We start from the raw sequence: 66693 nt of genomic DNA on the forward strand, positions 1-66693 counted from the left end.
TTTTTAGAATCATCGAAATTAGTCACAATTAATACTTTTTTCATTAGTTTAAGAATTCTAAACCAACTAAAGTTGATTTTAAGAAGATTTGAAAAATCTAAAAATAAATATGAAAGTATTAGAATAAGAAAAATATAAGAAATATCAAATTTGTAAAAGTTTTAAGTAAGTAATCAAAAATTTTCTAAAGATTTAACTTTAAAACTAAAGAAAGATTTTAAATATAGAAAAAAAATTAGTTGTACCACAAATATGGTTCAAATCGATGCCCCTCTCTTAGCCTCTATCAGCAAGAAAAGGAGGTACTGCATAACAAACGCAAAAGTGATAATCCATTAACCACTTGAAACTTCTGGTGATAAAATATATATGTGCTTACAGTAAAATATATGTTTTGAACTTTTTGCACTTCATTAAAAACCATCATAATAGACAAAATCGTCTAATTTTAAATAATCAAAAGTTACACATGCGAGGCACGTGTAGCTAAACTAGTATATATATATATATATCAACATACATATATCCAATACATTCATATGTATAAAAAAATATACAATTATTAAACCCCAAAATTTTTATGATTTTATTTTGTTACTTCCTTCATGTTTAATGGTGATTTCTAAGTTGATCATGATAAGGAATGATAACGGGACCATTAGAAAGTATTTTGAAATTTTTGAAACGCGTTTTGAGATATTTTGAAATCTCAAAACAATAAGGGCCTGTGTTAAGTGCGTGCTACGGAGGGGAGGCACACTCTTAGGAGAAAACCAGTGAAGGTCTGTGATAAGAGCGTGCCACGATAAGGTCATGCCACGATAAGGGCGCAAAAACACTAATTTTATTTTTTATCAATTTTCTACGAGGACTTTTTGGTCTTTTACCTATTAAATGACTTTCTATCCATATTAAACACACGATCTACCCTCAGAATTAAATGATCTCTCTTCTCCCAAAAACCCTTAAGAACATAAAAGAGGAGTTTTTCACCAAGATTCAAGCTTGCAAGGTTTCAATTTGTGTTTCCCTCAAGAAATTTTCTAAGTCCAAGCATGTGGGGTTTGAACAAGGATAACCTTTCATCCTTGTGCCCAAAAATTAAGTTTTTATCATGAACTTGAGATTTTTATAACTAGGGTTCATACTCATTTTACATATACTTAAGTTAATAATGTTTTATCATGAGTTGCACATTGTGTTGTATATATTTTCATGCTTATTTAAGTTTATCTACGAAAGTGATTTCATGCATTGAGTTATGACAATTTGTTATGAAGTTTGCATGAGTTGATAACAGATTGCAAATTAAGCATTGAGTATTCAGTTTATAAGAAGTTCAAGTTTACTAGTTTGAGTTTCAAAAGAACTGCAGTATAATCACAGTTTTAGTTTTATTTGAGATTCAGACAAGATATGAAGTTCACATAAAAACCAAAAAAAAACGGTGGCATATTATGTATTCAGACTTATCAGCTTATATGCCTATTTTGAAGTGAACTTCGTAGATACAGTATAAGCAATAGTATGATTTTGGGATTAGTATCTAGCATCGAGAAAGGAATATGATTTAGCGAATCCTATTTCCCAGAAACTACGTGCCACCATAGGTTATTTCAGCTTGTCCTAATGGGCCTGCCAGTTATATTATTTAGGTTGTCCAATCGAATATGTTTAGGTGATCACATAGTTAGTTTTTATACACTGACATGGTATATTGTGTTCTTAGGATGAGGATTTGAATTATAGTGCTCTTTCGATGAGGGCTTGAGTCATCGGACTCTATGTTGCTTGCATGGTTTATGTCAGTTATGAAAATCTCCCGCAAAAAAGAGATTTCAGAAACTAAGTGCAATGACTCATAGTTATTGTTTAGATATTGTTTTATGAGTTATTCTTTATGAGATTTCAACTTTCAGTTTTACTTATGAACAAGGTGAGTCCTTTTACAGTTAGAATTCATGATGTTGAATTATGTTTAGCTTTAGCTTTGCTTATTGAATTCACCCTCACATACTCAGTACATTCTAGAAGTACTGACTACATATATTTCTATGTGTCTACATTGTTTCATAATGTAGGTTCTGATGTTCGTCCCCAGCAACACGATTAACCGCGGGTACCACTTCCTACATTCAAACAATTGGTGAGTGCTCATAGTTTAAGGGCCAAGTTTATGATAGTCCCAAATGTTTATTGTAGTTATTTTAGTTATTTAGCTTTCAGTTTGGGTCAGATGGAGTCTGGCCTAGTGGCTCTTCAGTTTTAGTGAGAGGCTTGTCAAGACTAGTTAGACTATGTATTTATTTCATTTTTTCATAGATTTGAAAGTTATTGAGTTATAGTGTTTTGGTTGAGCTTATTCATCTATTTGAACTCGGTTATAAGTTTTTTCAATTTTCGCTCATGTTTTAAGTTTACATTTGCGAGAGTTTAGTGTTGAGTAGATATCATGGGTTAGATTAGGGATGTCCATAGTATTAAGCATCGTGTGACATCTAGGGGGTATATTTGGGGCGTTACAAACTTGTTATTAGAGCCTAAGGTTCATAAAGAGTCCTAGGGAGTCTAACAAGCTGTGTTACGTAGAGTATTGATCATGGGTGTAAAATGCACCATATTTAAGAGCAAGAGGCTATGAAATGTATCAGGATCCATCACTTCTTTTATGATCTATCGTGCTTTGAAGTTATCTCTATATGCTCTAATTCATGCTTTTACATGATAGAGAATGCCTTTTCGTCGAGCTTATGTATGCAAAAATAGGGATCAACCAGTCACACCCTCACTTGCGAACCCTCCCAACAAAAATGTATCTCATATTGAGTTTCGGGATGTTTTCCAAGTGTTAGCTTAGTCTATGAATGTAAATGCTTAGGGTAATCAACCAGAAGCAATCCCACTTCAGTAGAATAGTAAATTAGCTGCAGCCAGAGTTTAGAATTTTATGAGGATGAACCCACCTGAGCTCTTTGGGTCAAAGGTGAATAAAGATCCTCAATTTTTCATTAATGAGGTGTAAAATATTACCCAGATTATGCTTGTTATTGAATAAAAAAAAGTGGAATTGGTTTTTTATCAATTGAAGAATGTTGCTTATGATTGGGTTACTGTGTTGAAAGAAGGTAGGTGTAAGAATACAGCTCCTATGAGTTGGGATGTATTTCAGATGACTTTTCTAGATAGGCTCTTTACTAGGTAGATGTGAGATGCTAACATAGAGACGTTTATGAACTTGAAGTAGGGCTCTATCTCGGTGAAGGAGTATTGCCTTATTCACTTAACTAGCTAAGTTTGCACCAGTGGTATTGCCATATTCCAGTACTTATATGAGTAAGTTTGTCACTAGTGTATCTAATTTAGTAGTCAAGGAGTGTAGGACTTCCATATTGATTGGGGATATGGATATTGCCTGTTTGATGACTCATGCTCAGCAGATTGAGGCTGAGAAACTAAAGGAAAGTGAAAGTGATAATAAGATGGATGGGATAGGTTAGTTTAAGTATATTCACTAGAGATCACGAGAGGAAAATTGCTCTCAATTTCAGTCCCATTCATCAACACCTGCACCGTTCTCAACCAGTGCCCCTACACCCAAAACTAAGCAAGAGCAGTAAGGTAGAACACCAACTTCTAAATCTCAGGGCAACATTGTTGGGGGATTTAGTTGTCCACCCTATAAGAAATATGGTATAAATCATTGAGGTGAGCGTTTGGCCAACAAAACAAGGTACTATAGATGTGGAAAGATAGACCACAGGTTGAGGGACTGCCCCTTCATGAAGACGGATAATAGGGATGTTCACCCTTAGGCTCAACCCATTGCTTCAGTAGCTCAGTCAGGTCACCCAGCTCCTTAGAAAGGCGTATTTTCTAGTAACAATGGCAGTTAGCGTCAGAATTTATTTTATGCTATACCGTCCTGTCAGGAGTAGGAGAGCTCCCAGATGTAGTCACTAGGATGCTTCATGTCTTTCACCTTGATGTTTATGAATTATTAGATCTGGGGCCAACCTTCTTTTTTGTGACCTCACTTGTTGCTGTAAATTTTGGTTTTAAGTCCTGAGAGTCTTTTTGGACACTTCTCAATTTCTACTCCAATGGGTGAGTCAGTTGTCGCTAGATGAGTATACAAAAAATACTCTATTACAATCCTCTATAAGATTACTTTAGTAGATTTAATAGAGCGAGAGATGATAGATTTTGATATTATTCTAAGCATGGATTGGATCCATTCATGCTATGCATCAGTCAATTTTTGCATCCAAGTGGTGAAGTTTCATTTTCTTATTGAGTCAGTCCTCAAGTAGGAGGGTAGTTCAGTATCTCCAAAAGGTCATCTCATCTCTTACCTTAAAGCTAGAAAGTTAATATCAAAAGGGTGTATCTGCCACTTAGTTTGGGTTAAAGATACTAATTCTGAAACCCCAATCATTTAGTCAGTTCGAGTAGTAAATGAGTTTTCTAAAGTTTTTCTAGAGGATCTACCCGAGGTACCTTCCGACAGAGAAACAGAGTTTGAAATTGATCTCCTTCTCGATACCCAGTCAATCTATATTCCCATTACTGTATGTCCCAATTGAGCTTAAAGAGTTGAAAGAGTAGCTCAAGAAACTTTTAGATAAGGGGTTTGTCAAGCCTAGTATTTCCTCGTTGGGTGCTCCAGTTATGTTCGTGTGCAAAAAAAATGGTACTCCCAGAATGTTAATAGATTACAGACAGTTAAACAAGGTCACCATCAAGAATAAGTACCTCATTCCAAGAATTAATGATTTATTCAATCAGCTTCAAGGCGTCCGTTGGTTTTTAAAGATTGATCTCAGGTTGGGGTATCACCTATTGAAGGCCAGGGAGCGTGACATCTCAGAGACTACTTTTAGAACTTGGTATGGTCACTTTGAGTTTGTGGTTATGTCTTTTGTACTAACAAATTCTCCTGTGGCCTTTATGGATTTAATGAACATGGTCTTCAAGCAATACTTGGAAATGTTTGTCATTGTGTTGATAGATGACGTACTTGTATTCTTGTAATGAATTGAAGCATGCAAACCATTTGAGAACAGTGTTGCAAATCCTTAAGGAACGTTATCTTTATAAAAAGTTTAGTAAGTGTGATTTTTGTTGGAGTTTATTACCTTTTTGGGGCACATAATTTTGAGGGTCGGTATTCATGTAGACCCTCAGAAAACTGATGCAGTAAAGTACTAGCCTAGGCCCATTACTCCATTTGATATTCAATGTTTCCTAAGTTTAGCCGATTATTATAGGAGGTTTGTTGAGATTTTTTCCTCAATAGTTGTACCATTGACTAGATTGACACAAAAGAAGGTGAAGTTCATATTGTCAGATTAATGTGAGAAGAGCTTCCAAGAGTTGGAGGGTAGATTGACTTCAGCCCCAGTGTTAGCTTTACTAAAGGGGTTAAGTAGATTTGTGGTGTATCGTGATACCTATAGAGTTAGGTTAGGTTGTCTTTAAGATGTCTGGAGGCATACCTCTATGCCTCCAGACATCTTAAAGACCATGGGAAGAATTATCCAACCTACGATTTAGAGTTAACAGCTATTGTGTTTGCCCTGAAGATTTAGACGCACTACTTTTATGGTGTGCATGTTATATTTTCATTGATCATAAGAGTCTCTGATATGTATTTACGCAAAAAGAGTTGAATCTATATCAGAGAAGGTTGTTGGGGTTGTTAAAAAATTATGACATGAATGTGTTTTACGATTCGGGTAAGGTGACAGAAAGAGTAGGAACTGCCAAGGAAGTGCATAGACTAGCTCATTTGGGTGTATGTCTGCTTGATATGGATAATGAAGGAGTAATAATTCAGAACGGTTCATAATCATACTTACTGATGGAAGTGAAAGAGAAGCAACATAGTGATCCCATACTTAAGCCAGATATTGGATACAGTTTAGCAGAAAAAGATTAAGGTTTTCTCCCAAGAGAGAGATGGTGTCCATCATAATTAAGGTCGGCTATGTGTTCTCAATGTTGAGAGATTAAGAGAAAGGTTATTAGCAGAGGCCTACATTCTAAGTACTTGATTCATGCTGGTGCTACCAAGATGCACTGCGACCTGCGGCAAGTTTATTGGAAGAATGGTATAAAGAGGGACATAGAAGAGTTTGTGGCCAAGTGTTCCAATTATAAGCAGGTAAAGATTGAGAATCAAAGGCCCAGAGGTACACTTCAGGATATTAGCATTCCTACTTGAAAGTGGGAGGTCATTAATAGGGATTTCGTTACTAAACTCTCTCGCACCAGATGCCAGCATAATGTGATTTAGGTCATTATGTATCGAACGACTAAATCAACCCATTTCTTACCTGTTAAGACTTCAGATACAACAAAAGATTACGCTAAGATGTATATTCGCGAGTTAGTAATGCTCCATGGGATTCCCTTGTCTATTATTTTAAATTGAGGTACACAATTCACTTCTGAGTTTTGGCAATCATTTCAGAAAGGCCTTGGTACAAAGGTAAAGCTTAGTACAACTTTTTATCCACACACAGATGGTCAGGCTAAGAATATGATCAAATATTAGAAGATATATTGAGAGTCTGTGTGATGGAATTTAAAGGAAATTGGATGATCATTTACTCTTGATTGAGTTTTACTATAACAATAGTTATCATTCTAGTATTCAGATGGCTCAGTTCAAAGCATAGTACGGGCATAGATGCAGGTCACCTATAGGTTGGTTCGAAGTTGGTGAAGCGACTTTGGTTGGAACAAATTCCATTCTTGAAGCTATGGAGAAAGTTCAGTTAATTTGTGGGAGGTTGAAACCGCTCAAAGTCATTAGAAATCATATGCAGCTATGAGAAGGAGAGAACTAAAGTTTGAAGCGGGTGATTGGGTGTTTTTGAAGGTGTCTCCCAAGAAGAGAATAATGAGATTTAAGAATAAAGAAAAGCTTAGTCCCCAATATATTGGTCCTATGAAATAGTGAAGTGCGTTGAAAAAGTTGCTTATGAGTTAGACCTTCCCTCGAAATTAGCCACTGTCCATCAAATTTTTTATGAGTCGATGTTAAGAAGGTGCATTGGGGACCCATCTTTAGTAGTGCCCCTAGAGAGTATTGGGGTGAAGGATAGCTTCTCCTACAAAGAGATTCCAATTCAAATCCTTAATCGACAAGTTTGAAGATTAAGGAATAAAGAAGTTGCTTCAGTGAAAGTTCTTTGGAGAAATCAAACAGTTGAGGGAGTGACTTGGGAAGCTGAGGCAAACATGATGAGTCGATATCCTCACATATTCACTTCTAACAAAGAGGTAGTATGAGGTAAGAAATTCTTCCAACTTTATTTTATTCACAATTATCCTTACTTTTGACTCATGAAATTCTTGTCTAAGAAGTTATTTCAACTATAATTTAATGTTCGAGATGAAAGATTTCAGTCTTACGATAAAACAAGATTAACATCTTAGCTTAGCAAGCCTATGAGATAGTTGTTATTTCTTCCCAACCTTCATTCGAGGATGAATAGTCCAAGGGAAAGATAATGTTAGACCCCAAAATTTCTATGATTTTATTTTGGTACTTCCTTCGTGTTTAATGGTGATTTTTTAGTTAAATCATATAAGAAATAATAACGAAATCATTAAAAAGTGTTTGGAAAATTTTAAAATACGTTTCAGGATATTTCAGCACCCCAAAATAGTAAGGGTCCACGTTAAGAGAGTACCATGGAGGGTAGACACACCCTTACATGGAAAACAGTGAAGGCCAGTGATAAGAGCGTGTTACGCTCTTGGAGTACCGCGATGAGGGCGTTCCACACCTTTAGAGTGGCGCGATAAGGGCGTGCCATGCCCAAGTTTCTTTGAGGGTTTTTTGGTCTTTTACCTATTAAATGACTTCCCATCCAAATTAAACACAAGACCCACCCTCATAACTTAGAATTAAATGATCTCTCTTCTTCCAAAATCCTCAAGAACGCAAAGGAGGAGTTTTTCACCAATATTCAAGCTTGAAATGTTTCAATTCAAATTTACTAAGTCCAGGTATGTGGGGTTCAAATAAGGATAACCTTTCATCCATGTGCCTAAAAGTTAAGTTTTTATCATGAATTTGAGGTTTTTATAACTTGGATTCATGTCTATTTTTCTTATACCTGAGTTTATGATGTTTTATCATGAGTTACACATTGTATTGTATATATTTTCATGCTTAATTTAAGTTTATCTATGAAAGTGATTTCAAGTATTGAGTTATGATATTTTGATATGAAGTTTCCATGAGTTGATAAAAGATCACTAATTGAGCATTTAGTTTATAAGAAGTTCAAGTTAACTAGTTTTAGTTTCAAAAGCAGTGCAATATAATCATAATTTCAGTTTTATATGAGATTTCAGATAAGGTATGAAGTTCACATAAGAAACCAAAAAAAAAATTAAGATAGAAACAGTGGCATATTATGTGTTCAAACTTATCAACTTATATGCCTATTTTGAGGTGAACTTCATAAATACATGTAGTACGAGATTGTTGTTCAAAAATTAAGTGTAATGACTCACAATTGTTGTTCAGATATTGTTTTATGACTTATTCTTTTTGAGATTTCAGTTTTTAGTCTAACTTATGATCAATGTGAGTCTTTGTACACTTAGTATGCATGATTTGAAATTATGTTCAGCTTCAGTTTTACTTATTACATTCACCCCCACATACTTAGTACATCCTAGAAGTACTGACCACATATACATCTATGTGGATACATTGTTTCATAATGTAGGTTCTGGTTTTCATCCCCAACAACACGATTAACCGCGAATACCACTTCCTACATTCAAATAGTTGGTGAGTCCTCATAGTTTGAGGACCAAGTTTATAATGGTCCCAGATGTTTATTGTAGTTATTTCAGTTATTCAGCTTTAAGATCGGGTTAGTTGGGATCTGTCTCAGTGACTCTTCAGTTTTAGTTGGAGGCTTGTCAAGACTAGTTAGACTATATTTTTTTTTTCAATTTTTCATATATTTGAAAGTTATTGAGTTACAGTGTTTTGGTTGAGATTATTCATCTATTTGACGTATTTATTAGTTTCTTCAGTTTTCACTCATGTTTTAAGTTAACATTTATGAGAGTTTAGTACTGAATAAATATCATGGGTTAGCTTGGGGCTATTCATAGTCTTAAGCACCGTGTGACATTTAGGTGGTATCTTGGGGGCGTTACAACAATACATGACCAAAGAACATACGCAAATCAGGCTGAATACAATTAAATCACCTTTATACAATTACCAAATTCACTAAATTTGGATCAAATACCCAATTATGAAAATAATTCAACAAGGTTCATTTTGTGAAATTGACACTATATATAGTTTGGTTTCCAAATTATAAATTCTTCTCTATAAAATTTTTAAGAAATTGAGATGAAGCAGAAACACTACAGCTACGATTAAGAAATGCTCAAATTAATTAAGGTTTGTCTCAAACATTCAATTGAATATAAGGTTGGAAAATTTAGATGATTCTGCTATGAACACCACCACTATCTCCCTCAACCATCAGTCATTCTTCTCTCCATTTCTACACCCACTGGTCATTCTGGTTGGACTAATTGAGTGATGGCAAGTGACGACTCTAACGATGGCGTACTACAGTGGCAGCGGAAAGCTGTTAGTTTTTTCATCTTATTTATCGAAGTAGAAGTGAGTTATCTTATTCTTGAAATTCCAATATATAAAGTACAAAAAACATTCAATCTTTTTCAGTTATTCAAACAAAAAAATCCTAAAAAATAGAATTCATGAAAATTGATTGAAAAATTGGAAGCTTTGTGGAAAAATACGGCAAAAGAAATTGAGTGAAATGAAGAGATGTTACTATGAAAATCATAGAGAAAGTATTGATTCTATACTTAGTGTAGATTATTTGTATATGGGTCCTACATACAAAACAATTATAAAACTAACAAATAATCATGTAAGGTAATTATTTTAAAACCATGTCAGATAATTAAGGGCTTATTTTATCAATGGAATATAATTTTTTCTTATCTGAATGATTAAATGGGAGAAAGTAATGACAAACGTAGTCAAAAGTCACCACATTTTTACTCTCTTCTGAATGACATATTTTATCAATTTGTAGTATATTGATTCATACTTTAAGAGCATCTAATACATCAAGGACGATAAAGATTAATTATTTCACTATCATTATACGTAGTTTAATTTATTATAGTATGTTATCTTTTTTTATCAGATAGATTATCAATTAACCCTGCTTATCATAAAATAAAATACTTGTAATTGTCTTATAAGCTAAGTAATTTAATTGTGTTCTAATATTGTTAGTCAATGAATGTATAACAAACAAAGAATATGTCTGGTTGTTCGAGGAAACGTCAATGGTGTGTCAGTTTTTACTGCTTATTATTTCTTATGCTTATATATTATGTTTTTTTCTAGATTATTTTTTATCATAAGTCGGGAATCTATCAAAAAAATAAAAAAATATTTCTACCTCATCTTTAAGGTAGTGGTATGGACTGGATACACTACTTTCTCCAGACTTCACTTTGTGAAAATATATTGGATATGTTGCTGTTATATGTATGATATATAAAGAAACAATAAAATAGCCAGCCAAACGCCGACCATTTCACATTATAAAGTAGGTCGAGCAACCATTTCAATTAAACAAAAAGTGGGCTATTGTTTGAGTTAGATGTTTAACCTAATGAACATTTTATCTAATTTTTCTTTTTTAAAAAGTGAACAAACTTGTAAATCCTCTTAAAAGAAAAGAAATAAAGAAGCAATATACGAAAAAAATAGAAATTTCAATCTTATCAAAAAATAGAAATTGCAAAAAACTGGTGATTGAGGCATATGCCCTTAAGGGGTCATGGTTAAGCTTTTAAGATGGAACACTGGAGGCTTTAATGGCCTCATGAAGCAAAAGGAGAAGCTTTCCTACACTAATCTTGATTAAGATTTGATAAGTTTTTTTGAAACCTAGAATAAAAGTGAATAAAATTGAGGCTATTGTAAATAGTATATTTGGGGTTGGTCTTACTATAGTAATCATCAATCCCACTATAATGGGAGAATATAAATTGTTTGGAGAAAGGACTGGTATGATATGGTTAGACATGATACTGCTCAAGTAGTGAATTTCTTTGTTAGAGTACGTGACCTACTGATTATCTTATTTTCGCCTAACTGTTGCCTATCAATGGAATGGGTTGTCTGACATGTTCCAAGGAAGCAATAAAATAGAAAGTAAAGATTATAATGATTTTTACGTGGAAACCACCCATCTCAAAAGGTGTAAAAAACCACAACCTATACCTCTACAGGATCTAACCCCAACTTCACTAAATAACTTTGAGCCTCAACAACGACTGATTACAAAACTCTTGTAACCAACTAATAGGAATTATAAACTCTAATTCCTTTAACTCAACGACTAGGAATTATAAACTCTAATTCCTAACTACACACACACCTCCCAAGGTATGCGTTTCCAAAGTCTCTAGGTTTTCCCCAACTTGAAGACTAGCTCCTAGTTCAGTTTATAATACACTAAAACAAATATTACATCAATAGTTCAAACACAATGAAAAACTCTAAAAATCAATGCTAAAACTCTCAGTTGGATTCTATACTTAGGACCAGGTTCTTCAATGTGTTTATTCAGTGATTGAGTAGCACTTCGTGAAGTCAATCTATGGATTATGCTTTTCTGCTTTGTAAGTGCGTGAGTTTATTCTGACTGATGCATCTTCTATTTAAGCACAATTCTCCAAAGAGTCATTCTTTATTTCAAATTCCCCCTTCAATCATATCTCTCATTGCATAGAGTTTTACTTCAAGTGAGACTCCTTTTTCAATTCCAACTCTTCAAAGAGTCCTTCAAATTGTACGTTTTGCATAGACTTCTTCAATTTTCAGAATCTTTCTCTTTCTACACATAGGACTCTTAAGGATATGCTCAAAAGTGAAATTCCTGCTTCACGTAGGACTCCTTCTTTAACTCAACTTGTTTTCCCTTATCATCAAGTGTTTGAATCAAATTTAACTTATTTTATTCCCCACGTGATCAGTAAGTTGAAGTTTCTAGTTGCACTGATTTAATTCATTATGATTTTTAATTATTTATATAGTAGACTGCACTCTTAAACTTGTCGGATCAGTTGAACACGTATATCAACTTGTTTCATTCATATTGTCATTCATCAAAACTTCAAGGTTCCAATAAATTTCCCCTTTTTGATAATGACAAACCTCTTGTCTTTGTGCATTCAAACATCTTCACCTGTAGGCACTAAAGTATAAAACACTAGAATGAAATAAGTTAGTCAATGGGTTATAAACATTGCACAACCCTCTTATATTCCCCCTTTTGGCATCATAAAAAACCATTTTAATGAAATAATATACTAGCCAAAGTAATTTGTTATGCTATTCATGGTCACTGGGGCTACCACCAAAATAATCAGACAAAGACTTTAGCCAACATAGTAATGTATTAAAGAGAGCAAAAATATGAGTTAATTTAGAAAAAATAACCATTCCATTTAACTGTCAGAGCATGTTCCATATTAAACCTAAGCTAGTACTGAACAAAGCAAAACAACTAAGCATTAAGAAAATATAGTATAAAAGTGGGACATGGCTAAGGATATGAATAGTGAGAGGAGCTGATGAGGAAGGTGGAACGGGTGTTATCAATTATGTCAATTGACGAATAACTTCAATATTTTCATCCCTTTCTCAATCAAGGTCAAGCTTCAAAGTCATGATCCTAGCCTGAAGGACCACTTATTCCACTTCATGACTGTCAGATACAGCTACTAGTTCAGAATTTATCTCAGCTAAATCATTTTTCTTATCATTTTTTTTTTTGAAATGATTTTTAGCCCTCCTTATTGAACCAGGTAGAGCAACATGATTCATTTTTTCAAAAACATCCATTGTTGTTTGAAAAGTAAAACCTAAACTTGGACTGAGAAATTCTAAAAGATCTGAGCCAATTAGGAACTAAAGGAGAAAGAGAGCATGTCCCTTTTTATTTTTCAGAACCATATGTTACATTTGATTGATGATCAAGCTTGGTAAATCCATGGTACAAAATTGATATTTTGATTGAGAGAGAAGAAGGAATTTCTGGTATAGGATTAACTCATCTGTGCACAATCATTTGGAGAGAGTCAAAGAAAATTTGGTCAACCAATTCATCAGCATCATAGGACAAGAAAAGGATAAAGTGTGAGGAATGGAACAGGTGTGCTCAACTGTTTCAACTTAGACAGCCTATGCTTATATCAATGTAGAGCATACCTGATAAGAAGAACTTTATGGTCACAATTGTTTGCTTGTACCTATTTTCTGCACAATCTAATACAAAATTAGGTTAGAAGAGTCAAAAAATTGGAATTGGGACACACAACTAAATGTGCAAGACTGAATCGAATAACATTTTAGCTAATAAGATTAAAAAGAAAAATGGTTATTCAAGTCAATCATTGAGGGGAGTTCATGAATTTTAATCATCCCTAAATTTAACTTATTCCTTTTAAAATGCTCTCTACTTAGTGCCTTTTGTGCTTCTCCAGTCATTTAAGTAGCCCACATAGTCAATATTTTTATAGCCCTCAAGAGTGAAATTACTTTCATTTGAATACCATAGTCTCAAGCAATTGATTCCCATGAGATATCTCAAGATTCTTGTGACAACACCAATTCTTATGAATTTCCAAAAAAATTATCATCAGCTTGTGTTGGTGTTATTGATGCATCAATTTCTTAATTTGTTATTCCCCCTGTCAATATGCCCTAAGTCTATACAACAGTTGAACCAGGTGGTACAACATGTTCCTGTGCATGCTCATCAGTTTCACTGTCACCCCTTTTTTTCATCTCCAAAAGATCCATTCCCCCTTTAAATATGGTGAGTGAAAGAAACTTTATTTCCTCCAAGTCTTATTTCTTGAGCAAGCTCTATCCATGTACTAATTTTGCTTGCCTCATTTCACTCTCACCTGCAAAACAAATCAAGGGTTAACTTTATAAACCCAGACAAGCTTGGGTCTTTTCTTATGTGAAAAAGGATGTATGAGGTTCCTTCTAGCCCATCGAGGCAACAGGTTATGTGACCTGTTTCTCTGACTAGTTTTAACCTTCTTGTTAACTTGTGCTAATATAGAACTAGATTCTTTTTACTAGGCTTATGCTTCTTGATTTGCTATTTGCAGCAACTGGACATTTAGTGGTTGGATGCCCATGATTACCACATATATAGCAAAAATCATTAGTAACATTAGAGCTCTTGAAAAAACCCAATCCATCCCTTTCACTGTGAGTTTTTTCACTGAGTTGATGAACAATTCTTGAGGAATTTGTCCATCTGTTTACCTTTTCAAGATCAAATTTTAGTTTAGAGACTTCTTGAATTAATTTGTTCACTTTTTGATTTTCATAACTACATTCTTGTTTGGACTTGGTCAATTCAAGGTCAATATTTTCTTGTTCATCACTTTTGATTCTTTTTTCTTTTAGAAAAAGTCAGTTTTAAAATTTTAGATTTGAGAGTCAGGTTTGATGAATCAAGTCTGCTAACCTGTTCCTAAAGAGTGCAGTTTTCCTTTTCAACAGTGTTCTTACAAGTTTCTAGATCAATAAAATCAAACTTGAGACTTGCAAGATTGTTGAATAACTCATCCCTATCAGAAGTTAATTCTTGGAAATCATTAATTAGAGCACTTATTAAGGAAATAAGTTTTGTTTTAGAAAATAAATGCAACTTTTCTTTAAGTTCAAGTATACTTACCTCAAAAGCATCATCTTCTTCCTCCAAATCTGACTCTCCAAAAGCCATAAGTGCAGTTTTATCATCTGATCCATCACTTTCAGATGCCCTATAATTTAGATCTTCCATGTCCATCTCATAGGTCTTCAAATTACCAACTAACTCATCAAGGGACATTCCAGTGAAATCCTTAGCTTCTCTTATGGATGTAACTTTGACATTCCACTTAGACTTTGGTAAGACTCTCAAGACCTTCTCTATCTGTTCCTCAGTAGATGAAACTTTTCCTAGAGATGATAACTCATTGACCAACAAAGTTAATCTAGTTATCATTTCTTGTAGTGACTCATTTTTCTCCATTTCGAAAGCCTCATATTCGGTAAAAAGTAATGCAATTTTAAATTTTCTCACTTGGCTAGTGCCTTCATGTGCATTCACCAATGCATCCCAGATTTGTTTAGCAGTTTTGTAATTAGACACTCTATTGTACTCGGCTGGACCAAGACTACAAACAAGAATGTTTTTGGCTTTTGCATTCTTTTGTAGTACAACAAGATCTTTCGGGGTAAATAACTCCTTACCTTTTTCACTTTTTCTCCATCCACTGTCTTTATGGGAATTGTTGGTCCATCAATAATTCTATCCCATAATTCATAATTTATACTTTGAAGAAACGTTTCCATCCTAGCTTTTCACCAAATGAAATGAGAACCATCAAAGAGTGGAGGTCTAATAGTGGATTAACTTTCACTGTAACCAGTAGGTGGTGCGGAATTCATCATATTGATCTTTGTCTTAGGTACTAGCCCTTTTTAAAACAACCTCTCTTTGATACCACTTGTTAGAGTACGTACCCTACTGATTATCTTATTTTTGCCTAACTGTTGTCTATCAATGGAACGGATTGCCTGACGTGTTCCAAGGAAGCAGTAAAACAAAAAGTAAAGAACACAATAATTTTTACGTGGAAAACGCCTGGCTCAAAAGGTGTAAAAAACTATAACCTGCACCTCTACAGGATTTAACCCCAACTTCACTAAATAACTCTGAGCCTCAACAACGACTGATTACAAAACTCTTGTAACCAACAAATAGGAATTATAAACTCTAATTCCTTTAACTCAACGACTAGGAATTATAAACTTTAATTTCTAACTACACACAGACCTCCCAAGGTATGCATTTCCAAAGTCTCTAAGTTTTCTCCAACTCGAAGACTAGCTCCTAGTTCAGTTTATAATACACTGAAACTAATATTACATCAATAGTTCAAACACAATGAATAACTCTAAAAATCAATGCTAAAACTCTTAGCTAGATTCTATACTTAGGACTAGGTTCTTCAATGTGTTTCTTCAGTGCTTGAGTAGCACTTCGTGAAGTCAATCTGTCGATTGTGCTTTTCTGCTTTGTAAGTATGTGGTTTTATTCTAACTGATGTATCTTCTATTTAAGAACAACTCTCTAAAGAGTCATTCTTTATTTCAAACTCCCCCTTCAATCATAACTCTCATTGCATAGAGTTCTACTTCATGTGAGACTCGTTTTTCAATTCCAACTCTCCAAAGAGTCCTTCAAATTGTATGGTTTGCATAGACTTCTTCAATTTTATGAATCTTTCTCTTCTACACATAGGACTCTTAAGGATATGCTTAGAAGTGAAACTCCTTCTTCACATAGGACTCCTTCTTCAACTCAACTTGTTTTCCCATATCATAAAGTGTTTGAATCAAATTCAATTTATTTTATTCCCCACGTGATCATTAAGTTGAAGTTTCCAGTTGCACTGATTTAATTCATTCTGATTTTTAATTATTTATACAGTAGACTGCATTCTTGAACTTATCATATTAGTGGAACACGTATATCAACTTATTTCATTCATATTGTCATTCATCAAAACTTCAAGGTTCCAACATTCTTGGTTAAACATATTCCATTGTAGATTGAATTTCTTGTTGTATTTGTGTATGTGTTTAATCAAAGAGATAAGAATGGAGTTGTGGGATCACCTGAGAATGATTCATCAGGGATGTACTATAATATGAATCATCCTAGGTGACTTTAATTTGTACTACATAGTACGGATAGGATGAGGGGCAATCATGTTACACTTATTGAAGTTGTAAATTTCCAGGAATGCATTAATGATTGTCAACTAGTAGAGATGCTAAATTCATGCAGTAAATATATTTGGAATGATAGACTAGCTGCTAGGATCGTATCCAAGATAGTTTGGTATTGTTCAATGGTGAAAGTATGGATAATATGGTTGATATTAAAAGTCATGTGCTACCAGAAGGGGTGAGTGACCATTGTTTGATAGTAGTTCAGTTAATCCATGTTTTAAAGAGGAAAACAAAGGCATTCAGAGACTGTAACGTATAGAGTCCACACTCCTTATTTTCATCCTTGGTACAAGATGTAGGATATATTTGTTGATGGTTATAGTATATGTAGGATGGTGAAGAAGCTCAAGCTCCTGAAGAGTAAATCCAAGCAGTTACATCAACAACACTTATAGTATTTACTGGAGAAGGCTAATGTTGATATGACTACCCTACAGAATCTACCAACACGACTCTAAAATAATCTATTGGATCTGAATTTGCAATTAGAAGAAAAGAGTACGAGTCAACAATTTCAAGGTCTTTTTATCTTGCCAAAAACATGTTGATGCATAGATGTAAAGCCAATTGAATAAGGAAGAGTGATGATAATATTAAATATATTTTTTTTAATTTTAAAGAGGACTTTAATGCGATCAGTGGCTCAGCTCAAAAATGAACAGGGCCAAGTTTAGTATGATCATAAGCAAATCTCTGTGATTTTTGTGAACTACTATCAAAACTTATTAGGGAATGTTGGTGAACCAAGGAAGAGAGCAAACAATAAAATATTTAAGAAGGAGCATATTTTAAACGAGACGCAACACGTAATTTATTAAGCCTAGTCATCAATAGTAAGATCAAGAAGATTATATGAAGCATTAATGTCAGGAAACGTCTTGGTCCTGATGGATATGGTGGAGGATTTTTCAGAATTGCTTGGAATATAATAGGAACTAAAGTGTGTAATACACTCCCAAATTGACAGGCTGCTAAAGCAGATAAATGCAACTTTGATCTTATTAATCCCAAAAAATGATAATTCTGAGGATACAAGCCAATTTAGACCAATCTCTTATTGTAATAATATTTACAAGTGTATTTTAAAGATATTATGCACTAGGTTGAAGAGTGTGTTTACCCACTTTAGTGGAGGCTACTCAGGTTTTATTTTTCATTGGTAGATCTTTGATCCAAACTGTAATGATTTGTTGTGATTTGTTGAGGTATTATGATAGAAAAACTACAGCAAAATGCTTGATGAAAATTGATTTAAGGAAGGCTCATAACATGGTTAAGTGGGACTTCATTAAAGATATATTGTTGGGATATGGATTTCTTGTTAAGTTTGGTCAATTTATAATGGAGTGTGTCCATGACAAGGTTTTCTATTAAAGTGAATGGTGAAAGTCATGGTTTCTTTAAAGGAAAGAGAGCACTGAGATAAGGTGACCCCCTCTCACCCCTGCTTTTTGTGCTTGTAATGGAGTATTTTTCAAGGATACTAACTAAAATGAGATAATTTCCAGACTTCAGATATCATTCTATGTTCGGAATCTCACTTATATTACCTTTGTATATGATCTAATGATTTTTCACAAAGATAATGGTGCAGTCAATGAGTAGGATCATAGAGGACATCAGGTGTTTCTTTGAGACAACAAGACTTTCTACAAATAATGAGAAATCAAGAATGTTTGTTGTTAGAGTATATGAGAGTGTGAAGGCTGGCTTACTTGGTATTACAGGGAGATTTATATCTTGGCTTGCCATTATCACACAAAAAGAAGAATAAATATGATTGTAATCGGTTATGTCAAAAGATTATAGTGAAATTAAAACCAACAACTACCAGACACCTGTCATATACAGGTAGATTGAGGGTAATCAAATCTGTTATTTTCTCCCTACAAAACTTTTTGGGGAGCTACTTTTATATTACCTCAAAGTGTGATCAAGAAAGTAGAGAAAGAGTGTAGAAGATTTCTCTAGGATGGTACTAAAGAAAAGAGGAAAATATCCTTGGTCGAATGGAAGGTATTGTGTAATCCTAAGACAAAAGGCGGCTTGAATAACAAAAGGTATAAGCAATGGAACATAGTTGTTATACGCAAAATGATATGGTGATTACAACAAGATAAGAAGCAATTATGGGTTAAATGGGTACATGGCATATAATATGAAAGAAGAAGAGGATATATGGATACACTAGACACTTAAGAATTGCAGTTGGTACTGAAAACAGTTGAACAAAGTTAAATTGGGAATGCAGGAATGACATTGGCAATGAGAGTATACTTTTACAACATGTCACGACCCAAATCCGGGCCTAGTCGTGAAGGGTATCTCAAGTTTACCGAGAGTCAGAGACCATCTCCGTAGCCTAGCCAACTTGAACACAATATGATAAACAACGAAAGACAACCAGAGTATAAAGATAAGACAGTTAAAGTATTCAAATGGAACAAAGAGTCAATAACTAGTAACCACCCACACTTTGTCCACAAAAGCCTCTGGAATACCAGAATACGAAATTAGGTCGGGACATGCCCCCGACCATGGCCAAAAGACAATCCAAAAGTATGAAAAGAAATCAATGAAATTTTGATACTCATAAAGAAAGAAATGAAATGTACGGCCTTCCAAAAGATGGAGGCTCACCACTTTAACGTAGTCCAACCGACGAACCAGAATCACCTTACTATGCACAAGGTAACTGAAAAACCCCCAGGAATACATCATGAAATGATGTAGCATTTGAAGATGGTTAGTGGGGTGAGATCTAGCATGTAACTCAGAATAAGGGATAATACAATGCTATTTTCCAAAACAAAACTAATCTCAATGTACATGTTCACATACATGCATATGCATATATAAATAAAAGATGTCGGGATAGGGTACAAGGTTTAAGCATGAGACTTAAAACCATTATCCTGGACTATGTAGCTTTAGCCTTCTTAAAAACACCCGCAGGTTGTATAGATCTGGCTCCCCCATCGAAGGGCCTTAGTGTGTATTAGCCGCACGAACCAGAGAAATCCATGGAAGGGCCAGGAAATCTACGACCCCAATCATTCCAGAATATATAAAGTGTGAACTATGCACATGGTTATAAAGACCCCCTAGCCAGCAAACATGATGTTCAATATCAATCCTCCCGAGACCTCCACCTTTCACGGCGAGCTACACACCCTTTAAGCCCAAATTAAAACATTTGCACATAACCCATCCATTAAACCAATGAGTTATTCGTTAAGGCATTTACCAAATGGTATTGTCATACCAATTGACTTTGCTTATAAGCCAATTATTCCATTATGTCATTCCAAAATCAATTAGAAAAATGGACTCCAAAGTTTTCAATTTAAAATCAATCCATGGCCACCAAGGCCTTTCAAAATCATTTTTATCTGTTTAGCCTGTAATGCAATGCATTAATTTTAAAAGTGGGCTAAATCATGCATATCCATGTTCCAAAGCCAATTTCATAAAGTTGGGTTGAGGTTAAAGCCAGTTTCAAACCATTAAACCATAGAGTTTTAGGGGAATACACAACCTCCTTAATTTATCAATTCAATTTGGGGAATCCATAACCCCCATCCATCATAACCATGCATATATTTAGATCAATATCACGAGATAAAACATGAATAACAGTTTTAAAACCATGGGAAAACCAACCAAATAGTAATCATACAAAATGCTCAACCCATCATTCAATCCGACAATTAAATTCACATAAACCATGATTAAACACATGATTTTATATAAAAACAAGTCAGGGAAGAGATACATGCCTAGAAACACCAAGAATTTGGAGAAGAAACAACAATTTGAACCCTAGGTGCTCAATCCTTAAAAACTCTAGCCTTGTTCTTGACTTGGGAATTTGAGAGAGAAAAGAGATTTATGTTATGTTAATTGGTGGAAATAGGGCTAAGGAAAGGGTTTTAAGTCATGGAAAGCAATGGGGTGGTGAAAGAAAAAAAACCACAATGCCCTTAATAAAATTATGCAGAAAATATCCCAGTCGCTATGGGTCAGGTAACAACTCATAGTGACTGGTTATAAGTCATCCCCCCTAGACCCGTAGCCTGAAAAGAGCCCTGGGCCTTCCCACTGATTTGGTCACAAGTCGCACCCTACGACTCATGACCTCACCTTGTGACTCGTGGAGCCTAGTCGTAACCCAAGAAAAACCATATGGCCATCCCTCTAGTTTGATCACGAGTCACACACTACGACTCGTGACCAAATATTACAACTCACATGATCCAAGTCGTGATCAAGTCATAATCCTACGGTAACCTCACTGGTTAGACAACGAAAAGGGATCCTACGACTTGGGACGAGAGAGTACGACTCATCACCTGTGTCGTTACCTGGGTAGTGATGGAAAAATAAAAAAAAAAATCAGAGGCCAAAACCTAGGGTATTACACAACATCAATCAAATATTCAATATCGAAGCTACATTGCCGTGATAGAGCTAGACTTGCGATGAGGGGATCCAAACTGATATGGTATAAACTTTTTTTGCCAAAGAACAGGGTTTTACTATTGTTGGTTGTCCATAAAAAACTACTTACAAGGGAGAGACTTCAAAGGATTGGTATACAATGTGAGCATGATACTTGTGTGTTGTGAGTAGAGTGCTTCTCATCTATTTGTCCATCGTGATGTAGTATGTGCAATATGAAAGAGAATAACCAGATGCTAGACACTGTCGAAGGACTCAAGAATGTGCAGCAGACCATAAGATGGATCAAGTAGAATTAATTACCAAGATTTAAAAAGGAAATTACAGTTGCTAGCTATGGTGCAGTAGTATATAATGTTTGATAAGTCAAGAATCGCAAAAAATTTTGAGGACATAATGCTAACGTTTGTTTCATGGTTCAACAAGTACAAGTTGTTGTTTGGGAAAAAGTTAGTATGTATAGAAGGACAAAAATTGTGAGGAAATGTGTTAGCTATATTGATAGAATTTGCATTTAGGTATTTGGAGGCTTGGGCTAGCTAGAACTTGTTCTTTAACAACCAAGGGCTGCTTTTAAATGTACTAATTGCTCTTTAACAACCAAGGGCTGCTTTTAAATGTACTAAAAAAATTTGTTGATATGGTAATATTTACATATCTCTCTCTCTCTATATATATATAATATATTAAAAGTGTGAAGTCCGATTTGAACTTTTCGCCCTTCATTAAAAGTCTTTGTTTTATACAAAATCGTCTTTTCATATATTTTCTTAATTATTAATTAATTATTAAAAAATTAAAGAGTCTCAAAATGTATGGTAAGATTGTAAGTTAATTTAGGTAAAGTTTTTTCTTTCTTTATCCAAATGAAAAAGGAGTATTAAATATATTATTATAAGAGAAAACGAAAAATATTTTTTAAAAAGTGAGCTAAATTTTAACAGTAAATTCTTTTTACGTAACTAAATATATTTAAAATAATTTATAAAACGAAAAAGAATATGTTTAAAAAGGATGAATAAATTTGAGAATAAAAGAATATGTTAAAAAGGGATGAATAGATTTGAGAATAAGTAGCATGAGTAAATAAGGACTCCTAGGTTGTAGGTTTTGTAGCATTACGTAACTAAATATATGTAAAATAATTTATAAAAGGAAAAAGAATATGTTAAAAAAGGATGAATAAATTTGAGAATACGTAGCATGAATAAATAAGGACTCCTAGGTTGTAGGTTTTGTAGCATAGTTATAGAAGTTTATTTCACAAGCATATTCATCGATGAAGAAATAAGAAATAAGAGGGAATTTAAAAAAAAAATGAGAATGAGACATTCAAAGGATTTCAAAATTTTTGCATTCTTGATTTTGATTCTTTTTATTTCAGGTGTTATCTAATTACTCTATATACACATTAGCTACGTGACTCTAAAAACACACAGAAAAGAAAGTTAAGATAGATGATGGTGATGTTTATCGCTTACGTTTGAGTTATAGTATCTTTTTGATGTTTTTGCTTTTGTATTATTCTATCATAATTTTCATACAGGATTTTATATCTTTATAAACCTAAAGTACAGGAGAAAGAATAGATGATAACACATCAAGGAATTCTTGGAGGTAGGTACCGCTATTAACTTGTATATTGCTGAAATTTATTGGTCCTTTTCCCTTTTTGGTATGTTTTTTCAGAGATTATTCTAATGTGGACGTTAAGCAATTCGAAGCAGCTCAAAATTAGCAACTCCAGGTGCGGGAGTAATACTACACAGTGCATGCCAATTAAAATAAAAATAGTTTAAAAAAATATTATTATTTTTTAACAAAAATTTTGGCTTGTTATTTTTTACCTCATGCCCGACTTAGGTAAAGTTGAGTTTCTCTACTCATGGAGATAAAGAGATTGTTTTCAAAAGATGCCGACTCACGTAAAATTGAATTTTCTTAGTTGTGTATATCTTGAAGTTTTTTAGTAAAATTCTCAATTATTGTACTTTAATTTGTTTAGGGTAGGGTTGTATGAAATTAACATATGTCAATTTTCTTGCCTTTAAAATTACTTTGTTACATAGTTCTGAAAAGCTTATGCATTTTTAATTGCATTATATACTTGATATCGCTTTTGCAATTAAAATTTCAGACTTTGTAATTTCTATAAATTCTGGAGGAGATCAGGATGAATTAGATTTGAATCACAATGGGATGTGGCAAAGACATATTGATCATATGGGTTTCCTAGGGGAGTTGTATAACTATGAACTTGTTGATTCCGCTGTCATATTCAGAGATATGGATCTCCTTTCAATCAATCTTAGTTTCATATACCTAATTATTTGTTTTGAAAAAGTCATTTATCTTCTGATTGGAGCCTTATTTCTGATTTTGATTCATTCTATATTGTAGGTAGCTCCATTTGAAAAGATACATGGTCTTTGTCCATGCATGTTAGCTCCTACCAAGATTATTGTTGGCTTGGGTTTGTCACTCAGGATTGATATTCTGATAGCTTTCGAAGCGACAGTAGATTGTAGGATATTATTAACATCAAAAGCAACTATCATAGCTAGGGAAATTTTGGCACCTCGGCAACTTGCCCCAATGTTTTTGGGCTCGAAGAAGAAAAGTATAGGCATGGTCTATCTGATGGCTATGAATTTGGGTTCCTCCACATTAAGGTTTAACATCAAAATCATTTAGCTATTTCTATGATGTTTTAAATGTTGACAAAAGGTTAATTTTTTAATTACAGCTCATGGAGGTCACAATGGACGCTTCTAATTAGATAATACATGTGTTTGTAGAATATGGAGGTACTCGTTAAGGTGGTTAGGAGGGTTTCATTTAGGAAGATATGTCCATTGGTCATCTTTTTCGACTTCATGTTTACATAGCAATCTTTTTAGGAGTAACAAAATCATAAAGAAGAATCGCAAAATGGCATATTGTTTGTTTTAGCAAGTTTGATGTAATTTTCTTATGTTGTTTTACATCAACCCGTACATATGCCTTTTAGGTCTTTGGTTCTTTCCTCTTTTTTTGTTTTATGTGAGGTTGATGGTTAAGAAGGGGAGCCTAAGAGTAACTGGTAAAGTTATTTGTATGTAACCAGGAGGTCATACGTTCAAGCTTTCGAAATAGATTCTGGCAAAAATGCAAGGTAAGACGGCATACAATAGACCCTTGTGGTCAGGCCCTTTTACGGACCATATGCATAGAGGAAGCTTTATTAGTACACTGGACTGCCCTTTTTTGAGGTTGATGGTTTTACGTTCGTTGTTGAATTTACAAGCAATTGATGATGCGGGTCATGATACAGCAGGTGTGTACAAAGTGAAGGAATTGGAAGTTGTCGATTGTGCGATACAAAAATTGGATAGGCTTCTTTGGGATAACTAGGAAATAGATGATGAAAGCTGTGTAAATTATCAAGTAATGTTTTCTTAGCTAATTATATGTTAATACTAACAATTTAAATTCCTATTTCTGACAGTAATCCCGGGAAACATAAAATCCTATGTTCTGACAGTAACCTCCTGTCCTTTGTCATATTTTGATAAGAATGTTGATGAAAATCCTCTTATGTCATGCAAGTACTGTCCACTTTAGCAGTTATGAATATAGTCTTTGTGTGTCCCTCTGAAACATTTAATTTTGACTTTGTTCAAAATCAGCTAATTGAATGTCATTGTCAAAAGAACTAATGCAACTCAATACATTTCACTAACTTAACAAGGAAACTTATATATGGAGAAAGTTATAGAAGTTACAATGTCTTATACATTTGACAAATTATGATATCTTAAGAAGTAAAAAGAGCCAAAAGTGGGCCAAATTTACATACTTGTCGACTCTTGACGAATGATGATGCTAACTGTATTTAGTAGCATAATAAACTTTTTAATGAAGAAATTAGTTATAAGAAATGGTCTTAGCTTTCTAAGATTTCTTCCACAAAGAAAATAGAAATTTCATTTTTGATGGTACAAGTATAGTTAGGAGTTGGAAATACATCAAACATACCTACTTGAGAAAGTGGGATTTTAGATGTATTTGAGAACTATGTGATACAGACAATATCCACACACAAGGATACCTTACTACAAGCAAGCAATTTTTTTTTGAAACTCAAAACAGTGACTTACTGGTCACATAACGGCAACGTTAATTGCATGTAAAACCCATTCATACCAGGAATTTCTAAAAGATACAAAAGGGAATTCCAATAGACTAACCACCCATATGCATGAAGTTCGGTTAAGGGTCGGTCGACAAGGATCTATTGTGTAATAGCCTTACCTGGTGTCCAAAGGACATAATGTATCATTTAGCAAATTAATTCTTTAATTGACAATTCCTTTTACAACTTTTTCAAATCCAGAAAATTCACTACTAAAATAGTTTCGTCCTTAGGTTTATATTACATATATGACATGTCAAAGAAAAAATATGTGCAATATACAATGCTATAAAATTAACTTACATGCGGCATTCAACAGTGGTGCCATCGCTACAGAAAGAGCAGCTGAAAACAATATCAAGTTTGTCCATCCTCTTCTTTAGAGGTGGCTTTGATTTTGCCATCCTCTTTTCCATAGCTCAGGCTACTGTTAAATGCATTTAAAAACACAGGTCAGATGCAAGAACGTTAAGCCAATATCTAAGATTGATCAAACGAAGCATAGTGCCAGGAAGCAACTGCTATTTATATAGCTGGACGACAATACTAATACTATTTACAAGAAGGTGGTGTTGATACCCTGTTATAATTTAATGATGATTTTACACATGTTTATTAATATTAATATTAATATGTATATTAGTATAATCATGTAGCTAGCACATCTCATAGGGTACTTCATGAGAACAAGTCATGGGGTAATAATAAAGAAACAACAATACCTGAGACAGAGGCACCGTCGCAAGTTTCACCTTCCTACGATTGATCATATAGTTTATCAGTTTAATGTTATATTCCTGCATCGAAATTTAATCAGACAACTTGTAGGACATCTTTCGAAAGCAGCAAGATTAGGAAGTCATTTGATACCTCATCAATCATAATATCATCACAAGACCAAATGAGGTCCAACTTTTTCATAGTTAATGTTTTCAGGAACAGTGCATAATTAGTTGCCACCCTCATTCGTTCCTTTCACCCAAATTCATCTATGTGTATAACAGAATGTTAGCAAGACCAAAAAAATTAATAATCTATAAGACTACTATTTTTTTTTTGCAGAAAGCTCAAGTAAATCCAAAAAAATAAAAGCTTAAGTAAGTCGACACCACAACCAAATGAAAGCCATAAGATTATCTTGAATTTTAAATCATAAACTATAGCCAGCTTCTTTTCAAAACAAAAGTAAATCAGCTTCAATAAGAAAGGACACGACTTAAGTCCTGACTTTTTCAGTTATACAACTTCATCCTGTTGCAAACTTGCAAGATCAATAACACAACAAGATGAAAATCAACCAGTCAAATAGATAGAGCATTTACTCACATAAAAATCACATGGATAACCAACACAATGATAAACGGCAGGAAACATAAAATCTCATGTTTTGACAGTAACCTCCTGCCCATCATCCATGAACCCACGGAACAATAAGGCACGTCCAACCCTCCCTATGTGGTCACTGAAATTATTAGTGATCTTCTCCAAATCGAGTACCTCGCTTATGTATCTAACTACAAAGAAGATACTCAAAAATATTTAAAGCATTATAGTTATGAGACATATAATAAGACTTCACGTAAGAGCGATAACTAGAACAATATCCACACACAAGGACACCTTACTTTAAGCAAGTATTTTTTTCACAACTCAAAATAATGACTTATTGGTCACATAACGGCAACTTTAATTGCATGTAAGACCTATTCATATTAGGAATTTCTAAAAGATACAAAAGGGCATTCCAATAGACTAACCACTCATATGCATGAAGCTCGGCTAAGGATCGGCCAACAAGGGTCTATTGTGCAATAATCTTACCTCCTATTCAATATTCACATGGTGACAACTTTACTTTACCAGTTATGCCAATTTCTATGGGTTCAAAGCTCAGAATGGAGTTGAGATTTCAACTTTATGAGTTTTAAATTTTAAACGATGAGTTCAAGTACTACTAATCAGATCCTAAATTTAGTACACAAACATAGTGTTTAATCAAAAAGTTGTTAGCTTTGACGGATCTTCCTCTATTTTTTGGAAAAACAATTACAATAGTAATCCAAAAAAGGGAAATAAAATCACAATATTTCTATTTACCTACTTCTATTTTTATTCTGTACCTCAAATTCAAGTATCTGAGCTAACATACAAATATTAGTACATTCAAAATTGGCAACATTAAGCATACCTGACATATATTATATGTAAATATCAAGCAAATCGTACCTAAAACAAGAAATTAAATCAGAATGGGTTTTAAAAAATGAAATCTTCGAACATGCAAAACAAAAGGAGGAACAAAAAATCAAAACTAGGAACATATAATGCAACAGTTATTTTAAGGAAATCAAAACATACAAAATGTAAGGCAAAAAGGGTTTAAAAAAATCATATCTTCAAACGGGTCAAAGCATAAAAAATGAAGGAAATAGGAAAAGAAGAGGGAATTACAGGCGGAGCTTGACATACTGTTGTTCAATGGAAGCAGTAGGAAAATACTCTTCAAGATTTGGTCTCTGAAAGTTTAATTTTGTGCTTCATAATTTCAGCTGATTCCTCAATTTTTTGATAAAATAATATGTAGTATCGTAATAGAGAGAAAATGTTTGAGGAAAGAGAAAAATTCAAAGGAAGCTTCTGGAGTTCAGACAAAAATAAATATATTTGTTTTCTTTCCTAATTCATTTTTTTTTTTTTGTATTTTTAAAATTATTGGGCCTTTTTAAGCTTGGGCCATACTTTACCATTTTACTCTTCAATATGCTTGTTTATATATATATATATATATAATTTTAAATTTTTGTATAAATCTTACTCACTATTTATCAATTTATATAAAGTAGATTTCAAATGATTACAAAATTAAAAAACAATTGTTATGATTTATGTTTTAGATTAAGTTATATGTTGTATGTTATTATAAACCATTTCATTATAATTATATTTTACGTAAAGTATAAATATATAAACGCCTAAGGATAAAAATAACTTTTCGTAGAAATAACGTTATTTTAAAAGTAGAAAATAAGCAAGTATAATGACAAAATTTTTCTTTAATTAACTGCACCTTTTTATTTTGAAAATTTTGCGTTGTTTTCTTAACATTTTTGTATTTAATAAAATAACACATGCACAATTAGTATATTTTCTACATACGTTTATTCTAAAAAAAAGTTTGATACACGTGCAACGCACGTACACTATTCTAATATATATATATATATATATATATATATACAAAAAACTAAAACAAGACAAGATGCTAAGTGACAATATATTAAAATAGTCACGTGGCAGTTTTTAGAACAATACTTAATAGTGTTGTAATAAAAATTTTGAATTAAAGAATATTAAATATTTGAATTTGAAAATAATAATAATGTTAGAAGAAGAAAAAAAGAGATTTTCATCAACTTAAACCTAGGAACTATAATTAAAGAGTCCTAAATAAACTCTAAATATTAGTTGATGATACTTTTCAATAAGAAAAAACTTCCTGACCTAAAACAGAGGTGTGGGTTAGTAACTGATATATTTTAAAAGATATATAGTCACTTTCGGCAATTTTAAAATCTAAAAATTACACAAATACACAACTTATGTTTTCAATATTATAAAAATCCCAACTTCCTAAACATATTACAAAAATCTCAACATATACATAGAATGTTATGTATATGTCGGCTATATTATGTATATTAATAGGGAAAGAGAGTAAAGTAATTAAAAAAGTGAGAGAGAGTATAATTACTTTCAAAAGAGTTGGTATTTATGTTATTTATACTTTTAAAATTAGTCCTAAATTTTAAAAATATAGTAACTTTAGAAAAAAGGCATAAATATAATAACTTTAAAAAAAGAGGCATGGGTTATTAACTTTCAGCAAGTTTCAAGCTGCTTTTTAACCCAAATAATCCTAACTTTCAGCAACTAAAATGATATTTTAATCAGATAACAATTTTAAATTTTTACTGATTATAACTACCTCTATAATTTTAGAGTTTTACTTTTATCTCAACTCTTAGTGATTATCATGACTTAATTTGAATTTAAAATAGTGTTATCCCAATTTTTTATCATTATCTCTCTGTAACTAAAAAACTACAACATTACTATAAATACATATCGATGTATTTTAAATTCATCATCACACAAAAAAATACGCTATCAAATTTTTGAATTAAAGGAAAATAAATATTTGAATCAAATCCCAATAAAAGATTAAAAAAATCATTGGCTTAAAATAGAGACCTCTATTGTAGAAGAGTTCTAAATGAACTTTTACTATTTCATAAACTTTATCCTTTTCATATTTATAAATATATACTGAATTCATTGATTTAAATATAAAGTAAATAATAATATATTAATAATAATATAATTAATAAAAATATTAGTAGTGATAGTATATAATAATAGTAACATAGCAACAACGAACTTTTACTACTTTTAACAAATTTAGTAGTACCAGTAGTAGTACAATATTATAAAAAAATAAAAAATATAATCATAAGTAAATAAATAAATAGTTATAGCACCAGCAGGCAGCAAATAGTAATATTAAAAACAATAATAATAATAAAATAGTAGTACGTAATATATGTTGTAGTAGTAGTAGATAATAATAATAGTAATAAATATAATTAAATAAATATTAAATAAAAGATAAACAACAGCAGCAGCAGCAACAACAACAACAACATTAAAAAATAGTTATAGCACTAGCAGGCAGCAGCAAATAGTAATATTAAAAACAATAATTAAAAAAGTAGTAATATGCAATATGTGTTGTAGATAATAATAATAATAATAATAATAATAATAATAATAATAATAATAATAATAATAATAATAATAATAGTGATGATAATAGTAATAAATACAATTAAATAAATATTAAATAAAAGATAATTGTATTTATTAACAACAACAGCAACAACAATAACAACAACAGTAGGATGTTTTTAAAAACCTGAAGAATGTATATTGCTAATGTCTCATCATGATTTTAATAAGTCATAAGCATACCAATTTGTAGAATTTTGAAATTTGAATTGACCTATTTCTAACTTAACCAATTTTAAGATAAAGTTAATTGAATTTATATCTACAACATATTTATATCTATTTATATTAATTAATTTGTAGATTTTTTTATAACTTCCTAAGCTTATCAACAAACAAAACTTTTATAAAATATTTTTTCTCAATTCAAATATGAATAATAAGATAAATAGGATAAGAAAAAGTAACAACCTAATCTTTTTATAGTAAAATGATATGATTTTGAACTTGAATTTAAAAAGATATTTGAGTTGGAATGAAGTTCTACCTCCTTAACTTCTCTTATATACTCTCGCAATAACATGTAATGTTAAGCTTTCTTTCATTAGTTTTATTTACTGCATTTTCTTATGTTCTTCATTTTTTAAAAAACTTTTGTGTTTTAACATTTTTGTTTTTTTGTCTGTAGGTAAGTGATGGTCTTATTATAAGTTATTTTTCCTAATATATTCATACATGAATTCAAGTAAGTGATGTTTTTTATTTTGATATTGTTCGTTTGATTTAATTGAAAAATAAAATGACATTTCATTGAGAATTTTAGTCAAGTTGATGCTTTTTAGTGCTAACTTTTATTGACTCTATTTTGTTGAAACAATTATTCATTTGTTGATTATCAAACATTGTATATTTTTGACTGAAAATATCCAAAGATAGTCACCTAAAATAATTACTACAAGCAAGGGGATACAAATAGATCAAAAGAACGTCAAACAGTTTCAACATATGAGGTTAATTTGTGCCAAGTTGGCTAGTTCTATGCATGTATTTTAATGGATATTAATGGTTTAGTATTCAAATGAATTCCAATATTCCTTTTTGTAAAATCAGAAGCCAATAATATTTCTTCAATGTGTTTTCATCATTTATCGCGATATATACTACGAGTAGCAGCCATTGATTTCCTTACTAATATTAAAGGTATATCCCATCTTCAATGTAGATTTAATATCAAAGGTGTTGTTGTCTCAGTCAATGTCTTTGTGATGACATTATTATATACCATCATCATATGGTTATACATAGTATATAATAATACTAATAAAAAGATTTTCGTTTTAGAAATAGTACATCGCAATAGTAGCAGTAAGTAATATATTATTTATGAATATATTTGATTATTATTAAATTTAAATGAACTTTTTGGAATGGGGTTCTAGCTTCTTACCCTCTTTATATACAACTATATTGATTAATGCATTCTTTATATTCTTCATTTTATTAAAAAATAGTATTGATTTAACGCTTTTTAAAAAAAAATATCTAGGAAGAATATGAATTTTTCATCTTTATCTTCCTTTAACGCAAATGAAAAGAAACAAATTCATATCCATTGATACTAATCTCTATTTACTTCACGGCTCTTCTCCTCTCACTACAAATGACAACACCTTTCAAGACAATAAGGATAAAAAGGAATTGACAATGGTTGAAATGACAACTTCATTAATTAGTAAAAGATTTATACACAAATCGATTTCAAATTAAAATCATTTTTATTATTTAATTTCAAAACGTGTGTTGCATAAAATTATTGACTTTGTCCCAAAAATCAAAAGGAATTCAATAATGTAAGAAAATTATTTCTTGAATATGAATTTAAAATAAAAAAGTAAAATAAAAAAATCATTCTATACAAAAAAGTTAAATATGTAAATGGTATGCTTATGTTTTATTATATTTGAAGCTACTATATTCAAAATTTATCTTGAAATATGAGCTAAAATTGTATTTAATAGACGTGAAAAGTATTTAACTTGAATTTTAAATCGTAACCATTTTCGATACTTTAGATTATATTGAAATCTTCTTCTACTCTATATTTCATTTTATTATTTTTGTTATGCATGGAAAAGATTTCTCAATTTTAATTTTATGTTGTAGATAAATTATTAATTATAAAAATCAAAGTAGAAAAATGCTCAATCAGTATCTCTATTTATATTTTTCAATAATACAAAATCACAATCTAAATAAATAGTCGGTGTCTTTATTTATATTTATTTGTAATATGAAATTATAAATTAGAATAAAATATATTAGATAAATCTAAATAATGAAAAAATTATGGGCAATGAAAAAAAAGTTAACAAATAAATTAAATTTCAAAATGTATTTTTTTTAAATTATAACGAGTAAAATTAATATTTTGTATACAAAGTAACTAAGGGCATCGAGTTAAAAGTGACAAAAGAGTTTGAAAATGAAGTGTAGGTGACTCAAATCTTAATAATTGAGTGGAGGTGACAATTTTTTTATTATGTATTAAGAAAGTTGAGAAAGTTTGAAAATAACTCATAAGTTTTTAAATTTACACTTTAATCTAAATGTTAGTTAATATAACAGAAAACGGAGGAAAAAAGACGAGTTTCCCTCTCTTCTCATCCGTTGTTGTTTTCTCTCTCCTCGCGATTTTTGTTGTTCATTGTTGCTGCTACTTTATTCATCATCTTATGTTTCATTATCATCATCTTCAACTTCATTATCATCATTTTCAACTTCATTATCACCATCTTCTACTTCATTATCCATTTCTTCTACTTCATTATCCATTTCATCTTTTTCTTATCGACCATTGTTGTTGTTGTTACCGCTACTGCTGCTACTTGAATAATTTTTAGCTGCCACTTGAATAATTTTTAGGTCAAATTTTGTTCATACATCACTTTGGCATTACTTCATAGGTGACTTTGGTAAGTAAAATTATAATTTTTAGTTGAATTTGTCATCTGGGTACACTGCTACTGCTACTTTTTAACAATGGATAGAACCCGTTCATGAATCCAACATAAGAGCCATTTATTTAAATAGATCATTCATTTGTTGCGACAAATGAGTAATCTATTGCATCGAAAGACTCATATGTTGGATTCATGAGCGGGTTCTATATAGTGCCTGTAACATGAATCGAACAGATGGGTCATCTGTTGCAACAGATGAGTTATCTGTTGCAATAAACTAGTTATTTGTTGTATCGGGTAAGTTTTCTGTTGCAACAGACTAGTTATCTGTTGCAACAGATGAGTAATCTGTGTGAAATACATAAAACAACTCCTGTCACAAACCCAACAGATAACCAATATGTTTCAAAACTCTTGCTATTGCTACTGGATTCAAAATTATTCCTTACGTCCAATTGTCTACATGTTTGTTGAGAAGAAGAAATAGACAGAAACATAAATTTTTCATTAAACAAAAATAAAATACATTAAATAAATAGTTGAAATATAAATAAAAATAAAAATACACATGCTAAAAGAAAAAACATAACCTAATTATTATTATTATTATTATCATTATCGTCATTATTATTATTGTCATCCGGCCAATTGTCAACCGACAGCAGCAGGGCCCTCCTCAGTCTACGAATCTCTTGGAGCATCCTTACTCTCACGACGCCCAACTTCCACTGCAAGTCATGAACTTGCCTCCGAAGTTCCCGCACCGCATCTTGCAAACGTTCCAAACAGGATTAGTTATATCTAGAACACGCATGAATTGACAAAAAATATAAAAACACAAGTGAAGAAAAGAGTCCAAATGTAATACAACGTATACTACAAATTGGGTATATTTAAACAAAAAGCAAAAAAAATACTTACCTGAAACAGGAAAAAGGTATTTGGTAACTGGTCTTTGAATAGAAAGTGGTTGAAGGTGTAATATGAAAGACAAGATGCAACAAATAAATAGGATATAATAGAATAAACGAGTAAGAATGACCTATTTATAGATGATTGAATTTGAATGTGTTAGGCAAAAAGGCGCGACTGTTCACCTCCGTTTATTAATTACATTCAAACTGGTGACTTTTTTATTACTGTGAAAAGTTAGGACTTTTCAATTTATTATTATTAATTAGTTCTTAAATTTAAATAACTTTTTCCTTAATTAAATAATCAAAGACTTCTCACCTTTTCAATAATCATTTTTATTAAGTTGTGACAACATTTGTTGCATCAGATAACCAATCTGTGACAACATATATACCATCTGTTGCATCAGATAATCTATCTGTTGCAATATATAATCTATTTTTTTAAATAATCATCATATCATATACTTTTATTAATCCAAATTGGTGACTCTTTTACTATATAAATTTAAAAAAAAATTAAAAAAAAATGGTGAAAAGTCACTACTTATCGCCTATTTAATATTAACATCAATTATTCAAATTAAATAAGATTCTTTTACGGTTATAAATTGTTGTTGTATAAGTTGTGTTTATCATTTATTTCCTTATTGTTTTTTGTGAAAAGAAATGACTTAATTAAATCAAACTAGTGAGTTTTTTATTATTGTGACAAGTCATGACTTTTTAGCTTATTATTATTAACTAGTTCTTAAATTTAAATAACTTTTTTTTCAATTAAATAATCGAAGACTTCTCACCTTTTCAATAACCGTTTATTTTAATAAAATAATAATAATTTTTATTGAGTTGTGGAAATAGGTTGTATATCTGTTACATCAGATAACTCATTTGTGGCAACAAATATACCATCTATTGCAACAAATCGACCATCTGTTGAAGGAGTTTTTTTTATTTCTTCTAACATCTGATTCATCAGTCGCAACAGGTGGGGAATTTGATTCATCGGCTGTTTTGATTGTGTTAGACAAAAAGTCACAATTGTTCACCTTTTTTTTAACAATCATCATATACCTTGATTAATCCAACGTGGTGACTTTTTTATTATATAAAAAATAAATAAATTAAAAAATATATTTAAATACAAAAATGGTGAAAAGTCACGATCAGTTATTAAAATTAAATAATCATTTTTTTACAGTTATAAATTGTATTTATCATTTATCTACTTATTATTTATTTACGAATCGTTTTTCATATTAAATAATAAAAAATTCATGACTTTTCACCCTCTCAATAACAATAACCCTTTTTATTAATAATCGTTTGTTGCAACATATAATTCATCTATCACAATAGATTAACCATCTGTTGCAATGTATGGTCCATCCATTGCCATAAACGCTCAATCCCTACCTCCAACCATCAACATGTTGAGAAGGAATAGACAGAATAAAAATTAAATATTAAAAAAGAATTAAAAATTCAAAGTTGACCAAACATAAATTATTGAATCCATTATATACAAATATATCTATAATCTATATATATATATATATAATATTAAAAGTATGCAGGGCCTTAGAAACCATCAGTTGTGTGGAAATGAAATGATTTTGTGGTGGAAAATGGAGCTGATGGATAAATATCATTCACACATAATGATAAAGTTTCCCTCAATATTATGATTATTTACTAATATGCCCTTGGTCGTCCCTTTACCACCTCTTCGATATAGTAGTAACGTAAACATAAGCATATATCTGAGTGTAACCACATATATATTTTATGGTGGAAGAGGTCCACTCATAGTTGTAAGAGGGTGTCCATTAATTGACACTTGGCGTGATGGACCCCACATTAATTTTTTAAAGCCAATAAAGTATGAAAGGATGTGTCCAAAATACAAATAAAATAAATTTGAAATGTTAGTGGATGGTGAGGTCCACATGCATTCATTGTTATCCTTTGAAAGAAGAAATTTCTTCGGAAACCAAACAAACACTTAAAAATTCATACCTTGTTCTTCCTTTTTCTTTTAACTCAAAAGCCTTGTTAAAATCAAAATAGACCCACACCTTATTCTTTCTTTTTCTCAGACCCACGCCTTGTTCTTCCTTTTTCTTTTACTTAAAAGCCTTGTTAAAATTAAAACAGTTTATGTAGACCAAGTCAAGAAATTTCTTTAAAATTTTGATATTTAATATTAGTTAGTGCTGCTGCTGATTCAAAGAAAAACGAATTGAGATTTGAAGACGAAGAGAATATAGGAGAGAACCCCTTTCAATCTAATGCAAAAAAGAATAAAAAAATTGGGTGAAATCTCCATGAATTTTCTTTTGCTTATTAATCATCCATAATTTCAGGTATGAAGCTTTCTTCATTTTTTTTTACGAGATTTTTATTCTGTCTACACAACTAAATAAAAAAAATTATAAATACATGATAATTTAAATTTTAATAGATTTTCTTTGCATGTTAATTGTAACATCAAAATACAGAAATAGTATTTGTTTGCACTGATTTTGCTGCTAAACTAAGAGCATATTATACAAAAAATCAAGTCCACAATATAATCTCCTTCAAAAATAAAATTGAATTTCTTCTGAAATTTATTTATTTAATCCCTGGCTCTGCATGCAAGCTTCAGATTGCAGATTCATGTTTTGAGTCAAAAATTGACTGAACATGCTGGGTGAATCTGCATGTAACTGCGTATTTGATTTTAAGAAAATAAATTAACAGTCATAAAAAATATATATTAAAGTCTCTGTTAGTTATATTTAGAAACATATTAGAAGAGAAATCAAACCACAGAAATTAATTTCATGGACTGATGTTGTATTTGCTGCACCGAGGTTGATGTGTGCTGAAATCCAGTGTTGTATTCAAAGATTGATGATTTTGTGCTAGTACTGCTCTGTTTTTGAATGCCATCTACTATGTTTTTTTTTGTTTTTTTTGCTCACCTTTTGGCTTCATTCTTCCATATCCATTGTCCTTTCCTTTTTTTTATTGGATTCAAAATTTGATCTGTACACCCTGTTACAGAATCAACAGAACTAAATCTGTGTTTATTTTTACCACAATCTCCATTATATATCTCACTTTGATGTTTACTAATCTCTATTCTTGCTTGATACAAATATTTTCTAGCAATTTCTTCTGAATCCTCATCATTTGCGGCTAAAGTCATAACATCAAATACCTTTTTCATTAACCAATTCAAACGAATTGCCATAGAAGATTTTACTGTTTTCTTCTTTGTGGTGTATTCCTCAAATTTGTCTCCATGCTTAGTATTCTTGGATCATCTTTTCAAAATGTATTTCTCAGGAAGGTAAGAAAAATTCAAGTCAAAGAATAGAACTTTTAGTGCGTGACAACATAACCAACCCATGGACTCAAACATATGACAACTACAAATAATTGAATTTTCAAGGGAATTAAACTGAACAACTTTAGTTTGTCCATTTTCACCTTTTAAAATTGTATATTTGGTAGTATTGTTATTAGTTTCAGCACTGAGTGTTCTTTTGGTTGCCCCTTGCAAAAATTCATGTTGAAATCTTGTGTAAATTCTTCTAGTGTACACACTAGTAGCATGTTTTAACATCCCACAATCTTTTATGGATATTTTAGGCATTCCTCGAGATTTATAATCCTCGGCTGCTTCAATATCTCGCATTTCAGTTGTTCGTTGCTCATAATGTTTTACAAACTCAGTTATATTCATTGCCTTGTATGTCATTTCTATGAAGACCCTATTTGTGCTCTCACTTCTTTGAGTTGATTTTATGTCTGCCGAGAAAATTAAACGGCTAAATGCAGGACACCACTTTTTTCTCAAGTCATATAACTTTTGAAGCCAAGTATTACTCGCACAATCCCATTCACTTATCATTTTATGCCATACTAAATCAAATTCTGATTTTGAATTGCACCTCCACAAGAGTGTATCAAAATAGTATCGAAATTTTGACTTAAAATAAAGCTAGGGTATATTTTTTTAAGCATTTCTATCAATATGACATTCGCATAGTCGATGACACGTGTTAGGAAAGACCTCTTTAATTGCCAAGGCTATGGCAAGAGCTTGATCGGTAAAAATTATCTTTGGTGTTTTTCCCTCCATTGCCTTCAAAAATGCTTGAAATAACCAAACAAATGAACCACTAATTTCATTGCATAAGAATGCACAACCAAAAAAGGTATTTTTCTAGTGGTTGTTCACACCAACGAACGGAGCACAAATCATGTCATATCTATTTGTACGATAAGTAGTGTCAAAAATCATCACATCCCAAAACACTCGTAGTGCAATTTAGATATACTATCTCTCCAAAAAAAATTGCACAACCTACCATCTTCATCAACTTGAAAAGAATAGAAGAAGTTTGAGTCCTTTGATTGCAAATGCATAAAATGATTTATCAAAGTTTGAGCATCTCCACTACTAATCATATTTCTCTTATGTGCTTGAACAAAGTTTGAGCATCTTGTTCAATGAATCCTACATTTTTAACTCCACCCGCTTCATTCTGAAGATATCGAACAACTTTTTTTGTACGAATACCGGCATCAATCATAGAACCAACAATATTTTTAGTAGCATTTGTAAGCCTACGACCAGAATGTATGAAATGTTTCAAATTATCTTCTATCATGGGATGACTATGCACATCATTGAATTCACAAACTTCCCATATTCCATTTGAAATTTTAAATTTTATACGAGTCATACAACCACATCTATATTCTAATCTTTGTCGCTTTCTTTCTTGAAAAGGAGAAAGTTTATCCGATTGTCCTTCACAAGAGCAAAGAAATAAACGTCTTGTTGTCTCTCCTTTTACATTATTAGTTTTTCCTCCCTTTCGAACACCAAAACCTCTTGCCACGACATATGAATTATATGCATTGTATGATTCCTCTTCCGAATTAATTTTCATGTCGATCTCAAAAACAAAGTTCTTACTAGTGTTACAAATATTAGGCTCGTTAACGCTGAAATCTACAATAATAATTTTTAATTGTAAGTATCAAAATTTAATAAATAGATAAACTATAGATAATATTTATTTATTAGAGATCTCTACACTTAAATTACCTTTTTGGGCAGAGGAGTCTTTGCCTTTGTCACCAGGTGCATCTTTCATTTTTCTATTTCAAGCACAGTCTGCATAATACAAAATTTATAAAAATTATTTTTTATGTTGACAAGATCAATTGACCATGAAGATCATTCAATGAATGATACACAAGATATGAACACAATGAAAAAAAATATTGAGATGCTAATGACATATGTTAACATTAGATATTTGTATACGAAAATAAGTAATAGCATTACATATGTTTATAAAATAAGGTGATTGTAAAAATATAAATAATAATAAGAGAAGGAAATGAAAGAATAAAGGTCATAGATGGATACATTAAAAATATTTTTTTTAAGTTTTGCTTGAGTGAGAATGCTGTGAGAGCAATGAGTGTAAAACTACTTCAAAAATTTTGCTTTAGTTAATTTGGATGTAGTAGAAAGAAACTAATTAAGGAGGAAAAAAGGTATTCTCTATCCCTTCATATTTATTATACTATATAGTCTTTAGTCTTTTATTGTATTGTATATGCATTCTTTTATCGTTGTATTTAATATTTATTTAATTTCTTTTGCAAAGTATCAAGTTAGGTCCACTATATTTTTTCTTCAAAAAAATTCCAAAGAAAAATCCAAACTTGTCAGCTCCGATTCTTCCTCCAAAGAAATTCATCTTCAGGTAATGTTTACTGTTTCAATTCTGTTTTTCCTATTTTTCTTCATGCTTTGTTTAGAAGCTCCGATTCTTCCTCCAAAGAAATTCAACTTTAGGTAATGTTTATTGTTTCAATTCTATTTTTCCTATTTTTCTTCATGCTTTGTTTAGAGTACAAATTTGTGGGTTAAATTAGTTCGTTGCTGGATCTGTGTTGGAATTTTTTTTTGGGTCTATATAGTAGTAATTTTTAAAGTTGTTGTTCCCTTCAAAGTTTCAATTTTTTTCCTTTTGTGGAGAAATTTTGCCTCTGGGTTCAAATATTCTTGGGTTCTTTTTCAGATATGGAGTTTTTGTTATTTATTTGGTTAATCTTTTGATGTTTTGCAGTATCCCAATTGGGTACCTTGTCGACTGCTTAGAATTCTCGGAGGCGTTCGGCATTGAAGCCAATGAATGTTGCGCCTAAGAGAAATGATTCAATAATTCCATCAACAGCTACCATCGTGGCTCTTCGTAAATGAATTTTTCAATATTTGTGTTTGCATGTGTTTTGTTTTCGTGGTGTTGAAGGATGGAAAATGACTCTTGCATTGTGTTTGCTGCTTGGTGAATTTGCAGAGGTAACAGAGAAAGTTGAGGCAGCAGACTTTGAGAAATTGGCTAAGGGGCTTCAAATTCCTTCTCCTCTTGAGATTATGGACAAAGCACTTGAGAAATTTAGGGATGACAATGCTATTGCGTTTAGGTACAACCTATTATCCCTTGTCGTCCTTCAATTTTTGGTACAGTATGTTGTTTTCTTGTACCTCAACTATCGTATTGTGTTGTAGTTTATGTTCTGTTATTTGTCATGATTTACATCTCTTTTGATATGATTCTGAGTGCTTATTTGATCGATAACATGACAGCTCTAATCGTAAAAGGATCAAAAACTGAACGATACAGGGATAAGATGATGGATCTATTGAAATATATGAACAGAAATCGACTTGGAAGGGACATTCGTAATCAAATAAAAGGTCATTTACTCTTACAATATGAAAGCGCTTACACTGATGCTGTTGTTCTCCAGGACATTCCAATCTCTATCCGTGCCAAGGTAAATCTATGAAAGAAAAAAGTTTGATGTCAGACGATGTACAGTTTGCTTGGCAGTTCAGAAGGAAAATTCAACTGATTTTTTTTGCAGATATCGCAGAATTTATATCAGTCTTACATAGAAAATGTACCTCTTTTTAAGGGCTGTTCCTCGGAATTCATAAGTCAAGTTGTAAGTAAATATGCGCTTTGAGATGTTATGCTTCATCACAATAAGTTGAGTGTGTTGTACTGATTTTGGATGCGGTTAAATTCTTGCAGGTAACTCGAGTCCCCGGAGAAGTGATAATGGAACAAGGCAATGTAGTAGACCAGCTTTATTTTATCCGTCATGGTGTTCTGGTATGATGTTCTATTTGATTTTGTGTTTATGACTTTGTAATAAGGCGAGAGTACTCATTGTATTTATCAAAAAAATCCAGGAGGTCGGTCTAGCGAAGGATGGATCAGAAGAGACAGTGTCACTTCTCGAGCCTAACAGCTCATTCGGAGACATTTCCATCATTTGCAACATTCCTCAACCGTATACAGTTCGTGTTTGTGAACTATGCAGGCTCATACATATCGATAAACAGTCATTTTCGAATATTCTGGAGATTTATTTTCATGATGGACGAAGAATCTTGAGTAATTTACTACAGGTAAGGAAATGAGACTCGACCTTTTTACTGCAAGTTTAGAAGCCAATTTTTTTCACTCATATAACTATCTGGTTTAGTTTTTCAACAACAGGGAGTAATTTACTTACATTAGTAATACGCAAAATGACAGGGAAAAGAATCTAACCTCCGCATGAAGCAACTAGAATCTGATATTGCACTCCATATAGGAAAGCATGAGGTGGAGCTTGCTTTGAAACTGAACAGTGCAGCTTATCATGGTGATCTGCATCAGCTAAGAGTCAATTCGAGCTGGATCTGATCCGAACAAGAAAGATTATGATGGAAGATCACCTATGGTATGAGGTTAGACAGATGATTTTAAAAGAACACTGGAGTTCGAAACTGCAAATTTCTCTTAATCAATATTTGTTTTTTAACAGCATCTTGCAGCATCGAGAGGCTATGAAGACATAACTTCTTTCCTCATCCAAGAAGGCGTTGACATCAATGCTCCAGGTATATTTCTTAAACGCGTCTACTTCACCTGCAACGAGTCCTTTTTCATGTTCATTGTTACTTAATGTTGCTATTTATCGTATAGATAAATTTGGAAACACGCCAGTGCTTGAAGCAATCAAGAGTGGACATGATCGCGTTGCTTCACTGCTTGTTAAAGAAGGGGCTTTGTTAAACATCGAAAATGCTGGTAGCTTCCTGTGTATGGTGATAGAAAGGGGGATTCAGATTTACTATGAAGATTATTGTCAAACGGTGTTGATCCGAACACCAAAGACTATGATCAGCGAATGCCACTTTATGTTGCTGCTACTCAAGGACAATACTCAATGGCAAGGTTGCTTTTGGGAGCCGGTGCTTCTGTTTTCTCAAAGTACAGGTACAATACAATTACAATCTTTATCAATATCTTATCAAATGTACTTCTAGAGTGAGACATCATGGTAGCTAACGATGACATGAGTTGAACTTAAATGGAGAAACAGAGTCACTAAGGTATCATATGGCCGACCTCAACTTCTTTAGGACTACCGCATAGTTGTTTAAACATCATGGTAACTCGTGTTAAAATTCGACATTGTACAAGCAGATTTATGTGTAATGTCTACTTTTGTCATGTTTCAGATGGGGAAATACTCCAGTTGATGAAGCCTTCAATTTCTGGTAGCGTAAGTTGTTTTCTTGTACCTCAACTATCGTATTGTGTTGTAGTTTATGTTCTATTATTTGTCATTATTTACGTCTCTTTTGATATTATTCTGAGTGCTTATTTGATCAGTAACATGACAGCTCTAATCGTAAAAGGATCAAAAACTGAACGATTTAGGGATAAGATGACGGATCTATTGAAATATATGAAAAGAAATCAACTTGGAAGGGACATTCGTAATCAAATAAAAGGTCACTTACACTTACAATATGAAAGCGCTTACACTGATGCTGCTGTTCTCCAGGACATTCCAATCTATATCTGAGCCAAGGTAAATCTACGAAAGAAAAAAGTTTGATGTCAGTCGATGTACAGTTTTCTTGGCAGTTCAGAAGGAAAATTCAACTGATATTTTTGCAGATATCGCAGAATTTATATCAGTCTTACATAGAAAATGTACCTCTTTTTAAGGGCTGTTCCTCAAAATTCATTAGTCAAGTTGTAAGTAAATATACACTTTCAGATGCTACGCTTCTTCACAACAAGCTGAGTGTGTTGTACTGATTTTGGATGCGGTTAAATTTTTGCAGGTAACTGAGTCCATGAGGAGTTTTTCCTCCCCGGAGAAGTGATAATGGAACAAGGCAATGTAGTAGACCAGCTTTATTTTATCCGTCATGGTGTTCTGGTATGATGTTCTATTTGATTTTGTGTTTATGACTTTGTAATAAGGCGAGAGTACTCATTGTATTTATCAAAAAAATCCAGGAGGTCGGTCTAGCGAAGGATGGATCAGAAGAGACAGTGTCACTTCTCGAGCCTAACAGCTCATTCGGAGACATTTCCATCATTTGCAACATTCCTCAACCGTATACAGTTCGTGTTTGTGAACTATGCAGGCTCATACGTATCGATAAGCAGTCATTTTCGAATATTCTGGAGATTTATTTTCATGATGGACGAAGAATCTTGAGTAATTTACTACAGGTAAGGGAAATGAGACTCGACCTTTTTACTGCAAGTTTAGAAGCCATTTTTGTCACTCATATAACTATCTGGTTAAGTTTTTCAACAACGGGGAGTAATTTACTTACATTAGTACAACATAAAATAACAGGGAAAAGAATCTAACCTCCGCATAAAGCAACTAGAATCTGATATTGCACTCCATATAGGAAAGCATTAGGCGGAGCTTGCTTTGAAAGTGAACAATGCAGCTTATCATGGTGATCTGCATCAGCTAAGAGTCTAATTCGAGCTGGAGCTAATCCGAACAAGAAAGATTATGACGGATTTTAAAAGAACACTGAAGTTCGAAAACTGCAAATTTCTCTTAATCGAAGTTTGTTTTTTAACAGCATCTTGCAGCATCGAGAGGCTATGAAGACATAACTTCTTTTCTCATCCAAGAAGGCGTTGACATCAACGCTCTAGGTATATTTCTTAAACGCGTCTGCTTCACCTGCCACGAGTCCTTTTTCATGTTCATTGTTACTTAATGTTGCTATTTATTATATAGATAAATTTGGCAACACGCCACTGCTTGAAGCAATCAAGAGTAGACATGATCGCGTTGCTTCACTTCTTGTTAAAGAAGAGGCTTTGTTGAGCATCGAAAATACTGGTAGCTTCCTGTGTATGGCGATAGCAAAGGGGGATTCAGATTTACTACAAAGACTATTGTCAACCGGTGTTGATCCGAACACCAAAGACTATGATCAACGAACGCCACTTTATGTTGCTGCTACTCAAGGACAATACTCAATGGCAAAGTTGTTTTTGGGAACTGGTGCTTCTGTTTTCTCAAAAGACAGGTACAATACAATCTCAATCTTTATCGATATCTTATTGAATGTACTCTAGAATGAGACATCATGGTAGCTAACGATGACATGAGTTGAACTTAAATGGAGAAACATAGTCCTTAAGGAATCATATGGCCGACCTCAACTTCTTTAGGACTACCGCATAGTTGTTTAAACATCATGGTAACTCGTGTTGAAATTCGACATTATACAAGCAAATTTATGTGTAATGTCTACTTTTGTCATATTTCAGATGGAGAAATACTCCAGTTGATGAAGCTAGAGTAAGTGGAAACAAGCAAATGATTAGTCTTTTAGAAAAAGCAAAATCTGCTCAATTATCTGAATTCCCTGATGTTCCACATGAGATCTCAGGTATTGCTTGAACAACCTTGTCATCTTGCAACGTAACTTATAACTCTTCTTTGAAGGACTTAATCTAAACATTCAATCAAAAGTCTCAAAAAATGTGTTACTATCTGTTTTTGTCTGTTGTCTTGAGCCGGGAGTCTATCGGAATTAGCCTCTCTACTTCTTCGGAGGTAGTGGTATGGACTGCGTACATTTTACCCTCCACAGACCCCACTATGTGGGAATACACGGTGTTTGTTTGTTGTATCTATTTTTGTCTGTCGTTTCTGCCACTTATGTTACTTTTTTTGGGGGATTGGACTATTTTCCCTTGAGCCGAGGGTCTATCTGAAACAGCCCCTCTACCTCTGAGGTCGAGGTAAGGTCTGCGTATGATCTAGACTGCCTAAATTCCACTTTGTGGGACTACATTGGGAACGTTGTTATGTTGTAGGCAAATTAAAGATTTGATAGGTATTCAATTCTTGAAGCTTGACATGTTTTCTGGTACAATGACAGATAAACTGTGGCCGCGGAAATACACTGTGTTTCCTTTCCATCCATGGGAATCCAAAGATTTGAGTAAACATGGTGTCTTCTTGTGGATACCTCAGACGATTGAAGAGCTCGTGGGGATAAGGTCTGCATACATCTTAACCTCCGTAGATCCCACTTGTGGGCACACTGGGTATGTTGCTGCTGTATATTCAAATCTTGTTTTCTTTTCCCCTTTCTCCTCACACAAAATGGCTTTTGCAAAAATGTAATTAAAGCAACTTCTCTCTTGGCTTATTCAATTTATTTTCCTTAAGAACAATGCACGTCTTTGAGGAAACTTTACCGCATCTTCTCAACATATTCAACAGACTTGTTCAGATAGCAAACCCATCAATTGATGTAGCAGACTTGATCAAACTCATTTGCAAAATATTCTGGTCATCCATTTATGTATGTTTTCCTTAAATGTTTTTATTTTGTTTATCTTATAAGGTTGTCTCAGACCTTACTTTGTGAGACTCTACTGGGTGTAATGGTGTTGTATCTTATAAGGTTATATGTACGGATGGAGTTGTATCTTATAGATTCCACATTAGCCTCAGACATCCTATTTAGAAGGCCTGAAAGATAGTGATTCTTTTAATGGTTTTCAGGTGCAAGAAACAAAAATCATTTTGCCAGAACAAGTTTGCTAGTCCAGCAAAATAAATGCAAATGTCCCAAACTTCATACCTTTTAGTTGTCGATGAATTTGAGCATACTCTTCTGACTCACTTCCCAAACGTGACCTCAGTCCAGGAGCAATATATTTTGCATTTCCTTTGGCAGAAGATCCAGCTGATGAAGCTTCTCCACTTGTTGCGTTCACATTTGTATAGTATATAGTGCTCTCAGCTTTTTGCTCTTCCTTTTGATCTTGATCTTCGCCTTGTGCTTTTTTATTATATCTTTTCTCCCTAGATCTTTCATTTGAGGAGCTCTTATCACTCTTTCGAGCTGCTTCTCCAGGAAGTTGTGTATTTTCATCCTCATAAGAATCCAGAAGTAAAGGAATTCCCTCAAATAAGTTATCCATATCATCATCATCACCAAATATTTTCTCCCTTCATCTTGACCTTCTTCATAAACTGCCTTTCCAAAGACAGGTCATCATCTGCTGAGATACCCTGTCCACACATTTCAGTTGCAACAAGCTCTTCAAACTTTGTCTACTTTCTTTTCGTCTTTTTTGACTCTTTTTGGTTGACTTGTAAGTTTGGGTTGCCATGGTCAACATAGCTAACACATGAAGGATCAGACTTCCCATCCTCATAAACTTAATTTACCATCTAAAACTTCATCCACTGGCTTCTTTTCAGTTTCTTGCGTGAATTATCAGTATCAGTACCCTCCAGGGATTTCTTCAACTTCCCTTTATAACGAAAGTCATAATTCAAGGATACCACAATGTATAAACTTAAAGAGGATGTACGTCATTGTGTTGGCAGGTATTTTATTCCAGTATGGGTTCAGAATGTAGTACACAAATTGCCACGTAAAATGCTAGACAAAAAACTAGCAAGAGTCAATAATACTTGTGAAGAAGTCATACTTCTGTCTGATGATACATTTACTTTTATGGCCTTTCTCTTGTTCCTATTGTTGTTACTATTGACTTGTGATTGATGTTATTGTTGTTCTACTGTGTTGTCTAATTCTACTTCCGGTACTTGTTGAGGAACAACATATGCAATGTCTATTGATTATTTGTTTCTGTAATGATTGTCTCAGGCTGATGCTTATGGCTTTTTCATTTGGTTTTCATCATATGGGGTTTAAGTTTGTTAGCATATATGGGTGTCAATGGTATGAGTATTTCACAATAATGCAGCTTCTTAGCCAATAGGTATGTAAATGTTTATCCAAAATTTTAAAAACAAAATAGATACGTACAGTGTTACTAATGCTACCTACAATGTAATTTTTTCAATTGACAAATGGATTTTCATTCTAATACCATAACAGCTTAGGTTATTCAGACTTTTATTCAAATAGCTACTGTGTTTGTCTTCATTAAGTAAAGATTTGTTTATTATCACATTTTGAAATTCTGCAATAATTTAATCTTTAAATCTAATTTAACAGGTGTTTGATCGTGAGCTCGAGAGACTGATCACAGCAACAAATGCATTCCCTATTGTAGAATTTATAAATATTATCTCTAGCAATGTAAATAGACTACAATCACTAGCATATGTAAATATGAGCATCCAAGAGTAAGTTATTTCCATGATTGTATAAAACATACATGTAAACTCATTTTTATCAACTAATCCAATCAAAAGAAATAGTCCCTTGCTGTAAGTAGTAATACGCGTTGGGCACGTGCAACACATCTAGTTATTATATTAGAGTGTGAAGGATCTTTGAAAAGTGATCTGAATTTTTTATACTTCATTAAAATTTTCTGTAATAGATAAAATTATTTAATTTTAAATAACCAAACGTTACACATGTGTGGCATGTACGGTTACACTAGTATAATAAAAAAAATATACACTTACGTAGATCTGATATAAAAAAAGAAAATACATATGCTAAAAGGGAAAACACAACCTAATTATTATTACTATTATTATTAGTAGTAGTAATAGTAGTAGTATTGTCAACCGGTCAATCGTCATCCGGTAGCCGTAGGACCCTCCGTAGCCTTGCTCTAAAGTCACCCAACTCCCTTCGGAGTTCATGAATCTACCTTTCAAGTTCCCCCAAGGACTCGAGATGAATCGCCTTGTACAAATTTGGATCAGCCATATCTAGAAGTGGAGTAGAAGTGGAGTAGAATGAACGAGTAAGGAGGGACTTATTTAATGAACGAGTAAGGAGGGACTTATTTATAAAGGATTGAATTTGAATGGGTTAGTCAAAAAGCCACGATTGTTCACCTCTTTTTTAATAATTACATCCCTTAATTAAAAAAACTGGTGACTTTTTTCAAATATGTAAATTAAAAAAATGGATCTCAATACAACATTTTATCTTTATTGTATTTCGGAAAGAAAAGAAAATTGCTTTAAAATAAATCTAACAGATGGGTACTCTGTTGCAAAATATATTCTACCTGTTTGATAATTTATAACATATTGACAATTTGTTGCAATAGATGGATACATCTGTTTGATTTTTCCAGCAGATAAGTCATATGTTGCAATAGATTGATTATCTGTCGTAACAAATGTATATAATTGTTTGATAGTTTTAATAGATGTGTCATCTGTTGCAATAGGCTAGTCATCCATTTATTCAAATTAAACCATAGATGGGCTAGGAAGAATAAGGTGCGTGCAGATGGATGGATCCACTTTCATGTGTGGGAGTTATGTATTACTGATAAGGTCATCAGGACAACACGCACAAAGTATAATGATTTTGTGAATGCAGTTTTTTACTGATCAAACATTGATCATTCAAACAAGATCCTGCATTGTACAGTTAAGTTTGATAGGTTCAAATTGATAAGGCCGAGGGGCCCATGAAGATGGTGCCGATACCCTGTTACGAATTAATGATGGTTATTGCTCATGTTTATGTGTGTCAAGTTTTGAGAAAGCATCAATATTTGGTGTCAGTGCAAAGATCCAATAGCGACTGGACTTAACTTTAAGTGTGCATTAGGCTCTAAAAAGGCCTTAGAAGCCTCGCACTACATCAAACAAGAACGAAAAACCAATACAAATTTCCCTGGCCTAGATTTATAGGGATAGGTTGTTCGAGAAAATGATTATACACCAGAAGGAGCCTGTAACGCCCCAATTTTCTGAATCGGAATGCTACACGGTGCTTATGACCCCAAGGGACCACAAGCTAACCCATGACTGATATCTGTACCTGTATATTGTAATTCATGACATAATAATGCGGAAAACATGCACAATAGGCCATAAGGTTCAACTAAAATAATATAACATCCATATGGGCGAAAAATACCCAAAACAATTGAAAACTGAATCTGAAAGCTAAATCTGAGCGTAAATCCGAAAGCCTCTAAGTACTGTCTGAAACAAAGAGCTGAAGGAACATGTCTCCAACTAACTCCGTAAAATTGAATTGAAGAAAAAAATGAATAAATCAAATAATGTCGTCCTCGAATGAAGAGGACTCACTGCAACTCTGTATACTGGTCTGGGACTCGTGCCTCTGAACCTATGGCGTAACATGAAAAGAAAGCACCATAGCGCAAATGCGTCAGTACAACTGGAATACTGAGTATATGAGTGAGGTAGGCTAATGCAAAGGGTTTACATGCATGAATAATACTGCTGACTAACTGATATGAACGCAAGAGTGCAAACATACATACATAGTAACTAAGATCGTGAGTACGTAATGGCTAAATCTGTATGCTAATACGTGGCTGGAACCGTAGTTCTGATAACATGGATGACTATATCTGACAGCCCTGAATCTGGTTGAACTCTCTGAGTTCCGTGCTATAACTGAATTTGACTATATCTAACAGTCTTGGTATCCTGATATCTGAAGAACTATCTGAGTTCTTTTACTGAGACTGATACTGAAACTGTGGGAGGTAGTTTTTTAACCGATATGCCCCATGTATACCATTACGGCTAAGCTGGGGTCCAATCTCTACCCCGACGGGAGGGGTGTCAATACCGCGCCACTGGTAAGTACAGTTGTGAGTGACCCTTATCTGGAAGGTACTCAAAGTGAGAACGGTGGGACCCTAAACTGACAGGTTAAGCCACCTCATCAGCCTTAATCTGACAGGCTAAGATGTCTCAACTTACGCTGACTACGTAGTTCTGGAACACAAGGATGACTGCTAAGAATCACACCCTAAATTGGAAGGTGAGCCCCCATCCTTGGGTTAACTCGGTGCTAACTTCTACTCCCATCTGAAGAGACTAAACATGATTCAACTGACTGTACATGGACAGATTAACTGACTTTCGTTGACTGACAGAGTAGTACTATTATCTGAGAGTTAACTGAGATCATGAGATTTCTGAGGTTTCCTGAGTCATATGACTGACTGAGTTCTATAGATTATAGATTGACTGAGATTATCGTGACAACATGACATGACTCTAGGCACACAATTATGTTTTTCGGGTACGAATACCCCCAGGACTCGGTAGAAGAAAACTGACACACATGACCTAACTTGATCACAAGATTTGAGTCCACAATTCATAATATCATAAGTAGGGGATAGTGTGCTTCATGGGTTTATTCAACATCTTAACACGGTAGGAAAACATGGATATATTTCGTATACATAATTCATATCTCCATCATCATACATGCTTTGTGACACCACCATGAAATACATAAATATCATGGAAATTCATATTGAAGTGTATAGCTAACATAGACTTGTTATTTAGATAGCATGGAATCATGTACATAGGAATTTCTAGCATCCTAGGCATTTTATCAAACACCTTACATGCATTCTCTAAGGCATAGGTGGATTTCATACTTGCATTATATCAAACCACCCAAAATTCATGATTTTCAACCAACAACCACATATATTCTATGAAAACATTCTTAGATATCATTTTGGAACTTAAACAACAATCGTTAACATGTACATACTCATATCACCACAAAAAGTTTACAAAATAATATTTAAAACATGGTTCTTGAGCTATATGAACGGATTGGATCTATAGATGAACACTACACATACCTTAGAAAGGAAACCTTGATGATTTGCTGGAGAGTTCTTGAATTTGGGAAACTTAATTCTCAATTATCTTGGAAAAAGGCTTGATTCTTGCTTTTGAGGGATGAGTTTGATGGAAATCTTAATATTGTAGTTGAGAGCGTAAGAGAGGGTTTTTAGGATGCTTAACTAAAGAAAAATGAGAAAAATTACGCCTCTTTAGGGTTATAAGTCGTGGAAGGTGAAAGAAAAGACCAAAATATCCTTATGAAATAAATTCCCAGTTGCTGAAAATCATAGCTGACGATATTTGTGACAAGGCATCAAAATTGTGGTAAGCCGTCAAAAGTGTCGTCACACAGGAGCTGGAATTGATGGTTTCTGCCTAAGTATGACGACCTTCGTGGTAGGGCGTCACAAATGTGGTAAGCTACCACGAATGTCGTCACACAGGAGCTGGATTCTGCCTAAGGCTGACGACCTTCGTGGTAGGGCGTCACAAATGTGTTAATCTACCATGAATGTCGTCACACAGGAGCTAGTTTCTGCCTAAGGCTGACGACCTTCGTCGTAGGGCGTCACAAATGTGGTAAGCTACCACGAATGTCGTCACACAGTTTTCAGCCTGACATGCTGGAGTAAAATAGGAATAACTCTTTGCTCCGATATCGGATTTAGGCGAAATTAGTATCGTTGGAAATATAATTCAATTATATATCTTTTGATAGGTCATGAGCTCAAAAATTCCAAGTATAATGAGATATATACTCATTTGAAGTTGACTATACCAATATCCTTCTCAAGAATTCAATCGGTAAGGAATGTTTTGATTCGTCTGATAGCTAGGAGTTATTTGAAGCCTTAATATACATCTAACCTACTCATAAAACTATAAAAGAACTATGATGTACTATGCATGAGCTTGGTACATGGCTCTAATATTGGTTTGGATTTTTTGGGGTATTACAGAGCCGTAGGAGAATAACTGCTAGGGAAAAGAGAGTTGATGAAAGACTATATCAGATGAGAGCTAATTGAAGAGGAAACATAGGTTAGCAAAGAACTTCTAGCGAATCTGGCCGATTAAACTGAATTAGAACACGAGAAATCTGAATCAAGTGCAAATATGAAAGTGTATCCAGTAATGAAAATTCATCTGTTGTCTCTCTCAAAGAAAATTAATACAGATGGACACTTTTCCAGGGAGCTACGATTAGATGGAGTAGTCGGGATGATCACCTACATAAAAAATAATAGAACACCAAGAAAGCAGCTTTACGAGCACCGAGGGTTGTAATAATGTACAATAAGTTAAGAAAACTAGCGCCAAGAACATCTGAAGTTAAAATAAGGAATCTATGCGAAGACGGCAATTTCTGAATTTTAAATTGCATCCCATGCCTTCTTATTTGTGGTTCCGAATAGGTCCACTACTATTGACCTAATTAGAACCATAAACAAGAATGAAAGGTAGATTGAGTATCATTACTTCCTTAGCAATGGGGATATAATTGATTGTGTTTTCTTGCCTTAACATTCTTTCAACATATCTTAGAGAAGATCAGAAGCTTCTTGTAGTATGTGAATCCTGATAATTTTCAAGCTTACCTCCAGCTTGCTAATTCCATATTCAAGTTTGTCGTTGCCTTCTTTGAGGTAAGTATAGAGTTCTTGGTAAAAAGGCCCTCAAAAGGCTTCCAAAACACTTTCTTCAGAAGGCTTAAATGATACATAGTGGGTCGTTATGTTTGTTTTAGGTCAACGTGATGATGCACACTCAAGCAGTGGTTCCAATAGTTGAACAGCTCACCAACTGTTCAACTTTTGGGTCTATTTATTGAGTGTGCATCAACACGTTCACCTAAAACAAACATAGCAACCCACCATGTATCATTTAAGCCTTTTGAAAAAATTGTTTTGGAAGTCTTCCGAAGGACTTTTAAAATGCCACAACTTCGAAGGAAGTGTTCCTAATTGACGAGCTAACAAAACACCAAGAACTCTATACTAACCTCAAAGACAGCAACGATAAACTTGAATACGGAATCAACAAGCTGGAGGCAAGCTTAAAAATTATCGGGATTCACATACTACAAGAAGCCTCTGATTTTCTCCAAGATATGTTGAAAGCATACTAAGGAAAGAATACACAATCAATTATATCCATATTTCTAAAGAAGTAATGATACTCAATCTACCTTTTATTTTTGTTTATGGTTTCGATCAGGTCAAAAGCAGTAGACCTAATCGGAACCATAAACAAGAAGGCATGGGATACAATTTAAAATTCAAAAATTACCGCCTTAGCATAGATTTTTTATTTTAACTTCAGTTGTTCTTGGCGCAAGTTTTCTTGACTTATTGTACATCATTACAACCCTCGGTGTCCGCAAAGCTGCTTTCTTTGTGTTATGCTATTTTCTTATGTAGGTGATTATCCCAACCACGCTACCCAGTCGCAGCTCCCTAGCAAAGTGCCCAGCTGCACTATTTTTCTTTGAGAGAGACAACAGACAGATTTTTCTTACTGGATACACTTTCATATTTATACTTGATTCAGATTTCTCTTGATCTAAGTCAATTTCATCATCCAGATTCGCTAGAAGTTCCCTCATATCCTATGTTTCCTCTCCAATTATCTCTCAAATGATATAGTCTTTCATTAATTCCCCTTTTCCCTCGCGGTATTCTCCTACCGCACCTTCTAGCGTATAATCATCACCCTAAGCAACCCAACCATATAAATTTGGGCTAGGTCAGTAACTGAATTGATTCTCATTCTTGGTTGAAGTAGTGGGAGGCTTCAAAGGCCCTCTCAAAGTCCAATGCACCCTAAAAGTTAGTCCAATCGCTATCGAATCTTTTTACAATGCTACCAAAACTTGGTCCCTTCAACAAGCTTGACACATAAACATAAGAAACAATCATCATTAAATCTTAACATGGTATCAGAACCATTTCATGGTCCCTCAGCCTTATCAGTTCGAACCTATCAAACTTAACTATAAAATTGCAGATATCTTATTTGAATGATCAATGCCTAATTGGTAAAAAAACAACATTCACAAAATCAGTGTACTCTATGTGTGTTTTCACGATAACATGATCAATAATAAATACCTCCCACATATGAAGTGGTTCCAATATGCAAGCAGATTATTCCTCCGAACCCATCTTTACTATAGCCTTTTGTGTTGGCCGGGCAAAAATTGATCAACTTTTATTTTCTTATATCTACAAATAAGATAAAAACAACTGATGTCAAAAAAAGAGAACAACAAAAATAACATTACCCATCTGTTGCAATATACTCTACATCTATTACAACAGATTCCCCATCTGTTGCAATAAATTCCCCATCTGTTCAATAGATGGGCAATCTGTTACAACAGGCTACACATCTATTGCAACAGATGTAAAGTCTGTTACAAAAGATGTGTAATCTGTTGGAATACATCATAACAGCCTTGCTAGTGGTTTGATTTGTTCCAACAGTTACTCCGTCTGTTGCAACATCAACAACAGCATCAACAACAAAAAAACAATACCATTTGTTCCAACACTATCAACACCACCACACCACAGGTTCCAACAACACCAACCCCACTGACAACATCAATAACAACATCAACAACAAAGAAACAAATATAATACTTTAAAAAAACAAAACTGCCAATAAGGCTTTTAACTTCTCCCAACAAATATTTTTTTTGCATATTTCTATAAAAATAATGGTTCGTTCATTCAATACTTAAAAGTCACCTTTCCTTCAAATTTTTTAAATAAATAGGATATGGATAAAGGGTAATTACACAAATGAAAATAACTAATTTAGATAACTTGCAATGAAAAAGACGAGAATGAAAGAGCAATAGTGAACCATACGTGCAATGGCAAAAGCAAGAGGATCAAAATATCAATTTCAGTCAAAAAAGATATAGATCGATTGAGATCTAAAAGGATCCTCATGAGAAAGAAGAGAGAAGAGAGAAAAAAAAGAGGCGATTGTGATAACCCTAAAGAGAAGAAAAAGAAAAAAAGATAAATGAATAAATTTATGGCTGAAGAAGAGATAATTCTAGAGATAAGTTTAAATATTCATTAATAACTTTGGGGGGCAGGAGGAGACGGGTGACATTGAAAAGATAAGATAAAACTACTCAAGGGGGAGATTTTTGAGTTATCCAAGAAATATTTTTTACCGCCTTAGGAATTTATCTTTTTTATTTCAGACAGAAAATTACTTTAAAATAAAAAAACAATAGTTTCAAATAGATTTGTCATTTGTTACAACAGATATCAATATTTGTTTGAAAATTTCCAATAGCTCAGTCATCTGTCGCAACAAATGCAAATGTCAATTTGATAACTAAAACAAATAGATAATCTGTTGCAACAGATCTCAATATCTATTTGAAAATTTTCAACAACTCAGTCGTCTATTGCAACAGATTTTAATATAATTGATTTAGCTAGAACTAGGATAAGATGATAGGATCAACTACAACTTTAATTGAGTCTTTGCAATTACATGATGTTGGTATTGCGTTCCTCCCAACCTGAGTCATCGATCAATAATACTGAGTTGAAATGATTCTTATTAACTTATTATTAAGCTAATACCTAAATTTATTTAGCTAGAACTAGGGATGAGATGATAGGGTCAACTACAACTTCAATTGAGTCTTTGCAATTGCATGATATTGGTATTGCGTTCCTCCCGACCTCAGTCGTGGGTCGATCACTCTGAGTTGAAACGATTCTTATTAATTTATTATTAAGCTAATACCTAAAATTCATCAGTGTTCCAGTTGAACTTAATACACTTTATTATGATGAGACAGTTAAAAATTATATCTTTTAAAATTTTAAAAACTAATTAAGATCAATTCGGACCAAATTAACAATTTCAAAACTTTTCATTCTTTACCAAAAATACAAATCAACCCAAACAAATCATCCATTTGCAGGAAAAATATTTCATCATTTCAAATCTCGAGTTCTCGCTCTTTTTTCTCTCTCTTAATACAGACAACAACTACTCAACATATTGCTCAACCCTTCAAAACAAATTAATTTTTTTCCCATTTCTGACCATATAGTTGTTATTTTTGACTTTATTCTCGCTTCTATCTGCCATTTTCTCTGTCTTCATAGGTAATAGAGTTTGAGAAGAGTTCTACATTTGTTCTTTATTCAAAAAATTAGGGCTCTTTAGTTAATAATGAAAAAAAACACTTCTAGTTGTATTATCTTTGAGAATGGATTAACAATTTTAAGTCTTGTTGCTAAAAATATAGGAAGAACCCGAGAAAACTCTAGTTTTTGTTGCACTGTTTCATTGACTGTTGGGGTATTGTTGGATAGTATTTGTGGTGTTGTTGGTGGCAGTTGTTGGTGGTGTCGGTATTGGTGGTCTTTATGGTGGTGATAGTGGTCTTAGTGGTGGTATTGGTGTTGGTTTTGGCGGTCTTGGTGGCCTTGGTGCGATTATTGGTGGCATTGGAGGTGACGTTAGTGGTCTTGGTGTTGGTGTTGGTATTGGTGGCATTTGTGTTGATATTGGTTGTGGTGTTGGTGGTCTTGGTGGTAGTATTGATGGTCTTGGTGGCATTGGTGGTGGTCTTGGTGGTGGTGTTGGCGGTGGTCTTGGTGGTCCATCTGTTGCAACATGTGAAATATCTGTTGGGAGATATTAAATAAGACTTTAAACTGATTCCCCATCTGTTCCAACTGATGGGTTATTCGTTGGAATATTTTTTTTATAATGTGGCGTATAATAATTTATTGAAATTTATCTTACCTTTTCTTTAAATTGTGCAGACATCAAATGTAATGTATTTTTTGTTTTTCTGTTGTTTGTAGTTAAAAGATGTCTCTCAAAAGAAAAGAAACTAAAAGAGCATCAACTTCTGCCTACCCAACAAAAAAGGCTAGAGTACAGATGGATTCGAATGAAATTCCTGAACAATCTCAGTCAGGAAAAAATGAAGCTAAGAAAAGTTATGAAAAAAGAGGTGGAGAAGGGTATACAGAGGCCGGTGAGGAAAATAAAAGTGAGGAGAAAGAAGAAGATAAATAAGAAGAAGAAGAAGAAGTAGAAAGCGAGAAAGAGAATGATAATCAATATGACGATAACAAGAAGAGGAGAAAGTAGAAAGTGAGAAAGAGAATGATGATCAAGATGATGATAATGCATCACTAATGGGGCGTGAATTAAGATCGAAATCCCAGCATGATCTTGTCAAAACTATTAGTATTGACAAGTTTCAAGTTGCGATGCCAATAGATGACCCTGCAGAACTAACGGGTGATCTTGTACTTAAATATCAGTTGGGGAAACCTTTTGATGAATTTAGGAATATTATGAAGAATGAAAACATAGACAGACTTTTTAAGAAAAGCTGTTTTGGATACTTTTTGGCTGTTTTTTAAGGCAAGCAGGACAACCAAAGTACCACCATCAAATAGAGGGAAGGCATTGGCCAAGCGACCACCCACCAAAACCAACAAACACAAGGAAAAAATAGATGGGTTGTTGGACATTGCTGGGCGTAGCTATAAAGTGGTGAATTTGATAGAAGATCTCAAGGATAAAACCATACCAAAGTAGTACAGGGAGCAACTGTGCTTAGTTTGGTTTGCCCATTCCGTTATATTGGCAAAAGATGTCAAAAAGGTCATAGAAGACGATTTGTTGGCGTTTGCTGAGGATTTTGAGAAATTCAACGATTATCCCTGGGGATATAATAGCTACAACTTGACTGTCAAATATTTATTGACAAAGTTATCCTTAAAGACGATCATATTATATGGCTTTCCTTGGGCTTTCATGGTAAATTTAATCACTATTTGTTAACTCATCCATTAATTTATATTGAATAATTATTATAAATTTTTTTGCTTGCTTCCTGTTTACATATTTTAGGGTTGGGCATTTGAAGCCATTCCTCTCCTCCTAAAGCAGGTTAAGGATTACCCGGATGAGGTTTCTCATCCAAGGGTCCTTAGGTGATTGGCTGCAAAGAGCAACACAAGAATTAAGGAGGATGATCTCTTTAATCCTCCATATGATGCAATACATCTTCTTTTAAGTAAAATAATTTGTCTCAAAGAAATATATTGAAACCAATATACCATCTGTTGTGACAGATGGTTCATCTGTTGCAATAGATTACCCATCTACTACAACTGGTGCAACAGATGGGTAATTTGTTGCGACAGATGATTCATATTTTGCAATAGATTACCCATATGTTGCTCTGGTTCTCTAAACCCATCTCAAAAAATTACCCATCTACTGTAAATTATATAATAAATGGGTAATCTGATGCAACATATTGTTAATTTGTTACAACAGACAGATCAACTGTTGCGACAGATAGACCATCTGTTAGATAAGTTGCCTGTGTTAACATGTTACCCAACTGACTGCAAATTGTTATAATATGATTTAAATGTATGTGTCTATTTTTATAGGTTGTGCATCCATGAATCGTGCTACTGAGCAGGAGTTGGGGATGACTTTCTTTATTACTCTAAGTCTTGTTGATACAATAGCAGACCCAATAGTGGAGTTAATAAAGAAGGAATTGGCTGGAGCAACAGCCATAAGAAGAGCAACTAGGCAAGGTCAGCCTAATGTCGAGGTTCTTCATAACCAACCTATTACAACAGATTCGGGTGCTTCTAGGGGTGTTGCTGGTGGATTTATTGATGTTGGTGGCAGCTATCCTAAGGCTGATGCTACTTCCAGTCATGATGATGAGCATGTTGATGCTCAAGAAAAAATAAATATGTTTGAAATCACCTCTTACATCGATCCCTCTTACCCATACAGTGGTCCCTCCCACCCTTACAGTGGTCCCTCTCACCCATTTTCACCCTCATGTTCTCATTGCAAATGCAAAGTGTGCAAGGACAGAGAGGATAAACTTCTTGAAAAACTAGAGGCTATCGCTGAAGCTATCGAGGAATTGAAATCCAAGAGGGGTGTCATACTATCCAAGAAGGTGATGGAGTTATACACTCCTACAGTGATGGTTAGGAGGAAGAAAAAAAATTAGACAAATACTCTCCAATTTGAAAATAAAAAAATTGCAAATCTTTCCCCCTCCAAAATTTGTTGAAGCTTAAGGGCCATTGAAGAATGTGGACATATACACGGTACTTGGCTACGAAGAGAAGAAGTACTGTGAAGGACCACAAATTCCAAGAAACCTGCACAAGAATACACCATGCATACATTTTGCGCCCAAGATTTCAAGAATATAACAAATATGCATAAATGGTACGTGGATTGGGTAAGTTTATTTTTCCTAACCTATTATTTTAATCTACTCCATGAATAAGAAGCTACGCAATAGATGTGTCATCTGTTACAATAGCTGGATATTTTGGTACAGCTGGTGGTGGTTCTGTTGCAACAGATTACCCATCTATTGCATAAGTTGTATTAGTTGGGTAATCTGTGAATAGATTCAGAGAACCCTCTACAACATATGGACCATCTGTTGTATCTTTCCACTATATTTTTCTTCTTTACAATTACTAACCTATTTAAAAATTGTCTTCTTATATCACAGTATGTTGATGAAATTCTCTGCCTCATAAGGGGCAGACAATAAGCGTACCTGGATGCTTATGATGCCGTCGATAAAATAATGGACCTCAACTTCTACAATTGTTTCAAGAATAGGTATAATGAGCTCGGCAGGCTAGCTAACACTCTTGGCGGCCCGGGATTTGATTGGTTAGTTTCTATGTTTGAATGGAATGAAGATATAATTAACAATGTTAGAGGAAAGAGGCCACTTCCACATGGCAAGAGCTAGATCAAGGCAAAGAAAATTTTTGCAGTCATGAATGTGGAAGTCAGACATTTTCTCACTGTTGAGATACTACTCGAGGAGGGAAATATTAAGGTTTATGACTGCAACTTACTTACCCACATGTAGCCACTGTTGGAGTTGTTCCCAGCTTATTGAGGCAGAGTAAACTGATGGATCATTTGTCAGTGGAAGTGTTGATGAAGAAAGCATGTGATTTTAAAGGTCAAAACAATGACATAGACCATTAAAAAAATAAAATCGGTGTCGCGTGTAGGTCGTACGGCTTGCATACATCAAATGTTTGCTGACTAGCATATAAATAGCTGCTCTGTGTGACAGAATTATGGAAAAGATGCAAGAGGTCTAGGCTTATGGGTACTAACTAGATTCTTGGAGCCTGTGTATAAAGAAAAAGATGTACAAAGACAAACACCATATTTTTTATTTCAAGCCATTTCACTTTATGATAATTTTGTATGTTTGACGAAAGTTGAATTTTTTATAATGCAACAGTCTGTCTATCTGTTGTAACATATAGTTTATTTGTTCTGACAGATTGATTATCTGTTACAATAGGTTGGTCATCTGTTGTATTATGCAGATGTTTCTGTCTATCTGTCGTAACAAATATACAATCTGTTATAACATATAGTCTATCTGTTGCAACTAATAGGTAATTTATTGAAACAAATCAAAACAGTAAGAAGACCTGTTTGATAATTTCCAATAAATGACCTACATATTGCAACATATGTCTAAATCTGTTTGATAATTTCCAACAGATATGTCATCTATTGCAACAGATGTATTATCTGTTGTGATATTTAAATCTAGTATTTCATTTCAATTAATAAGTTCAAAACTAAGGATAAAATTAATTTCATAGACAACATAAAATAAATTGAAGCCTTAAGAAATTACATGAAATAACACAACAAATAAATGAAATGTAAAAAACTTATTATGGGTACAGATGATCTACTCTACAAATAAATCAATAATTTAAACTTTGGTGCCAACAATTTCTAAAGATAGGTTACTACTTTGACAGACTCAATATGGACAAGTTATTCTTCATCCAGTGCTATGGAATTCAGCTTTGGTCGTTGTGGATCATTTATGGGTACGGTTTCTGCGCTTTTATTTCTCTGTATTTCCATAAAAGAGCAATATATCTTTTGTGGAGTAATCCGGCATCAAGTCCATCATTTGCTATTTGTAATCCATTTCTCAAATACTCGGCGTAAACGACAACAAAAAGACCGTAATACCTGTATTTTAAAAAAATAGATAATCCATATTTTGCAATTCATGTAAGCTTGTGAAATTTATGAAATGAAAATAAATCATGATACTTACAGGTTACCAATGGGTTGTTGAGCAATTCATTCAGCATATTCTACATCAAATTGATTACTCATTTTATCCCGGTATGCTTCAATCGTCGAGCAATCAGTACGAACCTTTTGATCCAAAAAGCTACTCATATTAAGATAAGTAGGTTATATTTTGTAATACCTTGCAAAATCCTAAGCTTAATTCAGTCCATTAATGCTTGTCAAGTGGTCCCAGACTTAGAAAATTCTAGCTAAGTTTTCAGACTTAGTTTATTTTTAGCCTTCGAAAGTTGGCAATCTCATTTCGCGACCTCAAAGTCCTTTAAATATATCTTAGTTGATTCATGATCAAGGATGTCAACAGGGATTTTCAGATGAGTTTCGGATTTTTTGGACCACGTTTAGACCAAGTTCTAGTGTCCAAATTAGTGAGTCGACACGATGTTGGCGCGTCGCATCGTCCATCGCATCGACAGATAAAATATTCCTCATCTCAAGGCAATTTCCAGTAAGCCAATATGATATCGACGCGGTGCGTTGGCTATCACTTTGGTGCCAATGATGCGGTGCGTAGACCATCGCGTTGGTATCCAATTTTCAGTCATTAAAACAGTCGCGACTCCAGGGTTATTTTAGTCTTTTTCCCACCCCTATATAGCCCGAAAACACGAGATTCAGACATTATTCAACAAAGTACACTTGTTTTCTCTCAAAGTCTCTCAAGAACAAACATTAGGGTTCTTAGTTCAAGACTTGAAACTCAAGAATTTCGCCGTCAATCTTCTTAAAGTCAAGTATTAAGGTATGTTAGATGTTGATTCATGGGTCCCTTCCACCCATGAAGTTCAAGAATCCTTTTTCTAAATTCAAAGATTATATATTTATGAGTTCTCATGAATTATGTGAATTGATATTCATGTTCATGTTCATGTTGTTGTTGGGTGTTGATTCATGTCTTAGATTACAAGTTTCAAGATTTGATCCTAATATGTAATGACTTACATAATATTCATGATAAATCCTTAAATTTGCAAGTGAGTTAATGTAGCCATGATGATTTAGATGTATTGATTGTTGTATGACCAAAGCATGCTCCCCATATGTTTGACAAAAGGCCTATGTGAATGAGACAGAGTCATTATAGCATGTTGACAAGAAATTTTCAATTATGTATAAGTTAATGCATGCCAGGTATTTGATGAAAGACCTTATTGAATGAATCATGAGACATTAATATGATTCTCTATGCATTTACAAGCTTATAACTTTCAAGTGCTAGATGAAATGCCTCATTGATTGTATTATGAATGATAGACCATTGTCAGGTTATTCAAGAATTATCATACTTTATATTATCCATGCTATCGAGTCCTGGGGGTATTTAATACACAATAATTTAGCTGTGTGCCTAGAGCCAGTGTCAGTTTCAAGACAATCTCAGTCGTGCCACAATTAGTAGAACTCAGTCAGTTACAGAACTTAGGATAACTCAATAACTCAGTATCAGTCTAGTCCAGCTCAGTAAATTAATTCAGAATTCAGTAGCATTCAGTCGGTTAACGAAATTTAGTAGTATTCCATCAGACAACGGAACTCAGTAACTCAGTTCAGTTCAGTTAAACAGTACGATCAGTAACAGCTCAGTTAGGCCTAGTATGAACTAGGAAATCAGTTCAGTGTCTTTCAGTTGGGAGTAGGATTCAGCACCGAGCGACCCTAGGGGTACACCGGTTAGTGAGGACTGGGTCCCTAGAAGAAATCCCTAAGTTCCAGAACTATGTAGCCAGCGTAGGTATGAGATGTCAACCGTTAGATAGGACTGACATACTCAGAGATCACCCACTAGTTAAGACTGATCTCCGGGGTCACCCATTAGATTAGGATTGACTCCATAGCAGATGTCTTTACCTATGGCACAATACTGACACCCTTCCAACTAGGGTTACAGGTTGGACCCTAATTAGTTCAGAAAGGGACATGTCGATTAGATGAATACCTCCCACAGTTTTAGTCTTAGTCTTCAGAATAGAACTCAGATCAGTATAACGAAAATCAGGACTGTTAGACACAGTCACTCAGCTCAGCAAAGAACTTAGATAGTTCTATAGATTCAGAGATCACTCGCTAGATAGGCTTAATCTCAGATTCAGTCAATCATTTTCATTATCAGTAAATTCAAAGATCACCCATTAGCTAGGCCTCATCTCAGCTTCAATCAATCAGATATCAATATCATTAGACTCAGTTATCAAAAATCCAGTTATTCGAATTCAGTATTAAGTGATACTACGATTTCAGTTATAGTTTTTGCACTCATGGTTGCATTCTCACTCAGTCATGTTCACGTTACGTAGTCAGTTACAGTTCATACATATGAATCCTTGCATTCAGCCTCACCTCATCTAGCATACCAGTATATTCTCATGTACTGAAGCATACTTTTCTCTTACGCTATGGTGTCTTATACTATAGGTTCAGAAGCACGGGATCCCGAGCACCCTTAGCAGTTTAGATTCAGCCAGTAGCAGTAGACTTAGCAGTAAGTCCTCATCATTCGAGGATGTTCCTTATTTTATTATTGTAGTAGATTTAGCATTTCAGTAGATGGAGTTAGTTGGAGAATTGTCTCATCAACTCCATATCCAGACAATTTAGAGGCTTTTTCAGGCTAGAGTATTTTTAGACAGTTGTTTTAGTTTTGGTATTTTTATACTTTATTTAGTTTTATTTTATTATTGAACCTTATGGCAAGTTTTCCGCCAATTTTTTGCATTTTACAGTATATTATTTAGTACTCAGTTACAGATATCAGTCACGGGTTAACTTGTGGTCCTTTAGGGTCATAAGTTTCGTGTAGCGTCCGGGGTTCAGAATCTGAGGAGTTACATATTTTGGCCAGCTTTTTTATCTTAGACGACGGCCCAAAATGTCTCCTTTGCGACATCGCGTCATAAACTCGGATGCTCCTCTCTTTTAAAAGGACGACAGCCAACACCCAATGGAATTTATCACCATAATTGATTGGGATGTATACTTCATCGACCAAATGCCAAAGTAAGCCAGCTTGAATGCTAAAACCTTTGATGATGTTGATTAAGCATTTCTCATTAAGGAAAACCTCCGGTTGTTGTTGACAATACCTATCATAGGCATTATTCATGTAAATTTTGTGCAAATAATTGTTTGTCGTGTATCTGTATTATTCTTGTATTTACAACTTGGCCGTCTTTCGAAGGTAGTAAAAAATGACATCGATGTGCTACACATATTATCAAATATTTTAGATTACGTGATAATAAAATTAATACACAGATGCAATTAAATAAAGTATTAATTAATAGTAATATGTATGACATTCAAACCTCATCATTCCAGCAAGTTTGGAGCTGTGATATCAAATAGAACCAATCCTTTATTTCGGGATGTGCAACAACAAAGTCGAACATATCAAAACCAAGACTCGATTTGTAGTGTTCGTCATTTTATTTTCCACATGATTTATATGTGTTAATGTCATGTTTTTACAACAATAATTGTATAAATCAATATCTTTAAAAATGATTTATGTACCTACCGGCATGATGCTTTAACAGCCCATCGATAATTCATTCTGAATAGTCGTTAATCAACTTTGTTATTTTTTTTGGTGACTCATCCGATATGTTAAACCCTTCAAATGGGTAATTCTTTCATTCTCCTAAACTGACAGGCTCTACTTTTTCTTCTTCCTTGAAAGAGGTTGATGGATTATAAACTATGATATTATGCTGTTCAGCAGTAAATTCTACTGTGACATCCACCTGGAAAGCCAAAATTGTCAATGCTAATCACAGATATACAACAGATTATCTATTTGTTGCAATAGATGGATCATCCGTTGGGATAAATTTGAACTAGTAAAATAGAGTTGTACGATAATTTTGAACAGATGACCCATCTATTGCAATATATTACTTATCTGTTGGTACAAATTAAAACAGTACAAAGACCTATTTGATTTACTGAAATAGACAAACATATGTTGTAATATAGAACACATCTGATGCAACAAGATAGACAACAGTTGCAACAGATGTACATAGCTGTTTGATAATTTTCAACAGATATATCATCAGTTGAAACAAATATGTGTTTGTCTGTGTCACGTCTCAAATCCTATTGGGGCGGACTGGCACCCGTAACCGAGGAGCCCCGGGAGAACCAACTCATAACCTTATACTTCCCATGCATACCTCTATGACAACCCGAAATTCGGATAGCATCATGTCGCATATAAAGGAAATAATCACCTGTATAAGCTCGAGCACACACACACATATATATATACAATGCTTGGTCGTTGGAGCCATCACGTCTATTAACAAAACACCACCTTGACTGTACATTAGGTCTACAAAGCCTCTAGACAATACACAGAGTTTAACTATGGACGGGACACACCCCGCCATATAACTAAATTCTATACAATACCAAAAGTGACTGGATATGACACGGAAAGCCTCGAAGCAAACTGGAGCTCACCAAAAGCAGCTGGATATCCTGGCTCTTACTTGTGCAGTGTATGAGCTGAGGTACCTGTGCCTACGGCATGAAATGCAGGTCCCCCGTGGGGGACGTCAGTACGAAATATATACTGAGTATGTAAAGCTGTAGATAATCACATATGATATAGGAGCTCAATAAAAATTAGAAACAAGTGAATAAATCGTAATAGGAGTGGACCACACTAACTAGAACTTGTGATAACCTGTACATTATATTTATTCAATCACTTTACCTTCGTTCTTATCATCTTTGTAATCATTACTGTACTGTATTGTACTGTGACTATTAGGCTGCCTCCAGTACATATCAACTGGGATCGACCCATGATAGGCTTATGCCCCTGGGATACCACCCATAAACACATAAATAGAGATCGACCCATGATAGGCTTATGCCCCTGGGATACCACCCGATAAGAGAGAACTTCTATCACTTAGTTCAATTAATCTTTGAGATTGTTATTTCAGTCGCCACCGCATTTTTGATACTTTGAAACAATGATACATCAATAAGAGACATATAAATAGACCATCAATGCAATAACAATGAAGTAAGAACTCATTAGCATATCAATGAAGTGTTTTGGAGTCATCAATGCCATAACAATGAAGTAGGAACTCATTGGTATATCAATGAAACATTTTGGAGTCATTAATAGCACATGGATCTTGTTTGAGTAACCGGATACCTTCTGACATTCATTAATGCAATAAACATGTAAGATTTGGAAAACAAGTAAGTATTGGAATGTCTTGACATCTTGTAGGGTGGAAACAAGTTCATTGGTAACGTAGGACATCATACAAAACCATTATGGATCACATGTTA

The 66693-nt window shown here is 33.5% G+C and overlaps 2 protein-coding genes across 10 annotated transcripts; one reads left to right on the forward strand and one right to left on the reverse strand.

Moving 5' to 3' along the window:
• The first annotated feature begins 36272 nt into the window (after positions 1-36272).
• On the forward strand, positions 36273-47824 carry LOC107873031 (potassium channel KOR1-like). Of its 9 annotated transcripts, none has more exons than XR_007057266.1 (14): positions 38169-39983; positions 40350-40475; positions 40581-40707; positions 40908-41061; positions 41152-41232; positions 41322-41403; positions 41481-41701; positions 44186-44261; positions 44347-44641; positions 44886-45007; positions 45503-45671; positions 45796-45931; positions 47252-47366; positions 47606-47640. XR_007057266.1 is itself a non-coding variant. In XM_047414953.1 (13 exons), exons 2-13 carry the CDS (start codon positions 40412-40414, stop codon positions 47738-47740), a joined length of 1662 nt encoding a protein of 553 aa, XP_047270909.1. In that variant the 5' UTR covers positions 36273-36569; positions 40350-40411; the 3' UTR covers positions 47741-47824. The 9 variants fall into 9 exon arrangements, 7 of the variants coding, with proteins under 7 accessions (XP_047270909.1, XP_047270912.1, XP_047270911.1 ...); XR_007057267.1 differs by having other exon boundaries at positions 39864-39983; positions 45850-45931; XM_047414953.1 differs by lacking the exons at positions 38169-39983; positions 47252-47366 and adding an exon at positions 36273-36569 and having other exon boundaries at positions 47606-47824.
• On the reverse strand, positions 38664-39362 carry LOC124899549 (putative protein FAR1-RELATED SEQUENCE 10). Its single transcript, XM_047414456.1, has 2 exons — positions 39314-39362; positions 38664-39217 (listed from the first exon to the last, which is right to left on the reverse strand). Exons 1-2 carry the CDS (start codon positions 39360-39362, stop codon positions 38664-38666), a joined length of 603 nt encoding a protein of 200 aa, XP_047270412.1.
• Positions 47825-66693: the final 18869 nt, after the last annotated feature.

The sequence above is a fragment of the Capsicum annuum genome, chromosome 6, assembly GCF_002878395.1.
Source record: "Capsicum annuum cultivar UCD-10X-F1 chromosome 6, UCD10Xv1.1, whole genome shotgun sequence".
In the NCBI taxonomy this organism is placed as follows: Eukaryota; Viridiplantae; Streptophyta; class Magnoliopsida; order Solanales; family Solanaceae; genus Capsicum; species Capsicum annuum.

Excerpts from the sequence above, each read along its gene's own strand:
- LOC124899549 (XM_047414456.1), bottom strand. The coding sequence starts at position 39,362 with ATGAAAGATGCACCTGGTGACAAAGGCAAAGACTCCTCTGCCCAAAAA. Across the intron at positions 39,218-39,313 it reads AGACTCCTCTGCCCAAAAAG|ATTTCAGCGTTAACGAGCCT; the intron begins GTAATTTAAGTG and ends TTATTATTGTAG.
- LOC107873031 (XM_047414953.1), top strand. The coding sequence starts at position 40,412 with ATGAATGTTGCGCCTAAGAGAAATGATTCAATAATTCCATCAACAGCT. Across the intron at positions 41,404-41,480 it reads TATCCGTCATGGTGTTCTGG|AGGAGGTCGGTCTAGCGAAG; the intron begins TATGATGTTCTA and ends TCAAAAAAATCC. Across the intron at positions 45,008-45,502 it reads TGTTCCACATGAGATCTCAG|ATAAACTGTGGCCGCGGAAA; the intron begins GTATTGCTTGAA and ends GTACAATGACAG.